We start from the raw sequence: 60651 nt of genomic DNA, 5'->3' as shown, positions 1-60651 counted from the left end.
ATCGTAGCTTCAGCACCATGCAGAGTGGGTACCACACGCTCCGTGTGGTACCCACTCGCCATACGGGCGGCACACGTGTGCCGCACGTATGGCCTCCGTGAGTTCCCAGGCACACGGACACGGATAACTCCGGTACCGATTTATTCCGGTACCGGAATTATCTGGACGTGTGGGACAGCCCTTAGAAATTTCCAGTGTGACCAGGACCCACAGTCCAGTGAAGGCATAAAGTCAGAAATATTTCGAAAAATGTTGGATTTTTTTTTCCGCGTCGCACGTCATTCCCGAATCACTTGCCGCAAACTGCAAACAAAGTGAACAGATGTTTTTGGTCACGAGACTTGGCTGAGGATAGGATTAACCCCCTAGGATTAACCCCCAGCCATGGGTAATAATAGGTGAAAGGGTGTAAAAAGAACTGCAATCTCAAACTCTGCAGGGGTTGTGTAGAATATTTTACCATAGAGAAACATTGATCTGCATTGGAGCTGTAAGCACAAATCTGCCACTCCTCAACACAATCTTTAAAGTGGATTAATCATCTGATTTCACCATACTAACTGCATGTATTATTAAATAGATGAGACCTGGCGAAGCTGGATTACTTACGATGATAAGGTATACTTCTTTTTGGGGAAAAAAATGAACTTCCTAATCTTAAGGCTGTACTAAAACGTGGGGCCTGTCATGTCCATAAATTAGACATGCCTGGCTCTGTGCGTGCGAGCACAGGGGGGTGCCCGTTGTTGACATGCACTAGTCTGGTCCTTAAATCAAGATTACATTGGAAGTAGGTTCCCCTGGCACTGGAATATTTATTTAGGGTTCCGCTAGAGCAAGGATAAGCAGCCTTCAACATCCACAGGCTATTAGGGCATGTTGGGAGTTGTAGTTCCATATCAGCTGGAAGTGCTGATCCCTGCCCTAGAGCAATCCTTTTATGTCTTATTCTCCGTATTCGGACATTTGAGCGCTGTGGCATCACTACCCTGACCAGGGAGAAGAAGCAAGAACCCCTATTACCAGTCCCAGGTCCCGAGCAAGGTTGCAGTGTCAAGGCGGTTCATCGCTGGAACAAACCTCATTTCAAGTTTTCCGTGTGACTGGGTCTAATTCTTAAGACACTGCCATATGTCACATGAGATATATTAACAAACCAAGTATCTAGCCAAAACTTCCGGCTTTACACTTCATGAGATTTGCAGGATGTTCACATGTTCTCAATGCTGGACGACCATAAAAAAACGTGATTCCTACAGTAGAAATCTGATCCAGACATGGAACCACCATATGCACTATAACGTCACCACGAGACCAGCGCTGTGTAGTACGTCTCTATTTATTGCACGGTACAGTTTGTGTAAAAAGTGTGGCGATGACAAGGGGACTGCTTAGCGCGCTGCACCCAGCATCAGTCCCACTCTTCGTCTCCTTCTTCCCCATCGGGATTGTCATCCCGCGGAGGTTCCTGGAACTGAATATTGGCCAGCATGTCTCTCATCGCTGCCATCAGCCGATTCACACCTCGATTCAAGTCCCGGACGGCTCCGGCTTCATCACCCTCAGCGGCGGCTGCCTCGCCCTGCAGAAAAAAAGCCAGAAAAGGAGATTTTAATAGGATAAAAAAAAAAGCATCAGGTCAGCCATCTTCACTGATAATGCAACTGCTCCAGTACACAGACTCCAAGGAACAATAACTCACAGCACAAGGCATAAAATCCAGCAAAATTAAGTAGTAATGAAATTAAAATCAAAGTTTCTGCTTAAGTGCTTCAAGACATATGTAGATCCCAACCATAGCACCGCACCTATTAACATCTCCAAATGTGGAAATGGTAGTGAAATAAAGCCCATTATTTACAAGTATCTGAAGTGTGGAGGTATTTATGCCCTCAGCAAGAAAAATTAATGATATAATAGTATGTTATCCTCAGAAGTGAGAGCATTCAGGGACGATGTCTTCTTAAAGCAATCCCATGTACAACCTTCAGTCCCTCAACCCCAGGTGTATAACCTCCGACCCTTCGCCTCCAGATGTATAACCTCCGACCCTTCGCCCCCCAGGTGTATAACCTCCATCCCCCTCACACCCCAGTATATAATTTATGTCCCCTCGCCCCCAGTGTATAACTTCTGGTCCTTCGCCCCTCCAGTGTATAACTTCTGGTCCTTCGCCCCCCCAGTGTATAACTTCTGGTCCTTCGCCCCTCGCTAGCGTATAGGCTCCAGCGTCTTGCCCCCCAAGTGTGTAACCTCCGACCCCTCGCACCCCAGTGTAACACTTCTGGCCCCTCACCACCCATAGCGTATAACCCCCGACCCTTCACTCCTTGGTGTGTAACATCCGGCCCCCCGCCATGCCGTCTGACATTACTAACATGTGACAGACTGGCCAGTGGTGCGGAGCTCATTGATACCAGCACGGTCCTGTAATAGCAGCCACCAGGGTAACAAGTCTGTCCGTGACATTTCTTCCCTCCTAAATCTAATCCCAACACCTGTGAGTGATATTATTGAGGAGAGGAAGGAACCGCAGCAACTCAGCCATGAAGTGGAGATCCCATAACATTACAGAGCGGGGGGCCGAGTGCTGATGAGCAGAGAACAAAAAAGTCACCAACACTATGCTGACCCCATAACTACAGAGTCCAGACCTACTTTGGTATAACATCAGCACAAAAACTGCACCCCCACGAGGAGTTCCATAGCCGAGCAGCTGCATGCAGCCGTACATCACCAAGCACAATGCAGAGTATTGGATGGAGTGGTGTAAAGCCGCCACCACTGGACTCTGGTGGAGACATGTTCTGTGCAGTGATGGATCACACTTCTCTATCTGCATCTGATGGAGGACTCTGGGTTTGGTGAATGCCAGGAGAACGTTACCCCCTGACTGCATTGTGCCCGCTGTACAGTTTGGTGGAGGAGGATAATGCCCATGGGCTTGTTATCAGGCCGGCCTTGTCCAGTCAACTCCTTTTAGTCTATAATTTGCCGTAATGACCTGACGTCACTGACAATTACATATGTTATCTGCTCTCAGCCCGATCTAATCAGATCATTGCTCCGTCCTCTTGTAATGTGCAGCCCCCTCACTAGTCCTACTTCTACATGCGTCCATAATTCCTACCCCCTCCGCCCCCCCCCCGTACATCCGTCTCTGCTCCTGCAAACACCATCACATGAGAATATCTGTCATCCCTCTCCTGAAGTTAACTGTACAGGGATAAACAGCTGCAGCAGGGTAACAACGCTGACAAGATGACACTCTCACCCCAGGAAAAGTGATGATAAAATGAGGCATTGTGTGCGTTTTTGGCTGATTACAACAATAACATGGGTGTGTGACAGGAACACTGGCAGAACAGTTGTGAGAGATAAGAAAGAATTACAGGACAGAAAGCAGAGATTGTGTCCCGACGGTGCTGGAAAATCGCAAAATGTTCTGCTGCACTGGACACATGCAAGATATGATCGCGGTATCCCAGCACGTAACCGCTGAGGCCATAGATCGGCTGCAGAGGTCCTGTGCCGCTATAGCACATCATCACTGACAGTCAATATGGAGAATCGAGACCGTCAGAGCTTCAGTGCTGGAATGCAGAGGGGATCACAACAGCAAAAAACACCGAAAATGTGACATGGAGGAGTTATACGTTATCACCCACCTGCAAATTAAAATTTGGCAAAAGTGATCTAAAGAACAGAGATAAGGTCCCTTCATTCGATGGCCGGTGTGTCCTGAGAGGGGGAAGAAAAGCTTATTAGTGAGAAACAACCAAACAGGGGCATCATGGAGACCTCATAATACAAAGTGGCACCTACCTCTCCGGCCTTGTGTACGACACCACGGAGTCCAGAGGGGGTAATGGATCAAAGCTGAGCACCGGCTGCGAGGACACATCCTGAGGACATGAGAATCACGCCAATAAATGAGAAAATGATAGAACTATGGCACTTTATGTAGGATAAGCCTTAACGAGACTCCGTACTAAACTCAATTATTCACAGAAAAGGCCCATGATCTGTCCCCCTTTATTGTAACACAAGCACATTTAGAGCAGCAATTTCACACCATCAGCCATCCCCAATCAAAGTGGGACAGTGAATTAGTAGGGTCTATAAATGTCTGCAATGTGACTGGGTCCTGTAGAAAATAAAAAAATGCCTCATAAAGTTACAAACTATAAGAACAGTCGTTGTCCGATCAGAAGGTGGTGGTGGTGGTGACACAGGACTGTGGGACATCCTAAAGTAGTCCCAATGGGTGGGAAAAAAACAACGGAAGACCATGTGGACCACCTAGCAGATAGCAACATGCAGTACCCTACGCCCTAAACTGGCATCAGTAGAAGCCATAGAGCTAGCAGCGTTTGTACAGCTTGAGAAAAGGTGTGGACGAAAGCCTAAAACATGGAAGCCCAGAAGACCCAGACTGCCGTTGTGGAATAAGCTGTGACTCGAAAAGGCAGAGATTTGACCTTGGTCTTGTAAGCATCCACAATAGCAGACAAGATCTATTTGGAAATGGTCGTATTGGAGGCTGACAGACTCTTACATGGCTCACCAGGGATCATGAAAAGAGAATCAGAACGTCAAAAGGCTCTAACCAGATTCAGATGGTGGAGGAATACTCATGAGGATGAGATGGAGATGAGAAAAAGGATGATGTCCTCATTGATGAAGGCAGAGACAACCTTTAGTAGAAAGACTGGCCCAGGGCACAAGATCATCTTGTTCTGAGGAGAACAAGGAAGGGAGCCCGCAGGAAAAGGGCAGCAAGCTTAGGCACCCCCATATGTGGGTTTTGGCCACCGGACAGGCCAACTTCCATGAATGGAAATGGGTAGATGCTGTGGAGAGGATCAAGGGGACCTTTAGGAATGCAGACACAACAAGGTTAAAAATTTGGGGCTCCAACGTGCACTTTTAAGGAGCGGAGTAATTAGCCAACAAAGGTCTTAATCGGTTTGTGAAAAAGCTAGCGTGTGCTGAAAGATTATGGAGAGGACAGAAACCCGTTCTTTCAAGGAGGCGAGGCTTGCATCCAGACTAGCGTGAAGAAAGGAAGAATACTAGGAATGGTGAGAATCATGGGATGGAAATAGCAGATTGCAGCTTCTGAGTCAACAGAATGGCCACAATGTTAATAGCAGTCAGAATGACATTTGAGAACTCGGTACCTCGGCCTCAATAGCTACACCACTGACCATAGCAGAAGTGCAGTGAGATACAATACGGGACCTGGCCATGGAGCATCTGCAACTAGTTTGATAAGGTCAGAGTACCATGCTCGGCAAGGCCAGTTCACCGCTATGAGGATCACCGGAGCATCCTATACCTTGATCTGTTTGAGAACACAGTGAAGCAGAGGAAAATAAGGGAAGATATAGAGCAGAGGGAACTCTGCACATGGACCAACCAGAGTTTCATCTGCAAGACCCTCAGGACCTGGCATCGAATGTTGAGAACTAGTGTTTGAGAGAGGAGATGATGATGTTCACATCCAGGGTGCTCCAGTGAAGGCATAATTGGCTGAAGACATCTACTCCCCCAGATTCGGAGTTTCTCAGCTCAGAAAGTCTGTGGTCCAGCTTCACACACCAAGAATGTAAATCGCGGAGAGAGCTGCAACATGGAGCTTCATTAGAGAATAATCCTAGCAGTTTCCCTCATGAGGAAGGGCTTCTGATGGCTCAGGTGGGCCACTGCAGTTAACTTGTTGCTCTGTAGTCGAAGCAGGCGGTTCTTGAGGAGGAGGGACCAGTGAAAGACAGAAGTTGGCTCTCAGTTCCAGTAGTTCTCAATTCCTCAGTTGTCTTGGTTGAACACTGCTCCACAGCCACTAGACTCATGCTGGTTGTCACCACTTGCCATTGGACGAGAGACAATCTGCCTTAACCCCTTCATGACCCAGCCTATTTTGACCTTAATGACCAGGCCGTTTTTTGCAATTCTGACCAGTGTCCCTTTATGAGGTAATAACTCAGGAATGCTTCAACGGATCCTAGCGATTCTGAGATTGTTTTTTCGTGACATATTGGGCTTCATGTTAGTGGTAAATTTAGGTCGATAATTTCTGAGTTTATTTGTGAAAAAAAAACAGAAATTTGGCGAACATTTTGAAAATTTCGCAATTTTCACATTTTGAATTTTTATTCTGTTAAACCAGAGAGTTATGTGACACAAAATAGTTAATAAATACCATTTCCCACATGTCTACTTTACATGAGCACAATTTTGGAAACAAAATTTTTTTTTTGCTAGGAAGTTATAAGGGTTAAAATTTGACCAGTGATTTCTCATTTTTACAACATTTACAAAACCTTTTTCTTAGGGACCACCTCACATTTGAAGTCAGTTTCAGGGTTCTATATGGCTGAAAATACCCAAAAGTGACACCATTCTAAAAACTGCACCCCTCAAGGTGCTCAAAACCACATTCAAGAAGTTTATGAACCCTTCAGGTGTTTCACAACAGCAGAAGCAACATGGAATAAAGAATGAACATTTAACTTTTTAGTCACAAAAATGATCTTTTAGCAACAATTTTTTTATTTTCCCTAAGCCTAATCCCAACTCTAGCCATAACCCTAATCACAACCCTAACCCCAACACACCCCTAACCACAACCCTAACCCTAATCCCAACCCTAACCCTAACCACAACTTTAACCCCAACACACCCCTAACCACAAGCCTATTCTTAACCCTATTTCCAACCCTAGCCTTAATTCCAACCCTAACTCTAATTCCAACCCTAAGGCTATGTGCCCACGTTGCGGATTCGTGTGAGATTTTTCCGCACCATTTTTGAAAAATCCGCAGGTAAAAGGCACTGCGTTTTACCTGCGGATTTACCGCGGATTACCAGTGTTTTTTATGCAGATTTCACCTGCGGATTCCTATTGAGGAACAGGTGTAAAACGCTGTGAAATCCGCACAAAGAATTGACATGCTGCGGAAAATACAACGCAGCATTTCCGCGCGGGATTTTCCGCACCATGGGCACAGCGGATTTGGTTTTCCATAGGTTTACATGGCACTGTAAACCTGATGGAACACTGCTACGAATCCGCAGCGGCCAATCCGCTGCGGATCCGCAGCCAAATCCGCACCGTGTGCACATAGCCTAATTCTAACGCTAATCCTATTTCTAACCCTACCCCTAACCCTACCCCTAGTGGAAAAAAAATATATTTTCTTTATTTTATTATTGTCCCTACCTATGGGGGTGATAAAGGGGGGGGGGTCATTTACCAGTCGGCAGACTCGGCGGGCGCACTACGCATTTTGGAAGATGGCGGCGCCCAGGGAGAAGACGGACGGACTCGGGGAGGATCGGTAAGTATGAGGGGGTGGTGGGGAAGTGTTTCGGAGCACGGGGGGGGGGGGGGGGAGAAATCGGAGAACGGGGGGAGCGGACAGGAGGACGGGGGAGCGGACAGGCGGAAGGAGGCGAGTACGGGACAGAACGGATGACTGGGGAGGAGATCGGTGGCGGTGGGGGCAGATCTGGATTTCCAGCCATGGTCGATCATATTGCAGCATCGGCCATGGCTGGATTGCAATATTTCACCATTTTCATAGGTGAAATATTGCAAATTGCTCTGATTGGCTGTTGCACTTTCAACAGCCAATCAGAGCGATAGTAGCCACGTGGGGGCAAAGCCACCCCCCCTGGGCTAAAGTACAACTCCCCCTGTCTCTGCAGATCGGGTGAAATTGGCGTTAACCCTTACACCCGATCTGCAGGGACGCGATCCCTCCATGACGCATACGCTGCGTCACAGGTCGGATTGGCACCGACTTTCATGACGCAGCGTATGCGTCATAGGTCGGGAAGGGGTTAAAGAAGATCGGGGCACCCACCAAAGGTGGTCTCTGTGGAGTGTAGCAGGAAGACAGAAACAGTAAGGAGTCTAATGATTTGTTTTAGAGAGATAAAATAGAATGTTGAAGCAGCAGTGTGTGAAACTGGGCAAAGTGCACGCCTCTAAAATCAAGACCATCCTGCTCAGAACCCTCATGGAATAAAACAGATGAAGCATGAGGTTTCCATCTGCACCCACCCAGGTGTTGAAGGTCATTCTAGACATTCCAGGTGATAGGATGGCATCAAATATTACTTTGTCTGTTGATGATTAACTGAAGAACACCAAGGAAGCCAAGGTGCTTTGAAGACTGCACCGATTCTCCTCCATGGATGGAGCCTTCACCAACAGATTATCCACATAGGGAAAGAAGGATGGCCTGGGTGGAATAAAGAGGAGAGACACCCCACAGGGGATAGACCCTAACCAGAGGAAGATTATGCTCATCCTTCTGATGCTTTCGGTGGCCTCTCACTATTGTGGGGACATTGACACTCTGCTTTGGCAGTATCCTCAGGGTTTTGGCGACAGGCGTAGAATGGCGTTCACAAGGAGGTACACTACAGTGGAGTGCAGCGTGTCCTCTCTGGGATGCTGACATTAGGTGGAAGACATCCACACCACCTAGGAAAATACCTGATACAGGATGCGTCTTCCTAATCTGCGGACACTAGGCTAAAACTGAGCTGCCAGACTGGAAATAGACCCCAGGTGGAGGCAATATTTTTTTTTTTTGTTCACCTAGTGTCAAGCCTCCTAGTATCAGGGCGTATATTCAGGTTCTTGTGCCCCACAATACAATTAGCAAGAAAAATAAATATATTATGCTACAAACTAAGAATGTTTTGAAATCTGGAAGTGTTAAATAGTTTTTTTTAATGTGTAAACAGGAGAGAAATCTAAATTCCAAGAATATTTGGTGACCGCCCTCTGCCTTCATCAGTTCTTCTAGTTACACTTGCACAGCAAGAGGTTGTTCCAAATACCTTGGAGAACTGACCACAGATCTTCTGTGGATGTGGCTGGTGCAAATCCTTTTGACTCCTCATGTGATCCCAGACAAACTGAGAGATCAGACATCTGTTAGGGCCATATTTCATAGTTTTATTTATTTTACGCGCTTATATACTGCCATATTTTCCGCAGCGCACTTTACAGACATAATCACCATTGTCTCTATTGGGGCTCACATCCTAAATTCACCATCACTATGTCTTTGAAGAATCACTTCCAGGATTCCTTGGTCTTTTTTATGCTTATGCTGAAGTTCTTAATGACATTGGTATGTTTGGCGTTGTTGTCCTGCTGCAGAATAAACTTGGAAGCAGACGTCTCCCTGATGGTTGTGCATGATTGATAAGTGCACCCCCCAAACTTGCAAGGACCCTCCACCATGTTTCACTGCTGTCTGTATACCTTCATTATTGTGCTGCTCTCCAAGCCTTTGGATTACACCTGAATATTTCACATTTTGCTGTCACCTGCTGCCAATGTTCTGCATCCCAGTTCTTATGTTTTTTTGCAGAGTTGAGCTGCTTGGCCTTCTTTCCATGTCGAAGGTCTGATTTTCTTTCATGAAGACCATTTCAGACCAAACTTCTCGCTACAGTAGATGGATATACCTAGATTCCAATAGTTGCAGCCATTTCTTGCTGATGGCAATGCTGGACATCTTCTGATTTTGAAGGGAAGTAATCATGGTATGTCTTACCTGCTGCACTAATTTTCCTTAGCCGACCACTACATGTACATGCCTTAATGTTGACCGTTTCTTGGTGCTTCTTCAAAAGAGCTTGAACAGCCCATCCTGAAACTCCAGTCTGCTTTAAAATCTTTGCCTGAGAGACACCTTGCTGATGCAGTGTAACTACCTTGTGTCCTGTTGCTGTGCTCAGTCTTACCATAGTTTATGACCTGTGACTTGAAAATAATTGCTGTTGTTTTGAAGGCAAAGGGCAATCAAACCAAATATTTTTTTTAATGAAAGTATATGAAAAAAACAAACAAAAACAAAACTTATGGAAACAGCATCGTAACTGCAAAATTGCCAATTGTGCCCACTTTTTCCTCTAAAAAAAAAAAAAAAAAAAAAAAAAAAATCAATAAAAATTTGTAAAAGTATGTAACGACAACTTTTCCAGCAAAGCCCCTTTTAACTAGACACCAAGGGCATCTTTCTTTATGGCATTAAGAGTGCTGGCTTGGAAAAAAAAAATAAAAAAAAAATAAAAAAAAAAAATCAGTGAATTCTAGTTTCTTAGCATTCTCTAAGCTCCCGAAAACAGGCTTTGTTTGCAATGACATCTCACTGTACCAAAAAACTCTTGATATTTTGTGATATTATGAACATTATTATCTTAGAGAATGAAATTTGTGAAAAAGGAGAAGAGGTGAGGGCAGTAAAAATGACAAAATCCGCCCTTGTCTTCCATTTGATCACACAATGAGCGGTGGGACACTCACCAGAGGCAGTGCAAAGTTTGCTCCCTTGATCTCAGACAGGATGACATGACGATGGATGTTCCTGGGGGCGCTCTGATAACGAGTCTTTCTCCTGGCGATGGAATAAGAAAAAGAAAAAAGTGCAACAATCACAAGTCATTCTAAATCCCGCAGGCGCAGGACGACTCTGCTATTTATATCTGGAGAGAACGCTTTCATCTCATCAATGGCCTCTTGTTCCCAGATGTTTAGTGTTATGATCCCAATGGCAGGGGACCTCAAAGATTACAGCAAGGTCTGCAAAACATAAATACCAGCTCATAGGGAAGTGGTAACTAGGCTGACCATATACCTGATCCTAGCGCAAACACTAACAGCAGCCGGGGAACGTGTCTACGTTGGTCCTAGACGTCTCGCGCCAGCCGGAGAACTAACTACCCCTATCAGGGAAAATAAGACCTCTCTTGCCTCCAGAGAAAAGACCCCAAAGTAATACAAGCCCCCAACAAATAATAACGGTGAGGTAAGAAGAAAAGACAAACGTAAGAATGAACTAGATTTAGCAAAGAGAGGCCCACTGACTAATAGCAGAATATAGTAAGAAGACTTATATGGTCAGCAAAAACCCTGCAAAATATCCACGCTGAATATCCAAGAACCCCCAAACCGACTGACGGTGTGGGGGGAGAATATCAGCCCCCCTAGAGCTTCCAGCAATAACAGGAATCACATATTGTACAAGCTGGACAAAAAATATGAACAATGCAAATGATCAAGAGTACGAAAGCAGAACTTAGCTTATCTTGCAAAGAACCAGGACCTGAAGACAGGAGCAAACAGAAGTGAACTGATTACAACGATGCCAGGCACTGGACTGAGAATCCAGGAAGTTTAAATAGCAACACCCCAGGCCTAACGAAGCAGGTGAGCACCAACCTGGTAAAAGACAATCCAAGTGCCAAATCACTAGTGACCACAAGAGGGAGCCAAAAAGTATAGTTCACAACAGTTTAGCCTCCTCGCAGCCTGACTCCTCAACAGCAAAAAAGGAGATTTTTGTGTACTCACCGTAAAATCTCTTTCTCTTAGCCTCTAATTGGGGGACAGAGGACCATGGGTGTTATGCTGCTGTCCACTAGGAGGCGACACTATGCATAATCTGAAAAAGATTAACTGTGGCTCCTCCTGTGCAGTATACACCCCTGGACGGCATCAGCCTTCTCCAGCTTTGTGCAAAAGCAGTAGGAGGAACGTAACATGAATAACATAATTATGCCTGTAAGAAGGCAACTATGTAACATGAATAACATAATTATGCCTGCAAGAAGGCAACTATGTATGAGCTCAAGAAAACAATATGAGAACTCAACAGTTACAACGGCCCGGAAAAGGCAACAGGGTGGGAGCTGTGTCCCCCAATTAGAGGCTAAGAGAAAGAGATTTTACGGTGAGTACACAAAAATCTCCTTTACTCTGTCGCCTCATTGGGGGACACAGGACCATGGGACGTCCTAAAGCAGTCCCTGGGTGGGAAGCAATGGACGAATATTGTGTAGACAGGCCCCTACACTTGGGGCACCGCCGCCTGCAGAACACATCTACCTAGGCTCGAGTCCGCTGAGGACTGAGTATGAATCCTGTAGTGTTTAGTAAACGTGTGTAAGCTAGTCCAAGTGGCCGCCTTACACACTTGTTGTGCCGAAGCCTGGTGCCGAATGGCCCAGGAGGCCCCTACCGCCCGTGTAGAGTGTGCCGTAATACCGGCTGGAAGAGGAGAATTCTTAAGGCGGTAGGCCTCTTGTATGGTGGATTTGATCCACCTGGCAAGGGTAGCTTTGGAAGCTGGCAGACCCTTGTGGCCGCCTTCCGGAAGGAGGAAAAGAGAATCAGACCTCCGGAAGGACGCAGTCCTAGACACGTATATACGCAATGCCCTGACAAGGTCAAGCGTATGCAGAGCCTTCTCCGCTCTATGAACCGGAACCGGACAAAGGGATGGTAGTGAAATTTCCTCATTGAGGTGGAAGTCGGACACAACCTTCGGAAGGAAGGATGGGACCGTACGAAGAACTACCTTGTCCTGGTGAAAAGCCAGGAAGGGCCGTCTGCAGGAGAGTGCTGTCAGTTCAGACACCCTGCATAGCGAGGTGATTGCCACCAGGAAAACCACCTTCTGGGAAAGAAGGCGGAGCGGGACCTCCTTAAGGGGTTCGAAGGGTGGTTCCTGCAATGCTGTCAGGACCAGGTTGAGGTCCCACGTTTCTAGTGGTAGTCTGTAGGGGGGAACCAATCGGGAAACCCCCTGAAGGAAAGTCCTTACTTGCGGCTTGGTAGCAATGCGCCTTTGAAAAAGCACTGAGAGGGCTGACACCTGGCTCTTAAGCGAGCCCAATGACAGCCTGGCCTCCAGACCCGATTGGAGAAAACCAAGTACTTTGGGTAGGGAATAAGGGAGTGGGATCTGGCCACGAGATTCGCACCAGGTAAAGAAAGCTTTCCAGGTACGGTAATAAATCTTGGCAGAGGCTGGTTTCCGTGCTCTGATCATGGTTCCAATGACGTCCGTCGAGAGCCCTGCCTGGGTTAGAACCCAGGTCTCAAGGGCCACGCCGTCAAATTGAGAGCCCCTGAGTTCTGGTGGTAGAACGGGCCTTGTGATAGAAGATCGTGGCGGTCGGGGAGACGCCAGGGGGCGTCTGCTGTGAGTTGTACGATATCGGCGTACCATGTGCGTCTGGGCCAGTCCGGTGCAATTAGGATGGTTGGAACTCCCTCTTGTTTGATCTTCCTCACCACTCTGGATATCAGGGGGAGAGGTGGAAAAATATACAGAAGCTGGAACTGGGTCCAGTCCTGAACCAGAGCATCTGCTCCGAGCGACCGCGGATCGTGTGTTCTGGCCATGAAGTTGGAGACCTTGGCATTGAAGTGGGATGCCATTAGGTCCACATCCGAGGTCCCCCAGCGGAGACAGATCTGTTGAAAAATTTCGGGATGGAGAGACTACTCTCCCGAGTCTATTCCTTGTCGGCTGAGGAAGTCTGCTTCCCAGTTGTCCACACCTGGAATGTGGACCGCCGAAAGAACCGACCCTGTGTCCTCCGCCCAGCGGAGGATGTGTGACACTTCTTGCATCGCCTGGGTACTGCGGGTCCCCCCTTGGTGATTCACATATGCCACAGCCGTGGCATTGTCCGACTGTATTCTGATGTGAGAGGCTGCCAGTAAGTGATGGAAGGCCCTCAATGCCTGAAGGATGGCACGAATTTCCGGGATGTTGATGGGCATGGTCGCTTCCACTGGGGACCACTTGCCCTGTGGTATAGGTGCACCGCACCCCAACCCGTCAGGCTCGCGTCAGTGGTCAGAACCTTCCATTGACCTGTGAGAAAGGATTTCCCCTTTGCTAGCGAGGTTGGCTTGAGCCACCAGTGCACGGACCTCCTGGCTGACGACGTTAGCTGGAACTCCCTGTCGAGAGAAAAGGGATTCCTGTCCCAGGATTGAGAATGGCTAGTTGGAGAGGTCTGAGGTGAAACTGGGCAAATGGGACAGCTTCTATTGCTGCTGCCATCTTGCCGAGGACTCTCATGGCAAACCAGAGAGATCGAGGGGGTTTGCGGAGGAGGGTGCGAACTGCTAGTCGGAGAGCCAGTGCCTTGTCCTTGGGAAGGAGCACTAGACCCCTGGAGGTGTTGAATAACATTCCCAGGAAGGTCAGGGACTGACTCGGGGTTGGTGATGACTTTGTAGGTTGATTAACCAGCCCATGCGACTGAGAGTATCGGTTGTGATTGAGACGCTGAGCTCGCAGTCCTTGAAGGTGGGAGCCTTGATGAGTAGATCGTCCAGGTATGGAACGACTACTATGCCTCTGGAGTGCAGGACGTCCATGGTGGCTGCCATGACCTTGGTGAACACTCTGGGAACCGTGGCGAGTCCGAAAGGGAGAGCCACAAATTGGTAGTGGTCCTGGCCTATTGCGAACCTGAGAAACCTCTGATAGGCAGGTGCAATGGGTATATGCAGGTATGCGTCTTGTATGTCTATGGAGGCGAGATATTCTCCCTTCTCCATGGACGCAATGATGGACCGAAGGGACTCCATGCGGAAATGACGGACCCGTACATATTTGTTGAGCTGTTTTAGGTCTAGTATGGGCCGTACGCTGCCTCCTTTCTTGGGAACTACGAACAGATTGGAGTAGAACCCTCGGAAGCGGTCGGTCGTGGGTACCGGTACTATGGCTCCTGCTTGAAAAAGAGAGGAGACCGCTTGGTGGTAGGCACGAGCTTGGCTGGCGGTTTTGGGGGGACAGGGAGGAAGAATCGGTCCGGTGGGTTGGAGGTGAAGTCTATTTTGTATCCGGAAGACACTAGTTCCATGACCCACCTGTCTTCTGTAATAGGCAGCCAGACTTGATGAAAGAGCAAAAGTCGGCCGCCTACTGGTGTGGTGTCTTCCGGAGTCCGTGAGTCATGATGAGGAGAAAGTCTGAGATTTTCCTCCTCTGGGCTTAGGCTGGCCTGCTTTTGGCTGCCAGGTCTTGTCCGACCTTTGCGTCGATCGTGAGTTGTCCCTGCGTGGGGAACGGTTACGATTTTGTGCTGGACGCGAGACGGACCAGCCGGAGGAATTCCGAAAGGATCGGAATCGAGTTTGGTTACGCTTCTTGTAAGTGCGTTTAGGTTTCAGTTGGGGAAGAGAAGTACTCTTACCCCCGGTGGCGCTGGATATCATAGTGTCCAACTGTTCACCGAAAAGTCTCCCACTGAGGTAGGGGAGGTGCGTGAGGGACTTCTTTGAGGCTGCGTCCGCTTTCCATTCCCGCAGCCAGAGGATATGCCGAATCGTGATGGCGTTTGATGCTATCCCCGCTACTCCCCTTGCTGAATCCAGAGCTGCATGGAGCATGTAGTCTGCTACAACTGCTATTTGAACCGCTTGGTCCGACAGCTCAGGAGCGGATGCTTGGAGAGCTTGTAAATTCTTTGCCCAGGCCAGAATGGCCTTGGCAGCCCAAACTGAGGTGAACGCGAGAGCCAGGGATGCCCCTGCTGCCTCGAAAATTGAACGAGCCATGCGTTCTACCTGCCGGTCTGCTGCGTCCCTGAGGGTTGAGCTATCTGGCAGTGAAAGGAGGGTCTGTGCTGCTAGCCTAGAGACTGGGGGGTCCACTTCAGGTGGATCTGTCCATTCCTTGGTGTCCTTCTGTGGGAAGGGGTACCTCGCCTTCAGATATTTGCGATTAGCAAATTTTTTCTCAGGCTGTGAGAGCTGCTTTTTAAGGATAGCCTTAAACTCTGGGTGGTTAGAGAAAACCTTAGGCGGCTTCAGAGGTCCTTCAAAGGAAATCTTATGTTCTGGGGCCTCTGGTGGCGGATCAGAAATGTCCAGCACCCGATGGATGGATGAAATTATGTCCTCAACTAGCGCTGTATTGCTAGGAGGGATTGGGATCAGGGACCCCTCCGTTTCTCTGAGTCAGAGTCGCAGAGGCCTTCCGAATCCTGTGTATCACTGAGGCGTCCCCTGCTGAGGGAGCCGGGGAGAAGGCCTTCTCTGGTCGGGGATTGCGGAGATCTGCATTGTCTGTCCCTGGAATGGGACGGTCTGGATGACCTGGAGCTACGGTGTCTCTCCCTAGAGGGGGATGACCGTGTGCTATGGGATGACGCAGATGGACTTGATCTATGGATCCGCTTGCGTCCTGACCTTGACGTGGATGTGCCAGGGTCATCTTGTTCCTGAGTCAAGCTCTCCCTTTGCTGGGTAACGGTCATAGCCGGGGCATGACCCTGCAGAGCCTGAAGCAATGTGGAGGTTAGGTTATCTATAGACTGGGTCATAGATTGCGATATCTGAGTAGCCCATTCCGGCTTGGCATTAGACACCGAGGCATTGGCAGGGGCTTCTTGGGGCTCTGACACATTAGTTTGTATACAGTTCTGACAATGCGGGTAGGTGCTACTACTGGGGAGAGCGGTCCTGCAGGCTGTGCAGAATGCATAATAGCAGTTCTGCCTGGTTCTCTTGGACCTTGAGCCCGGCATAGTGCACAGAGTGCAGAAGTGCTGCCAGCAGAGGACCTTACAGGGGTAGAGAAACCTATAGGGGAGCCTTATAGGTAATATGGATTCACAGCTGAGTAAAAAACCCAGCTGTGATCTTAACCCACCCAGTGTGCCCCTAGGTCCAGCGCCTAAGATCCACAGTCCTGTGCTTTTCGGAGACTGGCTGCCTGGTCCTGCAGACCGGGAGATGCAGGGTTAATCTGCAGCCGAAAATGGCTGCTGAGACAGAGAGGAAAGGAGGAGAAGGGGGCGGAGAGCTGGAAAAAGGCGGCAAGGCTGTGTAAAAACGCGCCCTTTCTGTCTCGATCCACCCCCTTTATGACACTGTAGAGTGTCATATTTGTCATCCGGGGGGCGGGCCGGGGGACGGAGAGGAGGCGGCAGCTTCAGCTAGGCCGAAGCCGGGGCCTAAATTAGATGCCTGAGGCCCAGAAGGGCTCCAGGCCGGCGCGAAAATCCGGGAGGGGGTCGGATCTGAATCGGACCCCTCCGGATTTAAAGGCAGGATGGCGGTGGGGCTATAAGCGGAAGGGGGAGCCCGGTAGGGGTCTCCCTGAGGCAGTATAGAGCTGGTGCTGCCGCAGAGACAGGGGCGCAGGGAGCCCTGTGTCTGTATTTGCCATGCCTGCCTGCACTCCCCTCGGCCCCAACAGGAGCCTGCAGCTGGGCTGGGGTCCCTGGATGCAGGCGCAGTGTGCTGGCCCATTGCTGGGAGCTGTAGAATGCTGCCTGTACAGGCCCTACCTGAGGTGTCTCAACCTAATACCCCCAGAGGGGGATAGGGAGGGTGCTGTTGTCACCTTCAGGGGCCTTTATCCTCGCCTCGACCTCAACCCAGAAACCAAAAGGAATTGGGGAAGGAGCAACATGGGGAATAGCCATCTCTACTTCAACTGGGCACCCAATAATAGGGGGCCGAGGAAGGAGCCATGCCGGGAGTCTCACAGGAGACCCTCTTTTCTTCATCTGTAATCCCGTTGGAAAAAGCGGAGTAAAAATCTTTAGGTGTGCCTCCTATGCGACACTAAGCAAACAATGGAGAAGGCTGATGCCGTCCAGGGGTGTATACTGCACAGGAGGAGCCACAGTTAATCTTTTTCAGATTATGCATAGTGTCGCCTCCTAGTGGACAGCAGCATAACACCCATGGTCCTGTGTCCCCCAATGATGCGACAGAGTACTGGGATATTCTGCGCCATAACTTCCTAAATAACTTGGGCTTTGCTATAGAAGTGCATTCGCAGAGTTAGATATGGGGGGAAATATCATTTAGCTGTTTCATAGCCGACACTTACTGCCAAAAGATAATGCAGAATCCCGGAATATACCTGGCAGAGATCCAGGGCTGCGGGCTCACCAATATGCCGGAGCTACAACCGGCCAAACTAACATCTTACCTAGCCGATCCTCTGATTTTCATACAGTAGCGCCCCCTTCTGCCCGAAGAACTCATTTATATTAACACCAGATCAACTTTGCTTCCAGAATAGATCATAAAACCTTCAGAAGATCTTGAATGTTGGCTTTTCTGAGAGTTTAAAGAATATGGACCCTTTCTTAAAGAGGTTCTCCAGAACTATATACACTTTTAATTGTGGGTCTACGAACCAACATGCTATCTGCTATTGTCCCCGATGCCGATCTCTGCCAGCATTATAGTGGCTTCCGCTGACGTCACGTCGACAGAGTAGCAGCTTCTTTACCGCTCTGTTGACATCATAACTACTGGCAGACGGCTCCCTGCTGCCTAACTGCGGAGAGCCAGCTGTCAATCAGTATGACGTCAGCAGTCACACCCATCAACAAAGCAAAAATATTCCTTAGTGGTAAAATCCCAGCCGGTCCAGCAACACTGATGATCTGGTCCTCTGTGTCGGTCTTTTACCTTCCTGGAGTGATGATGCGTCGTACATCCATGTGACCATTGTCTTCAGAAGTGATACACGTGATTGACGTCATTGCTTCAGGAAAATAAACAAAAAAGGTACAAAAAGAATTTTAAAAAAAGTTCCCATGTTCTCACCTGAGCTCACACTCCTTCACGACTGGGTCATTACTGTCAACTTTGTGCAAAATTTCTCGGACGTTCTGCTCCAACCAGCACATGACCGCAGGATCCTTCCAGAGGCCTTGACATCTTCCAATGTACAGAGAGGTTAACTGAGATAACGCAGGAGGCTGGCTGCAAAGTCGAATGTATAAAAAGAATTATAAAAAAAACAGCACCCCTCCGCTCCATGGGTTGTGTCTGGTATTGCAGCTTTACTCCATTTGGGTCAGCAGAAAATCTATTTTCCGTTTTCCCTTCGCTTGTGTCGCCATTTTCCAAGACCCCTAACGTTTTCAATTTTTGGTCAACGGGGCTTAGTTTTTGCGCCCTGAGCTGACGTTTGTTAATGATACCGTTTTGTGTTGGATACATGGTTTTGACTCATTGTATTTTTTCGCAGATTTTGCGGGGTCAAATTTGGTTTTTCGATTGTTCAATAGCGCAATCAGAAAACAATCGGAATAATTGATTTTATTTTGATAGACTGGACTGTTAGTCATACAATGGGGAATAAAAGTGGCCGATAGATTGACACGGGCGTGTAGATTGACGCGCTCCACTGCCGGAGAGCAGTAAATGCCGCTGTCAAAGATTGACAGCGTCATTTAATAGGTTATCAGCCATTAGAGGCAGATGATGGCTGATTATCACAGCCATCATCTGCCGGGAAAGATGGTGACACTGTAATATCCACAAAGTCTTGGTTTAGAGCGGTGACAGCGTTTGCAAACGTATAAGCACTGATACAGGGGGGCATCTGATAGGAGCACTGACAACGGGGAATGTACTTTACCCACCTTATTTGGGCCACAGCTCCGAAAAACAGATGTGAAGAGACATTAGTATCGGGCTGAATACCGCAGGCATCAAGAAGTGGAATGAGAACTGCAGCAAAAAAAGGGAAAAAAAAAAAAAACACAGCGACCTTCAGTAAATATAGCAAGGGAAAACAATAATTCTGGAGACAATCAGCAAGACAATATTACACAATGAAAGAACTAGAGACAAACAGTAAACAACTTGCTGATTGTTTCTAGATCATAAATAGGATGTTTTTTTATCCATACTGCAAAAAAAAAAAAAGGATTAAATCTGGATCTTTTGCAAAGCTATACAAAGTCAAAAACAAATATGAAAAAAGGACAAACCAAAAACCGTAGCCGCGTGTATAAAAAGAGGAATATTCCTCATGGACGGGACACTTACTCCCCGGGAACATGATGAGTGACTGCTGCAGGAGGAGCGATGCTCGGTTGTACTTGTTCAGCTGCTCCTGCTCCGACACCTCTTCCTGCTGACCGTACAGAAAGAGAGCCAAAGGGACAGAAAGAGCAAAGTTGGGAAGCTGGGATAAATTCCGATGAGCCTGAAAAAAATAAAAGGATTGTCATACCAAAAACGATAAAGAAATGTAAAGAGCAGCTGATTTACAGACGCCGCACGTACTCACCTCCCACTCCTCAAACATCCGGACAAGATACAGGAACTCCCGTGCACGCAGAGCCAGGTAATCGATCAGCAGCAGCATGCACAGCGGGTCATTCTCAGGATCAAAACTGCAAAATATCACGGCAGCCATTTAGTCACATTGTTCAGTCTAGTAATAAGTTACTTTGTCAGCATCCTGTGGAAAGCGTGCCTGGCCTCTGGTATTACCGCTTTCATCTTCCAGAACGTGCACTACCGGTCTAATATGTCCAGGAACTATCTTCATCCTCCTACACTCTACCTGGCCATTCAAGCTTTTATATCGGACAATTCCTCAGTGGCATTTTACCAGCACAGTAAGTGCTGGAACTTTCCTTTCCCCTCATTTCCCAGCAAGCATTGCTCCAGCCTTTGGCCAATTGTTTACCAGCCCTGAACTTAATGCCTGTGTGAGTTTAAGAGATAGAACAGTAAAAGCAGAGGCAAAGACTGTCCCCACTTAGTGTAGAGGCTAGCCCAGCCTCCACGTCTACAAAACAAATCTCTGCCCCCACTTCCTGGACAGATAAAGGCCCACCCTCTCACTTCCTGCAGAGAAAGGCACGCCCTCCCACTTCCTGCACAGAGGAAGGCCCACCCTGCCACTTCCTGTACAGATACAAAGGCCCGCCCTCCCACTTCCTGGACAGATACAAAGGCCCGCCCTCCCACTTTCTGTACAGATACAAAGGCCCGCCCTCCCACTTCCTGGACAGATACAAAGGCCCACCCTCCCACTTCCTGGACAGATACAAAGGCCCACCCTCCCACTTCCTGTACAGATACAAAGGCCCGCCCTCCCACTTTCTGTACAGATACAAAGGCCCGCCCTCCCACTTTCTGTACAGATACAAAGGCCCGCCCTCCCACTTTCTGTACAGATACAAAGGCCCGCCCTCCCACTTTCTGTACAGATACAAAGGCCCGCCCTCCCACTTTCTGTACAGATACAAAGGCCCGTCCTCCCACTTCATGCACAGATACAAAGGCCCACCCTCCCACTTCCTGGACAGATACAAAGGCTCGTCCTCCCACTTCATGCACAGATACAAAGGCCCACCCTCCCACTTCCTGGACAGATACAAAGGCCCACCCTCCCACTTCCTGGACAGATACAAAGGCCCACCCTCCCACTTCCTGTAATCACATCATAGAGATGGAATACACATAACGGCAAGTTACACAGAAGGGTGACACCTAGTGGCCGGTATTATAAAGTGATTTTTTGGGGAAGGACAACACTATTTATTATTAAAGTGATTTAAAGTTGTCTATCACATTATGTATCATATGAGATCAAGTCGCCCAAGCCTCCTGCACCCCGTGACAGCGGATGACGCTACCTTTGCTTACTTACCTGAGGATTAGTTTGCAGAACTCCAGTGCCGTCCGGAGGCAGCCTCGCTTCTCCAAGAACATCATGTGCTTGAAAAGAGCCAAGAAAAACCCTCTATGGACAAAGGGTACAAAAACAAATATCACAAGTTTTACCTCATTGTTACAACAAGTTCCTTGTTGCAAAAAAGTGTGGCAGAAATGGCTGAGGGCAGCGCTCTTATTTCTGGAAGTCCCATGGAAAATGAATGGAGTGTCGGTGAGCACGTCTGACCATTGCTACACTCTTAAAGGGCACTCCAGAGCCATGGGCTTGTGATCAGAGGGGGTCCCAGAGGTGGGAGCAGCAGTGATTACCCAATTATCTTGCTATTTTGGCCCAACCCCTTTAAAAAGAACAATCTGTCCACCTGAAAGAATACTGTAGCAACGGTGTCAGACCTGTTTTCTGATTGGACGTAATCCAGCCTGCAAGTCCCACTGCTCAGACTAAAAACCGGATGGAAGGCACACTCCAAACTGTAGAGCGCTCGCTCTGCGAAAAAAGAAAAAACAATATTAAAGACCCTAAGGATCCACCGTCATATTATTACCAACCTATACAATGAAAATCTGCAAGACTGGACTATTACCAATTAAATCCCGCGCCATTTCCTGGTCCTCCTGTAGCCGGCACACATCGCTGAGCTGTAGCAAGGAGTCTATGTGATAGGGATTCATCTGGAGGAGCAGCTACAGAAGAGAATGGACACACCGATAAAGTGCCATTAAGACCAAATTTATGCCCTAAAAGGAATCTGGACGGGAAGGGTTAACCGCATAGCTTACCACAATGTTATTGGGATCCATTGACTCCACCGCATCCAGAAACTTGAACTGAACCTGCTGATAATCTCTCTGGTGCCCGAAGGCGAAATACTGGACCCCTCGCTTGGTCTCTAGAAGGCTCATAGTAATCCCTAAGAAAGACGTCATATAAACTAAGAGTGAGCAGCGTGACCCGAGACAGGCGGCACTGGCACGGTCACTTACCTGGAGCAGAACTCACCTGTTTTACTGAATCTCGGCCATGTGTTCTTAGCCGACGTCAACCACGTGCTCCGGTGATGCAGCCGTTGTCTCTGACGCGGTCTGTGATGTGAAAGGCGATATACTAGGGTTCATTTAAAGTAATGGTCGCGAGTGTCCCTCTGAGTAATACAGACTGGATGTGTGGTCTGTCTGTCTTCCCTATCTCTTGTGTTAGCACAGCTTCATTTCTGGAGTGATTTCTTCTACAGCTCACGAGGAATCTAATGTTGAGGAGTATGTGAGCACGTACAGTTTTCTCTTGGTTTAACATACGGTCTGTGTAATCCCTCCCTATAAACTGCTTTGTATGTGCTTTTCTTTCCAGCTTATAGCCTTTGTAATCTGCCCTCTCGGAAGACTTGGATGCTTTCCTCCCTGTCTCCAATGCTAAGGGCTCATTTACATGTCAGGATTTTTATACGTACAAGAAAAACTGTCCAAGTTTAATCAGTAATTTCCGTCCAATTTTTCTCATACATTAAAAAAAAAAAAAAAAAAGTTTCTACACCTTCTCCTATGTAACAATCCGTGAAAAATCAGACCGTACTCCATGGTACACAGATGACGTCTGAGTACTGTCTGGTTCTTTTCAGGGACCCATAGACTTGCCCTGTCTTGTCACAACCCACCTCTGATCGCCCAGAACTGCTCGAGATCCAAAAAATTTCTTGAGCTCGGTCTCGGGGTTCAGGTTCCTACAAAGAGAAACACATCATGTTACGATATTGGGACAGATATGGACCCTAATGTGACCTGACACACAGCGGAGGAAGCCATAGAAGTGGATGAGGCTCGTCATTTCAACAGGACTTGCTGTCCATAGACTGATCAAGGTGTGGTCCAGGGGTTGGACTGTGACCAATCCCACATCGGTGGAACATTAAGGTGATATCCCGGAGAGCCCCAGACAGACAGTTGGGTTATAATCCCCATAGGTAGACCATTTCCCTTGATGAAGACCCCTATAACAGGAGAGCTGTCTGTCGGTACCTGTGCTCCACGTATAGCAGAGGACGGCTGTCTGCGTTACTCCCGTTCTGAATCTGGTGTGTAATTCCATTACCGTTTTCTATCTTCTCTAAAATACTGTTAATGTCCCCGATCTCATCGCCGCCCTCCGCAGCGCCATCCGGCTGTACGTGGTCGGGGAAAAAAAAAAAAAATATGAAAGTAAGTCATTTTCTGCACAATAACAATATACAAATAAATCACAGCACATAGTATAATGTAGAGATGGACCCGGCCAATAGGTCGAAGTGATCAGGAAGGGACCTCACCATTTATTACTAGGGCATATGGATATACGAAGGGAGCCAGAACATATACCCGCCTTGTGACAGCAGCCCCCGCATTGGTGATGTAGTATATGGAGAAAAGCACTGGGCCATCTCCACAGTACCAGCACCAGATTTAAGATATTCCATTGATGAACGCATAGGGTACGAGATTTTGGAGTTTTGTGTGTGATTTTTTTGCCCCGTTGTCCATAAGAGCATTTGTGAGGTCAGACCCTGATGTTGTGGAGAGGCCGGGCTCACAGGCTCAGTTGTCGTTCATCCCTAGGGTGTTGGATAAGGTTGAGGTCCGGGCTTTGTGCGGCCGGTCATGTTCTTCCACCACACTCCCCCATCCATGTTTTTATGGGGAACAGAAAATGGTTTTCCCCAAAGCTAAAAGCTACAATTGTCCGCAATGTCTTGTGCTAAAGCATTAACATTTCCCTTTATTACAACTAAGGGCCCAATGCCGACCCCTGATAACAGCCCATAGTTATCCCTCCACCATCAGTACAGGGGGCACAATGCAGTCAGTGGGTAACGTCTCCTGGAATCGCCAAACCCTGACTCCTCCAACAGAGATGTGTGATCCATCACTGCGCAGAACATGTCTCCTCCAGAATCCAGTGGTGGCAGCTTTACACCACTCCATCCGACACTCGGCATTGTGCTTGGTGATGTACGGCTACATGCAGCTGCTCGGCCACAATGCTCCTGGTGGGGGCGCAGTGTTTGTGCTGATGTTATACCAGTTATAGGGTCAGCTATAGGGCTGGATGATAACCTGAAGTGAGTGTGAGTAATGTAATTCCATGCCCGCCATGTGAGCCGTTCCTTCCCCCAGTGATCAATACTACATATAATACAGTCTCAATTATCCGGAGAGGCCGTCGTACCTGACCATCAGCGGCTGCAGACTTCTTTGCTTTCCTTTTCTTTTTCTTCTTCTTTGTTTTATTACTGGAACCATTCTGAAAAGAGAATTAAGCAGAAATGTAAAAAGTTGTGAAGGACATGACTGGGAACACAGAGCATTACTGGGGGTCCGCACCTGAGCTGCCGCTGTCTCACTGGGGTCATTGTCAGGCTTTTCTTCTCCATTAGGATCATCTTCATCTGTAAGTCTGGACTGAGCCGGGTCACTCCGGGGGTCTTCATCTGCGTCTGTGATCTGTTGAAAATAAGTTATACACCGACACTATATAGATAATACAAAATCGGATGATTGCAGGTCCCTTTAAGTAACTTAATAACTATTAGTTATGGCTCTAGGGGGAAAGAAAAATGAAAGCACAATAATGAAAAATGGCCATGGTGGGAAGAGGTTAATAAGGGCAATGACAGCCTGACTCTACACAGCATTACTCCTGACAGCCGCAGTTCCTCGGCCCCGCCACCAGATGGCAGTACACACCAGCTGGAATGGATTACTCAGGCCCCGTTCTTCCAACAGTTTGCGGTGGTTCCCCTTGTTTTTCCGGTTCCGTGGCTCGGGCTGTAGAGGTTCCTCTTCCTCCTCTATCTCATCAGGGCCACCAGGTTCCTCTTGCCCCCTCTGATCCCCTCGCAACCTCCTCAAGGCCCGACGGGACATGGCTCCGCCTCACATCCGAGGGGCGGCGAGCACGTAAAATTCAAGAACGAGCACGGAAGAGTTTGATACTGCGCATGTGCCAGATTTTTTTTTACATGTCATACACACTCTGTCCACTAGGTGGGGATAGTGATTCATGTGTAAATTCCTTATCATGCTGCCACCTAGTGGTTGAATTGCAAATTTACGAGCAACTTTTTCTGGGCATCGAAATAACTTTTTTAAGTGTAGAAAAACGACTTTGATTATTATTTATTGCCTGGAATATGGTCTATAAAATTAACATAGCAGTGCTTAAACATAGAGAAGGCTACAGGTAGGTACATAATGCATCACAATAAGGGGGTCTTCTGATTTATTTATTAAACTGATTTAAATCAGAAACCGATCCAAAGCCTGATGAGAAGATTCAAGGAGGATTCTCTGTGCAGTCTAAATTGTACATCTAGATCACTGTGTCAGAGCATCTCCCGAATGGCAGGTCTTGTGGGGTGACCCCAGTGTGCAATGGTCCAAGGAAGGGGAACTGGTGACCCGGCCATAGTGTCATCGGCCCAGGGCTCATTGATGTGTGCCGCTACTGAAGGTTCGCCAGGTCCGATGTCCAAGGAAGAGATGGAAGCAGGAAGCACAATGGGAAGAAGACAGTCCGGCGGATGCAGAGTGATGGGAATAAGGTGCACTAAATTCATTAAAGGGAACCTGATATGTGCTGCAGATAAGGAGCAAAAAGGACCGGTGACTAGTCAAAAAAAATGGCTCCCTGGCAAGTTCTCTCTGCCTGCTCCCCTGGAGTGACTGGTCTCTATTTGTGTGCTTGAATAAGGAAAGACCAGTAAATCATTCGCACCGGGCAGAGGGAAGCTGCAGAGGACCAGTCTGTCCGACTAGTCTCCCTGGTGGCTTTGGTGTTTCAGAGATGCCCGATACATACGGCCTATGGATCTGCCAGCATGTATTTGCTATCAGGTTCCCTTTAAGAGGCGCACGGCCTGTTTGCAGTTAAGCATATCATCTTTTGACCCAAAATTGCCATCCCAGTCAAGGACTAGAGTAACATTTTTGGCGGACACTCTTGATGGATTTGATGGGCGGGTGTTTTCTGATGTAAACACTTTGATGAGTCAGCCCCCTTTGTGTCCCAGTGTCATATGTTGACAAAGTACAGACCATTCATAGCAGCGGTGTTCCCTAATGTTAGAGGCCTCCTTCAGCAGGATAGCCTGCGCCACACAGCAAAACTGATCAACAATGGAGGAACGTGACATAGAGTTCAACGTGATGCGTCTCCACACTCCCAGATCTTAGTCTGATCACCCGTGGGATGAGCTGGAAGGATAAGTGCCATCCATGGAGACTGCACCGAGCCGTGCACTGGACGGAAAGTGGTTTCTATCTGTTGGCCGATCTCGGTGGAGTTCATGAGCTTTTCGTTCACGGACACGATTATGACAAACACAAATGAAAACAAAGTAAGGGAACACAAATTATGCTTTTAAAATGGTGCAAAAAAGGAATTGGACCCATAATGTGTGTTCAAACCAGAAGATCCTGGATGGGGGAGAGAAGTGGGACAGAGATATCACATAGCCGTAATATGGTTTACCCGCACTCCCTTGATGGCGTTGGCACTAAATCTGCGGCTTTTACATTGGTCCCTAATAGCAGCACATGAATAAAGCCGAACAAGGCCCTTTTATAGGCTCAGTCCAAGTGCACGGATACAGGCACACGTCCCCCCCTATGGTTAGTGCTGTCTTACAGTCCTATATTACGGGTGTATTGTACACTAGCTGCTATATGGGAGAATACCTCCATAACATGACCTCTGATTGAGCAAGCCACAAGCTTTCAGTCTCCACATAAGTCCTCATTCAGACATCCATGTTCCCCCCCATGTAATCTCTGCAATACATCCATTAAAAACTGATACTATTGTCCCCTCATGCGCACCAAGACCACCGTAGACCCCCACATCAACGCATCAGTCTCTACAGACTAAAGAAGAACTCGACACTGACAATGTAGAAAAAGAAATCCCAATCTTTACTGCAGTGCGACATTTTATGACGAGTGCGATCAGGGAGATGCAATTACCTTAGATACATGTACATTATATATATATTTACACAATCATTCAGTCTTTACATTTTTTTTTTTAATTTTCTTACAAAAATAGGATTTGAACCACCTGAGGACAGCTCGAGAACTGGCGAAACGTCGCCCTGCAACAGTTAATCAGCTCGGCCAGTCCTAAAGAGGTTAAATCTCAGCCGGCGCACCTGTACTTCTCCATATTAAGGTCCTGTGTAGCGATACAGCCTCCTGTATATAACCATAGGGAGTCCGGGAAGCGGATTAGGCCGGTGGCTGCGTAAGCTCCACATTAAAAGGCAATTCAGGACGATAGGATGGCACATGCAATAGGGACAAGGCAGAGGATACGGGGAGGTTTACACCGGGATGTGAGTGCAACTGAACTCCCCTGTGAACTGGAACGTCCATGCCTTAAAGGCAAGTCAAAATTTTGTTCTTTTTGCTTGGTCCAGATAATCTACACCCCAAAATCCTACTGCTGGGAGACCTCGTGATATGGAGGCATGAAGAAAGTGACAACTCCATCTCCTGTACATAGGAAAATACTGCCTCTGCTGGTCACACGGGGTATAGCAGCAGGATGATCATGACTATACCCCTGCAGAAGAACCGGACCCCAGGTACTTAGGGGGGCGATCCACTTATACCCTTTAATATCTGGGGGCTGTAACCTCTCACAACAATCCCCTTCTATCTTGGCCTAGATGCAAAAGTGATTTTAGGAGATTTGCACTGTAGTGATGCCTGCACACATTAAGGCCTGTTTCACACATCAGTGGCTCCGGTACGTGTGGTGACAGTTTCCGCACGTACCAGAGACACTGACTCACGTAGACACATTAAAATAAATGTGTCTCTGCACATGTTAGCGTGTTTTCACGGACCGTGTGTCCGTTTGCAAAACATGGAGACATGTCAGTGTTCGTGGGAGCGCACGGATCACACGGACCCATTAAAGTCAATGGGTGCGTGTCAACACGTACCGCACACGGATGCAGTCTGTGTGCCGCCCATGTGCCGACTGAGGACCACACGGACAGTGCAGGAGACAGCGCTAGAGTTAAGCGCTGTCCCCAGCGCGTGGTGCTGAAGCCGGCATTCGTTCCTTCTCCCCAGCAGCGTGCACTGGAGAGAAGGAATGAAGAATCAAGGTTTTTTTTTTGTGTTTAAAATAAAGTTGGTGGTCACCTCCCGCCTCCCACCCCCTGTGCGCCCGCCCGCTGGCTTTAAAATACTCACCCAGCTCCCGCGATGCTTCCTCTCAGCGCCGGCAGCTTGTCCTGTGTGAGCAGTCACGTGGTGCCGCTCATTACAGTGATGAATAAGCGGCTCCACCTCCCATAGGGGTGGAGCCGCATATTCATCCCTGTAATGAGCGGCACCACGTGACCGCTCACACAGGACAGGCTGCCGGCGCTGAGAGGAGAGTGGAGACATCGCGGGAGCTGGGTGAGTATTTCTCTGCAAGCGGCCGGGCGGCGCACTGGGGATGGGAGGCGGGAGGTGACCAGCAAACTTTATTTTTAGCAAAAAAGAACAAAAACTTGATCTTTCATCTCTTCTCTCCTGCAGGGGAGAAGAGATGAATGCCGCCTTCAGCACCACACGCAGGGGGGACAGCAATAGCGGTCAGCTCATGGCAGTGGGCACCCAGTCAGGCTGCGACATTCACCCTATATGTGAAACTAGACTCAACGTGTAATGACACGTAACGGCCTAGCAGTGTGCAGCAACCCTGTGGCCTCGCAGCGGTCAGGGCATGTTGGGAGGTGTTTCAAAGCAGCACCATTCTGCAGGATTTTTTCCCATGGTAATGTAGAAATTTTGCTTAAGGAAACTGCTTTTCTGGCAATTACCTAAAATGACATTTTACATTAGAAAAAAAAAAACTGTCAAACTGTCACAATGCTTAGTGACCAGGCTGGAAAACTTCCTTGCACCCCTATCATATGTAAACCACTGGATCTATAATTGGAAGACACAGATGTCATTACTGGAGGTTATACACTTTCAAATATATTAGGAAATTGCTAATTCCTAATATTACGTTCTAGTACATAAATATGTAATTTTTATGAGCTGTAAATGCCGCTGTTCTCCTGAATCCGGCGATGTTTTTCTTTTGTTCCTGAGCCCCTCCGTTCCCGAGATATGGCCCTTTCTTCCCCATACATAAATCTGATCTCTTAGTCAAGTGGGAGTCTTCTTGGGGACCACACCCACTTGCCAACAAGACTACAGTTATAGATAGGGAAGAGGAGGCCATATCTCAGGAACGGAGAGGAGCAGGAACGAAAGAAAAACAGCGCCGGATTCAGGAGAACAGCGGCAATTACAACAAGTGAAAAAAAAGACACTCATAGAATCAACATTTAGTACGGATTTCACTTTGAGCGTATCCAATTTTCAGTTCAGTGATCACGGGAAAATTCATGTAAAATAAGTCTATAGGTGGCGATAGAGGGACTGTTTTCTGGAGACCCATGGTGTATTAAAATGAGGTTTCAGGAGCAGTGTGGGCACTGATATGACTCAATGATCCATCTGATGTCCCTGGTGACCCAGCACCTTCCCCAAGACAGGTGTTCCCTCCAGGACCAGCGATGACACCAGCGCAGCTCCTCTCCTCAAGGCATCTGCTCACATCGATCGGTTCATTCAGTAGAAGATTCATATTATACATAGGAGAGGTTATAAGCACCTGGGGTAGGAGGGGTTAATACTTGCTCCCCTCCTCCCACAGGACTCTACATTAGCAGGAGGGATCGGTGAGGGGGGCAGAAGGTGCGACGGCTGCGGCATTTCATCACAGTTTCTTGACTGTCCGATATTGGGGGAGAGAGGTCCCCGGTCGGGACCTGGTGTTTAAGATGTCCACACTTTTTCGGCTGGAGCAGACCACGTCGCGGATGAAGCAGGCGCAGTCCGAACACACGTCCTTCAGAACAGAACCCTGAGCGTAGATGTGGGGGAACTGACCCTCGACGTTCTTCCAGGACAGGCCGCTGCAGGACCTGGGCAAAAGTGGAGAGGAGCATTACTGTCATGGGGCAGCATTTAAAGGGCAATTCCAGTTATGTATGCACAGATTTGTCCATAAGGGGGCACCATTACAGTAGTTAGAGGGGTATTCCCATCTGATAAAATGATGGTATATTGCTTGACCCCTGAAATGAGCTATCCACGGCAGAACTGGATTACTGTTCAGCTCTGCAAGAGTTTCGCTCTGGACACCAGGTATCCATGGAACGGCAGCGCTGGGTATCCAAGAGCGCCGCTCTGCAGGGAAAAATGCAGCACTGCAGTCCCATAGATATATGACAAGAATTGCATGGCTATTTTCTTCCACGGAGTATGCCATTACTATACTGCAGCTCCGCTCCATTCACTTCAATGGGACTGAGTTGCAATACCAGACACATCCTGTGGTCACAGGTGGCGCTGTTTCCGTTAGAAAGCATATATTTATTTTTTTCTCCAATTCTGGATTTTATTTTTTTTCTAGCAACTAAAAGTGTGCTGATGTCTGTTGTCAGCTCTTCTCTCCCGCCACTCTTCTTCATGCTAATTGCATTTTGCTCAGCAGGGGGCGATAATGAACACAAGGTAAAAACCTTATCCCAAAAATAAAAAAAAAACACAAATTGCAGCCAGGTTTCTAGTAAAATGCAGCCACGTGCAACTTACTTTGTTGTCTATGATAATAACACTGCGTGCAACTTTTTTGGGGATTGTCAGAACAGAAGCGCATTTTTTGGGGGATGCTGCAATGCAGCCGCACTGATACTTATTAGTGGCCGTGCATTAGAGCCACCATCATCTTCGCAGCCCAAAAGTAGATGGATACTCACTGGAAGGCGTCCCGCTTCTTGTGAGCATTTCCACTTGTGCTGATTACTCCTTGGGGGGTCTCGAACCCCACACTGTAGACCGGGATGTGCCCCAACTTCTTGGCGGGAAGCTTCATCTAGAATATATCCATGAGTATGCATCAAATATACATGAAAGTGACAAACTATCTGTCCGGACTGGGTCATGTAGTACCACAAATGCCACCTGCAATCTTACCTTAACACTACAGGAGCCACAAGCAGACCTAGAAATAAGAAAAATTAGTTTTAATATTTCAATATCTCCATACGTCAAAGCATTATAATCCATGAAAAAAAAATCCCCCTAATCGTGACTAGCAATTCTTCAAGCAACCACCAGATGGCGAAAGAATGCTAAGAATTCACTTAGGGACGGTGCTGCAAAAGTTTTCAAACAATCCCTAATTTAGAAAAAGAGCGAATTACACAAAAAGATGGCAAAACGTGCACCGTCACATGGTTTTAATAAGGACAAATCTGGAAGCAGGTGACAAAGTGCAAGTACAACAGTTCATCCATCCGTCCACAGTGTAGGAATCGCTCACCTTTTACAGAATAGACAATTCGCAGGCCAAGAGAACAGAGGGAATTTCGTCCGGCAACAGCAGCAAACCTAAGGAACGAAGCACGAAGGCCGTGAGGATCTGCTTGGCACAAGCCAATATGGCCGACAATGTATTTTTTGTTAAGGGTGCGGGTTTTCGGATGATGGTGGTGGTTGTCCTCCTCCATACCTTTCCTTTCTTTAGGTTGGTGTACAGCTCTTTGCTCTGCAGAAACTTCTCCATCTCGGCCTTCACCAGCACCCGCCGCACATTCATCACCTCCTCCACGGTCAACGCCAACGTGTCCACTGGGTGACTGAACTCCTGCAAAACGGACATTACCGTCAGTGACGCCATCCGAGACTGGAAGACACAAAGAAAATGGAGACGTACCAGCCAACGATGGCGGGAGCTGCTGTCTGCGGTGGACTCCGGCTCTGCCTTCTCCTGCACGGAGCTGAGGCTGGGCGATGGCGATCCGGGGCTGCCATAGTCCGAGTAACCCACTGTAAAGGGAAATGTGACATTACCGCACATGCACAGAGGAAACCCCCGCACAGAGGGGAAACAGCAGCAGCCACTTACTCAGATGCCGATGCAGGGGCCGGTGCGGGGTGGTCATGCTGCCAGATCGCGCCCGAGACTCCGGTCCTGGCTGCTCTACAGTAGTTTCCCTCTGTGGCCGGTGCCCCATCTCAGTCTGTAACTGTGCCAGGTCCTGCTCCGAAAAGGAGCGGTCACGTTTCAGGGGCAAAGGAGCACTGATCACCCGCCGCAGCTCAGAATTGGGGGAGTCATCATCCTGGGGGAAGACGGCGATACCTCCGTGTTACAGCACAATTGTTGGGGGGGTCACTTTTATTATATACCCCACTCTCCTAAATGCCCTGATATTACAATGCATCAGGCAGTGTGGCCGGTGCTCAAGGGTGAAGACACTGGGGGCCGATAACATACATGTCACTGTGTACATACATTACATTACTGATCCTGAGTTACATCCTGTATTATACTCCAGAGCTGCACTCACTATTCTGCTGGTGCAGTCACTGTGTACATACATTACTGATCCTGTACAGCAGAATAGTGAGTGCAGCTCTGGGGTATAATACAGGATGTAACTCAGGATCAGTAATGTAATGTATGTACACAGTGACTGCACCAGCAGAATAGTGACTGCAGCTCTGGGGTATAATACAGGATGTAACTCAGGATCAGTAATGTAATGTATGTACACAGTGACTGCACCAGCAGAATAGTGAGTGCAGCTCTGGAGTATAATACAGGATGCAACTCAGGATCAGTATAATGTAACCTATGTACACAGTGACTGCACCAGCAGAATAGTGAGTGCAGCTCTGGGGTATAATACAGGATGCACCTCAGGATCAGTAATGTAATGTATGTGCACAGTGACTGCACCAGCAGAATAGTGAGTGCAGCTCTGGGGTATAATACAGGATGTAACTCAGGATCAGTAATGTAATGTATGCACACAGTGACTGCACCAGCAGAATAGTGAGTGCAGCTCTGGAGTATAATACAGGATGTAACTCAGGATCAGTAATGTAATGTATGCACACAGTGACTGCACCAGCAGAATAGTGAGTGCAGCTCTGGAGTATAATACAGGATGTAACTCAGGATCAGTAATGTAATGTATGTACACAGTGACTGCACCAGCAGAATAGTGAGTGCAGCTCTGGGGTATAATACAGGATGTAGCTCAGGATCAGTAATGTAATGTATGTATACAGTGACTGCACCAGCAGAATAGTGAGTGCAGCTCTGGAGTATAATACAGGATGTAACTCAGGATCAGTAATGTAATGTATGTACACAGTGACTGCACCAGCAGAATAGTGAGTGCAGCTCTGGAGTATAATACAGGTGTAGTACTGCAGCCCGTTGCACAGTCACCCATTTTCCAGTCTCCATATTGGCACGTGTTTGAGCCTTAATCTTTCCACGTGAAAATTCGGGTCCTTGTACCTCAGACAGATTCATCTCCTCCATCTCTGCCAGCGTGGGAGCCTTGAGCAGTATTCGGGGACGAGCCCGAGGGGCAGCAGCGTCCGGGACTGAGAGGTTGATACAAGACGTTGACTTCTTGTCAGCAGAATAAGCGTCCACGATGCATGGGAGCGAGCCAAAGCCTGACAGAGAACCGAAGATAAAACAGAAAAATGGGACAACGGGCGGGTGAGAAATGGCGTCACTGACTATACCGGAAGCAAGATCGGAAAGTAATGTCCGGAGACCTTTCTCCATTTGCGGCTGTTCTACCCTGGAAATAAGAGGATCCGGCATTTACAGCGGGCCGCCATTCTCTTATCTGACACGTGAGTTGGGAAGCACCCATACAAATCAGATGGTTGTCAGACCCCACCAAAAATTATGTTAAATGTCTATGAGGGTCTTTACTTGCCTTATGGCCCCGTTACTTGCACTTTAGTTGGGATATTTGAGCCTCATGGATGTTTTTAAGCTCATTATGGGGTTATTATTTCAGCAGTATGTGGCGGTAATATTGGAGCAGAAAAAGCTTAATCTGAGCCTGATCGGCCATCTTTTACCCATCTTTAACCCTTCCCCACCGCACCTTTCTGTCCTCGCCTTTCCGTCGGCACAGGACGCAGTTTTGGCTCTTGTTTAATCTCCTCCAGAATCTTCTCATGGAGACTAATCGGTCTGAGCGGCAACGGGGGAAGATTCCTTTTCGACACCTGCAGAGAATAGAAGCGATCAGTTTACAGACGACGCTGCTCCGATCAATGACTGACATACGACGGTCTGCCTCACCGGCCTCAGAGGAGGACGAGATCTGATGAAGTCCAGGATTAGTTCATGTGCGTCCTTCTTGACCTTCGGAGCAAAGTCTCCGCCGACCTGTGAAGAATTAGATTAGGATTGCAAAATCTGCAAGTTGGAAAATCTCTGCAGTATGTGGATGAGATCTGATCCGCGTGGATGTAATCAGCTGAGGCCTCTCCAACATGCACACGATCAGTGTCATACCCAACTCAGAACTCCACCAGACGTCCATTTTTTACCTGCTTATATTGTTTTTTGGGGGGGTTTTTTTGCACACAAGAGAAACGGATAACACCGTCATGGTAAAAACGAGTACAAGAGTCAAGCAGAGCGCTCCACCCTTTCCGGCAGTCTCAGACATGCAGCGGAGGTCTTCCATTCAAGTCGAGGCTCTGCAGACGACCCCATTTTCTGGACTTCTGGGGTTACTAGCAGTCGGATATACACTACTCAGTAAGTTATCCCCTCTCTTATGAGTAGCAGATAACTCTCTGGGAATAACTCTCAGTGATGAGCAAACGTGCTGGGATAAAGTGTATCCGAGTGTGCTAACCGAGTGACTTTGGCGTGCTCGAGAAAGAGGTTCGTGTCCCCGCGGCTATTCGACAGCTGCAACACAGGCAATCCCTGATGTCTAACAGCCGCGAGACATGGACATATTACTCGAGCACGACGAAGTCACTCAGTTAGTACACTCGAATACACTTTATCCCAGCACGTTCGCTCATCACTACACTTATACAAGCGCCATAGTGGGCAATTCTGAAGATTTGGTAAGGGAACATATATGGCGGTTCTGAAATCGCAGCAAAAAAACTGTGCCAAAACCTCAGCACATTGCACGAAGCCCCGGGGTTACTTTGTACTCACCATGACCTTGCGCAGTTTGTAGTTTCGTGCCCTGATGTCCTGCATAAGCATCTCAAATGGAGTGAGCTGGTACTCGGTGGGCAAAGAGTTAAACATCTTCTCCCGCACCTTCTTCAGCTGTACCCCATGTCGGAGGTCTCTCATCAGCTGCACCCACAAACGTGCCTGTAGGGCGCAAGACACCAGGTGTGATGTGCACAGCACCGAGCACACAACAGGACGCGCACAGCCGTGAGACGAGCACACAAAGCACAGCACATACTGCACAGCACCCAGCACGGAACACAGAGCCACACACACAGTGACCGTAGTATGGTGGGACACACAACCACTGCAGGACATGGTGATGCAGACTTGAAGGACTAGCAGCACTCACTGCATGCTCAGGGATTTACACAGGTGCCTCTCTCAGGATGTCTCCAGGATTAACCCATCCAGCTGCTCTCATGTGCAAGGAGCTTCCTACTCCAACCAGAAGGTTGGGGGTCATCACATTATATCAAGTCCGAGGCTACACCCCACCACGGCATTATGCTCCAGCACCAGAACCCCCCCACTCTTCTGATGGGACCCTACTCCATTTTTCCAAAGCCGCAAGATTTTGCCCAAACTTTATCCTACTGACCAGAACTGATGACGTCATAAGGACCAGGTCGGGATTTCCAGACATAAATATGACACACGCTCATGCTGTGCATCCATATAGTTGTCTCGCTCCATCAAAAAATCTATTATTTGGGGGTGCACAGATTTGCACAGGTTCAGAAAAATCGGATTATTATTTTTTTTATTAAATTGGATCACGTTCACACATATAGGACCACTAATGCATAATAAAGGGGTTCTGCTGCACCTCTTATTTCACCACTGGACAGAGTTGCCATACTGGATTTTTCTAATGCAGGGGTTACACCGTCCTCAAAAAAAGAAAAAAAAAAAAAAGGATAAATCTTTACTTCTCACAGACATTGGAAAAAAATGTCAGGGAATTTAAGGTTGACACTGAGCAGAAAAGTTGCAGAGTCAGCTTTCCGACACAGAAATGAGAGGCGCTGCAGAGACCCTTTTAGAAATTAATACTTGGAGGCTTTTTTTTTTTTTACTTTTTCCGCCCCTGTATTTCTTTGCCTAGATGATGCACAATAGGCCGAAACTGCACAACTCTGACATCGCAGGAGAATGGTGTCACAACCAGTTGGATTTTTTGCAGCCAACTTATGGGTCATGATGCAGCCGCATTCACCTGCATTGTACTCCATACCAAGATGTTTGCCCACATGACCCGTGTCTTGGCCAAAGCCGCCAGACCTAACGTGAACCCGCGTCCTTCCCACTCACCCAGTCTGTGTTCTGCAGGTTTACCAGTCCGTCCGGTTCCGTCTCCTCCACCTTCATCTTCTTCAGCATCTAAGAAATTAAAACCAACGTGTTATCTGGGATGTCATCAAGGACAGGTCATGGTGGGCTTCACTCTCACCTCTTTGGCTTCCCGTATTTTATGGAGAAAAGCTTGAAGCTCCATGGTCTCTGCAAACAGCGCCCTACACACGGCCTGGTAGTGGACTGACGCATCCTGGGGCTCCGGGAGATGGGATGCACAGAAGCGCAAAACTGCTGAAAAACTCCGCACCACCTTTGGAGGCGCTTCCTCATCTTCATCCTCTGTTCCTTCATAACCTTCGTCTGTCATGACCCCCTCCGAGTCGCTGGCGGCCATGAGGTCTATGAGCTGCTCCAACTGGGGGCTGAGCTCTCGCTCCTCGCTCTCATCGAGACCCCAGTCCAGTGCCCGGTAGATGGTAAAGCCCAGACATTGCACCATCTGCAGAGAGGAAAGGAGGAGACATAACAAAGTGAACCATCTGCAGGCCACCGTCTTCTCTTCTGGACAAGATGGATGATCGTAGCAGTCATTACCTGCCGCCCTACATTACAGGTCCACCATAGCCTATTTCCTATAAATTTCCCCGATTGAGGTCCAGAAATAACATCAGGGTCATTTTCATTGCTAGAAGATTTCCCATACCATGTCCTTACCCGTACTCCACAAAATCCCCCTGAATTACCCTGCCAGAACAGTACAGCCATGTTCACACACAGGTTTTGGATGTTTTTTTTAACTGCTCTAAAAAAAAAATCCCATTAATTTCTATGAAAAATCCACTTTCCTGTTCATATGAGAAGTTTTTTGTTGGTTTTTTTTTTTTCTTCAAAAAATTGGTGGAAAAATAATCACGTCTTTGAAATCCACTCTAAACTAGGTAGTATCCAATCAAAAAGCTGCAAATAAAAAAAAAACTCCTCCAAAACCTTCCCTAAATAGGAGCATTTCTTTAAAGCGGTTTCCACTTGAAAATTTTGGCCATAAAAAAAAAAAGTGTAAACATAGCCCATTACTTCCAGCATGTCAAGAGGTAAGGAGGCAGCAAAAAAAGGGATTACAGATAAAAGTGACACTCAAATCTGAGGCTAAATTCACACGATGCATATTTGACGCAGATTTATCACATGTATAATCCTCAGGTTTTTTACAGCACCTTTTCCCAGCCAGTCATCTCTTATCTACCTTGAGAACAATAGAATTGGGCATGTTGAAAACCAACATGCCCATTCCTTCTTATCAGAACGCCTATACTCACCGGTGCCGGCGCCATTCCAGCGATATCGGCACTGCCTTTCCCGGGGCTTGCGTAACATTATTATGTTATGTTCTTGGTGTAGATCAGAGATGACTGGTTGGGAAAAAGACACGTATCATTGTCTGAACCTGTGGATGTCTAGCAGAGCTGGAAGACGACACTTGTGGCTAATGGTGGCCCAACTGGTTATCATATACAGTTTTACTTTGAGCTTATGGGGAAAAAAGGTGGCCGATAACCACATGGTCATTGCAAAAATCTCGGTCACTCGGTGTTGGTGCCGTTTCAACACGATTTTACCGCATGCATAGCCCTAACCTAGGCTTAGTCAATTAAAAGTCCTAAGTAAAAAAAAAAAAAAAGGCAACATGGACATGCTGGGACTTGTGGTGTCGCGCTAGCTTGTGCGCTTTTCTTTCTTTCAAGATATAACATACAGAAAAATTTCACGTGTAATACAGTGTGAGTAGGAAATAGGGCAGAGCTGTCTGTGAATTAGTGGATTCACCGCAGTGCAATTATCCCATTATAAATGTAAGACTAATTATAATCTTATCCAAATAATCTCGTCATGAAAATTCTCCGATCTACGGGAAATTACCATGTTTCCCGTAACAGAGTGACGCTCATAGCTTCTGAAATCGGGAGTGGAAGTAAGGCTGTGTTCACACTGAATTTTTTGCGGAGGTCAAAAATGGCGAATTTTCAAGCGGAAACAATTTTGGGTAATGCTCCTTTTTTTGGATCATGAATTGCTGAGTGACCGCCCCTATCGGAAAGGTCATATTGGCTGTCACCCAGCTTTCCCGGGAGCAGATGTCATAATTGAGTTTTCAACAATTTGAGAGAAGAGGACGATTCAGAAACTTTTTAGAAAGATGCACAATTCCCACTCTTGGCAGGCAGGTTATCTGATCTGGTCACAGATCTTACCTGGGTCTCTGTGAGTGATGAAAGGGCGGCACTCCCAGTGATCCCTGGAGACAGAAAAGAGGAAAACGTATCATTAGAGCGGAGAATATTACTCCTGACCTGCTATAACATGAGCTACTCAGTCCCTGGGGATCTGTACTGGATATAGGACCTACAGAGGACAAATACATTTCCTGGCAAAAAAAAAATACCCGATACTTAAACTTCTTAATCACATTTGGGCTGCGATAAGAGGCAATGAAATGGTTAATCCTTGCACTGGTAATGGTGGGGCGTGTGCCCAGGCAATAACTATAGATAAGGTGATGGCACGCTCCAACGCCTTCCATGAATTCACTGTTTGCATTACATACAGCGTCCAACACAACACAAGCCAAACACTGAACATGAGGCCAATATCCTGCTCTGACAGCCACTATAATGGTGAGAGGGATCCACAGATACTTATTTATGTATCACTATTATGACAGTATCACTCTGATGCAGCACCTTTAACAATACCCAAATCCTTATTGGCTGGTTTGTGCCCCTTTAAGCACTAAGCCCTTGGAGCAACATCTGGATCCCTTAAATCTGTGTCACTGATGATCAGGATTACTTTGTGCATAGACAATCAGCTAATCATCATCCTTAAAGGGGACGTATCATTTACTATAAATATGTATTTTATTTACCTGGTGTAAATGCCCCTGTTCTCCTGAATCCAGCAATGTTTTTCTTCTGTTTCTGCGCCTCTCCATTCCTGAGATAGGACCCTGTTTTTCTGCATGTTAATCTAGTCCTCTCACCAAGTGGGCGTGGTCCTCAACTTTTATACGTGGGCATCTTCTTGAGGACCACGCCCACTTAGCTAAGGGACTGATTTTACATACAGGGAAGAAGGGGCGATATCTCAGGAATGGAAAGGAGCAGAAAGAAAAGAAAAACAATGCCAGATTCTGGAGAACAGCGGCTTTTTCACCAGGCAAAAAAACTGACTATTTAATACTCCCTTACCTACCAGCATTCTTGGCTCCTTTTCTGATGAGCCAGTCTGTCGATGACATTGCACCAGGCTGGCTAATCAAAATAGGATTCGATGTATGAGGCAGTTCTCAGGGCTCCTATCCGGTGGTCATCGATAATTATTAATGTGGTCCCTGGACTGGATCCTGAAAACTGATTTGCACCCTCTCTCCCACCGTGTGACCACCTAGTAAGCAGGAGGACCACTGATCGCAGCGGGAGGTAAAAAGAGATAATCTATGACAAATGCACAGACACTATTCAGCACCAAGGTGGCTCCTCAATGGGTCAGACATTGACTTACAGGTAGGCAGTAGAGATACAGTGCTCTTATGTCTGGCAGAGAGCTAATTTGCTTACTTTTCCCAGGAAGTATTGCTTGTAAAATCTCCATAAGAAGAGCCGAGAGCAAGGTAACCAAGAAAAGCTTATGGTGAAATGAGGATCGTGACTTTATACAAATACGACACTCGCCTCTTGTTTGCTCCAAATTCGCTTTAAATACTCCATATAAAGTCAAACATCCTACACAAACACGACAACGCTGCCAGATCCTCCGCCGGCACGGCATCCATCATAAGTGTGTGCTCAGTGTCAAGAGAGCCCTGCAAAAGCCTCCGTCACACAGGACAGTCTGACCATCCATTATAAGAAAAATCTGCTAGACAATGCATGAGCCGCCGCTGCAGCCATATTTGTGGTGAGGAAGAGAAGCCATTGCGCGGTGTTAGACCAGTTGATGTTGTCATATATAATTAGGTACTTGTGGAAAGAGGAAGAAACACAAACACACGGCAAATAAACATAAACACGGGGTGTAAACCTGATATGAAACTCCAAATGTTTATCATAGGGTCATCCAGAATGGACAGCTCTTTATTGGGAGTCCGGAGAAAGGGACGCTGCCGTACAACCTCCATGAGAGCGCCTCGAGGGGAGCTGAATATGGGGGTTTGTTTCATGGACAGCAGCCTGCATGAAATGATGATTTTATGATGATACATCGCTGGCAGCTGTACGGCATTTACCTCTTCAGTGGCTGCGTGGCGCCTCGCGGAGGAGTAGTGGTAATATTGTGATAGAGTGCCGTCATGTTGTGACACCTGAGTAATGTCAGTGATATGATAGGCGTCGCGCTAGAATCAGCCACATGCAATATGATTAGTGACGGATGTGGAGTCACCTAAACAAACACATCTCTATTAGTAAAGCCGACCATAGGTGGTGTGCCCCCCATAAAAATATATACATTCGGACCCTTGTCACCAACACAATTTTAGGACTTATATGATTATTCCCATTTTGTACGGTGGATACGCTATCACTTTATGATCTGACATCAAGGTTCCCTTTTATACACCAACAGTGCCGCTGTTTCATGATCCGTGGGGGTCTCAGAGCTGGATTCCCAACGGAATATAAAGTGATGGATATCCTAGTAATATACTATTACTTTATAAAATGGGAATATCTCCATAAAAAGGGTTTTACGACCAAGTGTTGATAAAGTTATAAAAATAACCCATGAAGACCCCTCAGCTCCATCTCTGAAGTTCCAGTGGTTCCCGTGATGATGGTAGCCCAGCAGTGGTCTTACGTGTTGTCATACCGGTGTTGTCTGCATGTACAAGTGTTGGGCTGCAGCCTGCAGCAGACATGTGAGTGGTGTATGGCATGTGATCACTGCAGGTCAGGTGGGCCGGAACCACGGGACTGTGGGCAATTATTTCTTTATTTGAGGAATGTTGCAGCATTCCATTAAAAGTGGAACGGGACCCTTACCCATAAACAGCTGCATGTGCTGTCTCTATGGCATGCATGTGTTCCCCCTCCCAACTTAAAGGGGTACTCCAAAAATAACTATTTATCCCTTATCCTTAGGGAATAAGTTACTGATAGATAGGGGGCCGAGTGATAGGGACCCACACAATCCGGGGATTTGGTCTCTGGAACCCAGTAACCAGGCTCTGTGGCTCTGTCTTAAATGGAGCGTAACAGGAACAGAATAGCCGGTCTCAGGAGCGCAGAAGGAGAACACAGACACCAGTTAAGGTAAAACCACAACGCGTTTCAACGGTGTGCGCTGTCTTCTTCAGGTGGATATTTTAATTTGAATGGAGCGTAGGCTCGCATGCTCTACATCAGCTCTATTCATTGTCTATGGGAAAGTAGAGTACAGCACCCCCATAGACAGTCCAGCAGACAATGAATAGGTGGCGCATGTGAACCTCAGCTCAATTCAGGATGGGGCTGCACAGTTCCAGAGCCCCAATCAAGGGATCAAGAGTTTTCCCACCCGTCAAACCCCTAACAATTAGTAAGTCCTCTACTATCGTAGTAGGGGTAGGGGCTAACTTGATATTTTGGGAATAACCTGAAAGATAAAGACTCTTGATTGGACCCAGTTGCCCCAAAGAAAGTTCGAGTAGATGGCATCTGTGCCAGGAGAATCTACTCTTGACAATGCCCCTGTGTATCCGCCATTATCTGGAGCAGCGATGGGGGCAAGTCCTACCCCATATTCCCCAAATCAGTACCATGAGATGATTCCAATATGCCATACGCCTGATACCACTGTCTATTACTCTTCTCATTAATACGCACCCTGATTACCATACTATCTGCAATCATTATTATTATTATTTCCAGAAAGAAAACAGACTAATTCATAAACCCGCGGTCAGACAGGTTTGGGCGGCTCATTAGTTGGGAAAAAGCAAAACTCATTAAGGGCAATTACACCAATCAAGAGAGTAAAACAGCAGCACATACAGAGAAGATGCCATACATGATGGGACTATAGCGCATTACCGCTCCCTCCATTAATATCCATCCATCACTTATGTCTTTACCGTACCTGCTCTGTTATATAGCGCTTGAAATTATAAACTATGGGGCGGCATTATCAGTATGGAGTGTTGCACAAAGCGTAACATCATCAATAACCCTCTAAATTAGTTCTCATTTCCCATGGTCATTTTATTTTCCAGGGGGTTAACCACAAGGGCCCAGCAGCGCCAATGCAAAATATGTAACAGGGCTGCCACTTAGCATTTATAATGCTTGTGTCGTTTTATGTGGCACAAGGGACTTGGGGCACCCAGGACTGATTGTGGTTCTGCCCCCGAGGACCCACATCCAATCAAGAGTGAGATGCTCTAAGCGTCTGAATACAGGGGGATTTTTGCTCCCCGATGGGTGCCTATAATCCAGTTGCTTTTTTTTCTCTGTTGCCGATCCCATTTGCTATTTTTTCCTCCACCTTTTGTGTTTCTGTCAGCGACGCTCTGTGTTTGCGAAGCTGGAAATATGAGTCCTGTCTACACTTCTAAGAAGTAATAGAGCAGAATGTCAGCGACTTCAGACAATGCAGCCGCTCACGGTTCATTAACCAGAACAGGTCGGGACAATGAGCACAGAGGAGCCGCGGCCAACGCTGTGGTTATCACATTCATTTTTGGGGGCCCAACACCATCATAGAGTAGATATGTATGTGGGGAGGGGTAGGTATCCTGATGTCAGCCAGATGTTGCTGTGCCAGTTATAGAACTCAACACAGACACTGTGATCAGATGATCGGCGGTGGTGCTGGATGTCACTCCCCCATCGATCAGACATTGATGACATCCCAAGGATAGACCATCAATGTTAAAGTCACGGACAACCCCGCTAATGGTGTTTTCTCATGTTAGAACCTGAGAATGACCCTTTAACAAGGCGTCATACATAACTAAATGTCTGGTAAGGTTTCCTTTAGTAATGACATCAGGCCTGGTGCTTCTTATAGATCCATCTACATATATATAACTGTATTCGGGGCCTGGGAGAAGCCGAGACAGAAGTTACGCACAGAACTCTGCACACTCAGCGCTTCAATGCTTGAGTCAGTAGAAATCTAGAAATCCTGCTGAGTGTAAATTATCCGGTTATTATCTCCTTATTGCAGGTCACCTGGGAAGGAAATGAGGCAGAGAATTGTGCCGGCATCATGTTTCGTTAGCTGTGTTTTCTATAGTGACATTTCTTTCTGAAATTCAGGGCCAAAAGGAGCTGTTTCACCATAGATCTTCAGGAGCGCACCGCTCCCCTACCTCCCTTCTTCCTGCTTTGCGGAGGCGGTGCCCCCTGAAGATTGACAGTTCGGCCAGCAGCGTAGTTGAGCCGATGCTGCAAGCAGAGGCGGCTAAGGGTATGTGTCCACGTTCAGATTTGCTTCAGGCTTTGGTCAGGATTTTATGCAGGTAAAATCCTGACCAAAACTGCACCTGAGGTCACTGGCAGGTCACCTGCGGTGTTCCTGCGTGTTTTGCTCAATGTAGCAACCTGCTGCGTTCTGAAAAAACGCAACGCATGTGCGTTTTCGCGGGAAAAACGCATGCATTTTTTAATGCACAGTGGAGACGGGATTTCATTAAATCCCCTCCACTATGCTGTAACATCTGGACGCTGCGTTTTTGACGCTGCGGCTCAATGCTGCGTCAAAAACGCAGCGTTTCCTGAACAAGGACACATACCCTTAGGGTCCGGATCATTGGAGGAGGAATCCGGCCACCTTCAGAGCAGCGCTCTATAGAAAAGAGCTTATAAGAAAGTAAACTGATGATAAAAAAGTGACCAAACGCTGGTGAAAAACGGTCAGGAGACAAATAACTGATATCTGAACGAGCCCTTAGGCTCAGGATTCTTATCCAGTTATCATTTTCCAAGCAGTTGTATTGTTGCCTTTCCAAGGGCTTGTTCAGACAGCCATGTTTTCTGTGCACATGAGCCTTATTCCAACTGGACTGATCGTCTTCTTGGAAAAATGTTTGTTGCGTGCACTACTTTGGGCCATTTTACGGACAATAGACGCGTCCGAGGCAGATGAGCATGTGGAGCCAATCCTTTCCAAAATTTGCAGAGGTGACTTGCCTAATTTTTTATTTAGCCACATTAACCTGACCTTATTGGAGGGTTGGGGCCAAATTGGATAGAGGGTCGTTTTTTGTAAGCAGCCACTCTCGGTGGCGTGCCTGACCTTAGAGGTGATGACTGACAGTCCTAACTTGGTACCCACTGTGATGCCCCTTTTTTTTCATTATAATGCCCCTCCTGTTAGTTTGGAATGACTGATTGGTCCAATGGGCGTCTGTGTTCTGCGGACCATGCTAGGAGCCTCCTCGGTGCCCTCTCTGTCTCTAATTGATGTAGATAATGTCCCCATACATCATCCACACAAGCCTCTGAAATCTCACGCCAGAACCCTTGATCAGAAGACCCGTTGGAGGACAATATAAAGAGATCCTCTGCACCAGTGCCATTGATCAGAAGACCCATTGGGGGAAGTATAAAGGGATCCTCTGCACCAGTGCCATTGTTCAGAAGACCCATTGGAGGAAGTATAAAGAGATCCTCTGCACCAGTGCCGTTGATCAGAAGACCCATTGGGGGAAGTATAAAGGGATCCTCTGCACCAGTGCCGTTGATCAGAAGACCCATTGGGGGAAGTATAAAGGGATCCTCTGCACCAGTGCCGTTGATCAGAAGACCCATTGGGGGAAGTATAAAGGGATCCTCTGCACTTGTGCCGTTGATCAGAAGACCCGTTGGAGGGCAATATAAAGGGATCCTCTGCACTTGTGCCGTTGATCAGAAGACCCATTGGGGAAGTATAAAGGGATCCTCTGCACCAGTGCCGTTGATCAGAAGACCCATTGGGGGAAGTATAAAGGGATCCTCTGCACCTGTGCCGTTGATCAGAAGACCTGTTGGAGGGCAATATAAAGGGATCCTTTGCACTTGTGCCATTGATCAAAAGACCCATTGGGGGGAGTATAAAGGGATCCAATGCACCTGCGCCGTTGATCAGAAGACCCGTTGGTGGGTGGTATATAGGGATCCTATGCGTCTGCGCCATCAATCAGTAGACCCATTGGACGACAGTCTAAAGGGATCCTCTGCACCTGTGCGGTTGATCAGAAGACCCATTGGGGGACAGTATAAAAGGATCCTCTGCGCCTGTGCAGTTGATCAGAAGACCTGTAGGGGGGTATAAAGGGATCCTCTGCGCATCTGCGGTTGATCAGAAGACCTGTTGGGGGGTATAAAGGGATCCTCTGCTCATCTGCGGTTGATCAGAAGACCTGTTGGGGGGTATAAAGGGATCCTCTGCTCATCTGCGGTTGATCAGAAGACCTGTTGGGGGGTATAAAGGGATCCTCTGCGCATCTGCGGTTGATCAGAAGACCTGTTGGGGGGTATAAAGGGATCCTCTGCGCATCTGCGGTTGATCAGAAGACCTGTTGGGGGGTATAAAGGGATCCTCTGCGCATGTGCCAGCTTGAAAGCGTAGGATTTCAGGAGCTATGCAGATGATACTGGGGACGTCATATCAATTACAGTCGGGGGGAGGCACAAGGTGGGCACTAATCATGGTCCACTCATTACGGTGTTAGGGGGCAACTTAGGTGTGTTAACGTGATGGCACCAGTTTTGCAAAAGGGATAAACAAAACGAGTAGGATGAGAATAGGAAACCATTTCTGCTTCCAGAAACAACGCCACTCTTGTCTAAGGGATACGTTTGGTATTGCATCACACTTGGATGTCGCTTAGATGTAATACCACAAATAGCCTGTTGCCATTTGTGGCGCTGTTTCTGGGAAATGCACTGCTATGTCATATTACAGTCAGAGCCATATCCTACCTGCTTTAGCGGAGAGTGCACACATTTCTACAACGCCTCTAATTTCTCCTGAAAGCTCCCGCCGTGCCCTAATGCATTCGTCTGACATGGAAAATGCTATTTCCTGGATGGATTTAGCGGGGGGCTCGCTGCGTGCCGAGGACGAGACGGCCTTTTACCTCGCACGGATGTCAGTTATGTAACAAGAGGAAGAAGAATGTAAAGGACGAGGCTTCTGTATTCTGCCGGAATCGTGCACCAGGGGACGGGTATTTCAGTAATGTGTCAGTGCTGCCATCACAGGCGATGTCCATTGGTGCCATTTTTGGGCCCCCATTTTCAGCATTAGGGTGGTCTCCCAAGAAGTGCACAATGGATGTGTGAATGCAGCCTTAGTGAAGTGGGTGCAGCACTACTGTGGAGCTTTGTCCTCTTCACCATTTTATCCAAGCACAATAGCGCCCCCCATCTCATCTGGCTATTCAGGGAAATGCAGCGGAGCTTTGTTTATGTAAATGGGTTGGTTACCAAAATGGTCTCATTCAGTAAGAGCTAGAAGAGATATTGAAAAGGAGGAGAGACTGAAACACAAATTATATTTAAAAGCTGCAAAACTTCATTTTGCAATTAGTAAAGTGTTTTTTTTCCCTGGTCTTGATATATGGGTATCGTCGTATAGATCTTGTAATTACGAGCAAATTTGCAATTTACTGCTTTTTTAAATTTTCAGCCGTTCTCGAGATATTAACACTTTTCTCTTGGTGACAGCTCGATGCCTCGGAGGCCGACCACCGCTGCTAAACAGTAGAACATGCATAGAGCTTATATAAACAGTAGAACATGCATAGAGCCTAAAAACTCTTTGCTGTTGAGCTTGTAAGTGCTTTTTTTGAAGCTGGCCATGATCCCTATTACGTCCTACTCCTTCTTGCTTAAAATATAGAAAGCAGCGGTGGTCGGTTTCCTAGGCAACGAGCTGTAAACAAAAATAAGTGTTCATATCTCGAGAACGGCTTGAAATTTTAACAAGCAGTAAATTGAAAAAGTGCTTGTTTTTTTACAAGGATTATTTGGCAATATCCAGCTATGAAGTTGGGAAGAACCCTTTAAGTGAAATCTCATACTGTGTTATATGAAGGGAGAGAGCACAAGTCAGCTATCTGATGGCCTCTGCCCTCTGTACGAGGATGGAGCGCTCCTTTAAGCCTTATAAAACCCCCGAGCAGAATGCAGTTTGTCTAGTTTGCAATTACAAGGTAGTCGACTGACGGCAACGGCACAGATCTGCATTTCATCGGACAGATATTCCCTGGGAATGACTGTCCTGAGATTATGAGCTGTCAGGAAGACATTAGCAGAAATGATCGGCGCGGGGCTCATTCGCTGCACTGGCAGTGCGGTGACGTCTGGCGGTCGCCCTCTGCATAGTGTGACATGCATCTGTCTCCGGCGCTGCAGAGGGAGGTGGGGGATGTGGAGCTGAAGGCTGCTGCATGGCGCAGGCTGCAGACTGTAAACAATGGGCAGGTGCCGAGCCGTCATCAGGGCACCGATGCCCCCCAAACAGTAAAGTGAAAAGTGCACCCAGGTGCCGAGATCTGCAAACCGTGCCAGGCTTGGTGTAACCGTACACTGCCAGGAATAGATCCTACACTGCGGTCATATAATACCACACCACCGTCGGTCATTAATACCAAGATATTACTAGGACACAAGGGGTTAATGCAGTTACGTTATATGCAGGAATTAAAGGGGAAAGTTATCTGTCCGTCACCTCTCCGGAGGACCCAGAACGTCCATTGACTTCAATAGGAATTGTGTAACGCTTCATCTGCCCTGTGGTGGCGCTGCAGGGGAATTAAACAGTTCGCAAGCGATCACTTGGGGGTCCCAGCCTCGGACCAGCCTATCATTGCCGTTTTGTCTCTTTCATGTCCAGGCTCACCTACAGATGTAGCAGAGCTGACCGTGCTATATTGCTATATCTCTGGACGCTCAGATACTGCAGTCCTATGTAAAATCGCAGCTTTCAGTTTGCTATATCATCATGAGCTCTGCTACATCAGTACAACGCTGGCGTCTGATCTTTCCATTCTTCCCAGTAATTTCTCAGAAATCAATACGACCTTGCACTATTACTACTCTCAGCATTCTGCGCGGCGCTCCGACGTCCTGGACCATCTGATGATTGTTGCGATTGTTAAAGGGGATGGTCCGAGAGTAGAAAAACATGGCTGCTTTATTTCAGACACAGCGCCCCACCTGTCAACAGGTTGTGTGTGGTATTGCAGCTAATTCCATATACTGTAAATTAATAAGGATGAGCTGCAATACCGCCCACAACCTGTAGACAGAGGTGGCGCTATATTTAGAAGAAATCATGTTTTTCTACTCCTGTGCATACTCAGACATCAGCGGAACCACAACGAGAGCTTTTATTGGAGCCCTGGGCATCTACAGCGGCAAAAACATTATGTCCAAGCACCACATTTAAAAGGGTGTAACCAACAAATACTTTTTGGGCATTTTAACTATGTACCATGCATCTTTGGTTTACGTGCAGGCTTTGTTGGACCAGGTGGACAACAGTAGTGGGTATGCTTTGTTGGGTCTAGTAGATAATTGTGGTGGGCATACTCTGTTGTGCCTGATCGATAATTGTGGTGGGCATGCTCTGTTGTGTCTGATGGGTAATTGTGGTGGGCATGCTCTGTTGTGCCTGATCGATAATTGTGGTGGGCATGCTCTGTTGTGCCTGATGGGTAATTGTGGTGGGCATGCTCTGTTGTGCCTGATCGATAATTCTGGTGGGCATGCTCTGTTGTGTCTGATGGGTAATTGTGGTGGGCATGCTCTGTTGTGTCTGATGGGTAATTGTGGTGGGCATGCTCTGTTGTGCCTGATGGGTAATTGTGGTGGGCATGCTCTGTTGTGCCTGATCGATAATTCTGGTGGGCATGCTCTGTTGTGTCTGATGGGTAATTGTGGTGGGCATGCTCTGTTGTGTCTGATGGGTAATTGTGGTGGGCATGCTCTGTTGTGCCTGATGGGTAATTGTGGTGGGCATGCTCTGTTGTAAGAAGAAATATAAACCAGCTCACCCGTGATGCATAAACCAATCCTCGGGAGCACGGACCCGCTGTGTTCAGGCGTATAGAGTCCAAAAAAGAAAAGAATGTCCAGCTTCACCGAATCCGTAAAAAAGAGTTTTCTTTATTCACATACTATTAAGCATAGAGGATACAGACTTCAGCACGAACCATATGGGTAAGAATCTCAACGCGTTTCTGGAGACTAAGCTCCCTTAATGATGTCATGATTAAGGCAGCTTAGTCTCCAGAAACGCGTTGAGATTCTTACCCATATGGTTCGTGCTGAAGTCTGTATCCTCTATGCTTAATAGTATGTGAATAAAGAAAACTCTTTTTTACGGATTCGGTGAAGCTGGACATTCATGCTCTGTTGTGCCTGATGGGTAATTGTGGTGGGCATGCTCTGTTGTGTCTGATCGATAATTGTGGTGGGCATGCTCTGTTGTGCCTGATGGGTAATTGTGGTGGGCATGGCCTGTTGTGTCTGATGGGTAATTGTGGTGGGCATGGTCTGTTGTGCCTGATGGATAATTGCGGTGGGCATGCTCTGCTGGACCTGATGGACAATTGTGGTGGGCATGGTCTGTTGTGCCTGATGGATAATTGCGGTGGGCATGCTCTGCTGGACCTGATGGACAATTGTGGTGGGCATGGTCTGTTGTGCCTGATGGATAATTGCAGTGGGCATGCTCTGCTGGACCTGATGGACAATTGTGGTGGGCATGGTCTGTTGTGCCTGATGGATAATTGTGAGGGCATGCTCTGCTGGACCTGATGGATAATGGCATGCTCGGCTGGATCAGGTGGACAACAGTTTGTTGGGTCTGGTAGATAATTGTGGGTATGCTCTGTTAGAATAGGTGGACTACAGTAGTGGGCATTCTCTGTTGGGCCTGGTGGATGATTGCAGTGAGAACGCTCCATTAAACCTGGTAGAGTACAGTAGTGGGCATGCATTGTTAAACCAGGTGGATAATTGTGAGTATGCTCGGTTGGACCTTGGTCTTTAATTGTAGTGGGTATGCTCTGTTAGGGTAGACTTAGTGGACAACCATAGTGGGCATGCTCTGTTGGACCAGGTGGTGACAGTATAAAGGGCACACAACACCAACAGTTTCCCAGCCTCCTATAGAAGCGTGCATACACCTGTCAATAGTGTGCCACATGTCTGGTGACTGATCTGTAGGGACAATCTATAAAATATATACATGACTATGATATGTGACCTGCTATATGATATATAGTGATACCTGCAGTGTATATACATGACTATGGTATATATGATATAACATGATAAATGATATACATAGTGATACCTGCAGTGTATATATGATATATATGTATATGATATATGATATGTGACATGACTATGATATATAGTGATACCTGCAGGGTATGGCTGCAGTCACACAGACGCTCTCGTCCTCTCCACCTGCCAATAGTATATAAATATATATAGTGTATACAGATGCCCCCCGCAGTGTGTATATATATATATATATATATATATATATATATATATATATATATTCAGTGTATGTACACAGATACCCCCCGCAGTGTGTGTATATATATATATATATATATATATATATTCAGTGTATGTACACAGATACCCCCCGCAATATATATATATATATATATATATATATATATATATATATATATATATATATATATATATAGTGTATGCAGGCAGATGCCCCGCGCAGTGTATATATATATATATATAGTGTATGCAGGCAGATGCCCCCCGCAGTGTATATATATATATAGTGTATGCAGGCAGATGCCCCCCGCAGTGTATATATATATATATATATAGTGTATGCAGGCAGATGCCCCCCGCAGTGTATATATATATATATATATAGTGTATGCAGGCAGATGCCCCCCACAGTGTATATATATATATATAGTGTATGCAGGCAGATGCCCCCCGCAGTGTATATATATATATAGTGTATGCAGGCAGATGCCCCCCGCAGTGTATATATATATATATTTATATAGTGTATGCAGGCAGATGCCCCCCGCACTGTATATATATAGTGTATGCAGGCAGATGCCCCCCGCAGTGTATATATATAGTGTATGCAGGCAGATGCCCCCCGCAGTGTATATATATATAGTGTATGCAGGCAGATGCCCCCCGCAGTGTATATATATATAGTGTATGCAGGCAGATGCCCCCCGCAGTGTATATATATATAGTGTATGCAGGCAGATGCCCCCCGCAGTGTATATATATAGTGTATGCAGGCAGATGCCCCCCGCAGTGTATATACATGACTATGATCTATATGATATGATATATAGTGATGCCTGCAGTGTATATATGATATGTGACCTGACTATGATATCCAGTATATACACCGTGTATGGCTGCAGTCACTCGGCTCCTCTCCTCCTCCTGCCATCGGACTGTCCGCTCCTGGGCACCTCTCCGCGGTGCCGGCTGCACTCACCTGGGCCGCCCGGACTCTCCGGCACCGCTGTGACCGTCCCATCCCGGTGCAGCAGCAGAGACGCCGGGTCCCGGATCCTGCTCCTGGGCCCCGGGGGCCCCTCCACCAGCCCCCGGGCACACTGGTAGCACACGGCCCACGCCTGCTCCTCATTGATCGGCTGCTCATAGGATTTCAGCACCTCCTCCAGGGACAGCTCCCCGCGGCCCCCCGCCGGCCCCCCGCCGCTGCTGCTAGCCTGGGCCATCCGGCAGCTCCATCACCGGGCGCACACCGGGCGGCTCCCCATCACACGGCGGCGCTCCGGTGCGGGCATGTGCAGGCGCCGCCTCCTCCGAGCCCTCCTACCGGGCACTGTCATCGGCGGGAGGGAGGCGGAGCGGGGACTGGCAGTATATATACTGTATGTATGTATATATATATATATATATAGGGGTGAGACCCCCAGAGCCCCTGAATCCGCTCCTCTGCTTCCGTCCTCACTTCTCATCAGTTAACGGATCCGTTTTTGTTACGAATGTGAAGTTCCCAAATGTACAGTGAACAGAACGCACTGGGGGCTCAGCTGCTGAGGCCTGGGGCTACAGGGGGGCGTCCATATGCTCTAACGCAGGGGTGCACTAACTTTTCGTACTCCAGTGCTCTAATTGGACATGCGAAGAAATGGTGTGACCGTCCCTTTAAGAGCCATAATAACCCAATATCATAGTGATCTGAAGGTTCTGCCAATGGGATTGCGCTGAGCTGCAATTCCAGGCGCTGCCTACAGCCAGGAGGGGAGCTATATATATACACTCACCGGCCACTTTATTAGGTACACCTGTCCAACTTCTTGTTAACACTTAATTTCTAATCAGCCAATCACATGGCGGCAACTCAGTGCATTTAGGCATGTAGACATGGTCAAGACAATCTCCTGCAGTTCAAACCGAGCATCAGTATGGGGAAGAAAGGTGATTTGAGTGCCTTTGAACGTGGCATGGTTGTTGGTGCCAGAAGGGCTGGTCTGAGTATTTCAGAAACTGCTGATCTACTGGGATTTTCACGCACAACCATCTCTAGGGTTTACAGAGAATGGTCCGAAAAAGAAAAAAAATCCAGTGAGCGGCAGTTCTGTGGGCGGAAATGCCTTGTTGATGCCAGAGGTCAGAGGAGAATGGGCAGACTGGTTCGAGCTGATAGAAAGGCAACAGTGACTCAAATCGCCACCCGTTACAACCAAGGTAGGCCTAAGAGCATCTCTGAACGCACAGTGCGTCGAACTTTGAGGCAGATGGGCTACAGCAGCAGAAGACCACACCGGGTACCACTCCTTTCAGCTAAGAACAGGAAACTGAGGCTACAATTTGTACAAGCTCATCGAAATTGGACAGTAGAAGATTGGAAAAACGTTGCTTGGTCTGATGAGTCTCGATTTCTGCTGCGACATTCGGATGGTAGGGTCAGAATTTGGCGTAAACAACATGAAAGCATGGATCCATCCTGCCTTGTATGGAGCATCTTTGGGATGTGCAGCCGACAAATCTGCGGCAACTGTGTGATGCCATCATGTCAATATGGACCAAAATCTCTGAGGAATGCTTCCAGCACCTTGTTGAATCTATGCCACGAAGAATTGAGGCAGTTCTGAAGGCAAAAGGGGGTCCAACCCGTTACTAGCATGGTGTACCTAATAAAGTGGCCGGTGAGTGTATATATATATATATATATATATATATATATATATATATATATATATATATATATATATATATATATATATATAAAAAATGGAAACAGCACAAGCTCACCAATGGGTGCCAAGCCTCCTGGGCAGGACGGTCCACTCATCCACCCAAATACCATACCAAGTGAAAAAAGGAAGGCAGCACTCCAATTCTTGAAAAGGTGAAAAAGCTGTGACGTTTATTTCAGACCCACATCTCTATACGACGTTTCGGCTCACTCAGTGTGAGCCGAAACGTCGTATAGAGATGTGGGTCTGAAATAAACGTCACAGCTTTTTCACCTTTTCCAGAATTGGAGTGCTGCCTTCCTTTTTTCACTTGGTATATATATATATATATTATATATATATATTAGTGCAGATTTCTTCTTCTGTGATACAAAGTTCCGTATAGCAGCGAGGGAACAGCGCACAGAGGGGCCCATCCCAGGGCAAAGAGCGGAGCGTGCAAGACAATGGGCGTGATCTGTGTGCACTGTATACCTGTGACTATGATGCCGCTGGTCGCCCTGTATACTGTACACACAAGCCAGGCCCATAGATACAGCCGAGAGCCAGTCTGCTCCCCACGGGCAAACAATGGGTCACAGGGCGTGCCAGCCGGGCGCAACCAGTGATTACACAATGCCACACGCACCACAATAACAAATGAAAACATTATTTCCTGGAGCAGCGCCACACCTGAGCTCAGGTTGTGAGTGGTATTGCAGCTCAGTTGTCGGACAAGTGTGCTGCAACCATATTCCTAAGGACTACAACATACATGGTCGGGGCCCCTCTGCTAACCAGAATGGGGGGCATTGTATAGAGGGGTACACGTTTTGGTGGGCTTGGCACTCCCTGTGTTGTTCAGCTGCTCTTTATACATTTTCTTTGCAGCATTGACAGTGGGGGCGACACAGATGTGACATTTAATGGAAAATTCCTTTAAAATTCTGTCAGATTTCTGAGTCTCTTTCGGTTCCCACATCTCGCCGTAGACTCACCGTGTGTCCCCTACGGGTGCTGTGAGGACTCATCACGGCTGCTCCATCAGGTATCAGCCCATACTACGGCCATGGAGCGGGCCGTGGATGCGGGCCTGTGATGTGACTCCTTACTGGGTCCCTACATGGGGCAAGGACCCAAAGTTGGGCCACAATTCTGCCATAAATCTATTTAAAATGTCAACTTTTTTTTGCAATTGTGTAAAAATTTGGTGACTTTTGGCATTTTTACACCTGTCCCTGCCACCAAATTTTTATAAAGGGGATGGAGCAGAGCTGGCAGGCGCGCAACAGATCACCGGCAACCTATCCACCATAATTTACAGCAGTCTTTGACCGGAGTACATTAGTTGGACCAGTGCATGGCAGCTCCAGTCTCTGACCGGGGTACATTCCTTGCAACACTGCATGCCAGCTCCAGTCTCTGACCGGGGTACATTCCTTGCAGCACTGCATGGTAGCTAAAGTCTCTGACCGGGGTACATTCCTTGCAGCACTGCATGGCAGCTCCAGTCTCTGACCAGGGTACATTCCTTGCAGCACTGCATGGTAGCTAAAGTCTCTGACCGGGGTACATTCCTTGCAGCACTGCATGGTAGCGCCACTCTCAGACCGGGGTACATTCCTTGCAGCACTGCATGGTAGCTCCAGTCTCTGACCGGGGTACATTCCTTGCAGCACTGCATGGTAGATCCAGTCTCTGACCAGGGTACATTCCTTGCAGCACTGCATGGTAGCTCCAGTCTCTGACTGGGGTACATTCCTTGCAGTGTTGCATGGCAGCTCCAGTCTCTGACCGAGGTAGATTCCTTGCAGCACTGCATTGTAGCTCCAGTCTCTCTCCGGGGTACATTCCTTGCAGCACTGCATGGTAGCTCCAGTTTCTGACCGGGGTACATTCCTTGCTGCACTGCATGGTAGCTCCAGTCTCTGACCGGGGTACATTCCTTGCAGCACTGCATGGCAGCTCCAGTCTCTGACCAGGGTACATTCCTTGCAGCACTGCATGGTAGCTCCAGTCTCTGACCGGGGTACATTCCTCGCAGTGTTGCATGGCAGCTCCAGTCTCTGACCGGGGTACATTCCTTGCAGCACAGCATGGTAGCTCCAGTCTCTGACCGGGGTACATTCCTTGCAGCACTGCATGGTAGCGCCAGTCTCAGACCGGGGTACATTCCTTGCAGCACTGCATGGCAGCTCCAGTCTCTGACCGGGGTACATTCCTTGCAGCACTGCACGGTAGCGCCGGTCTCAGACCGGGGTACATTCCTTGCAGCACTGCATGGTAGCTCCAGTCTCTGACCGGGGTACATTAGTTGGACCAGTGCATGCTAGCTCCAGTCTCTGACCGGGGTACATTCCTTGCAACGGTGCACAGCAGCTCCAGTCTCTGACCGGGGTACATTCCTTGCAGCACTGCATGGTAGCTCCAGTCTCTGACCCGGATACATTCCTTGCAGCACTGCATGGCTGCTCCAGTCTCTGACCGGGGTACATTCCTTGCAGCATTGCATGGTAGCTCCAGTCTCTAACCGGGGTACATTCCTTGCAGCACTGCATGGCAGCTCCAGTCTCTGACCGGGGTACATTCCTTGCAGCACTGCATGGCAGCTCCAGTCTCTGACAGGGGTACTTTCCTTGCAGCACTGCATGGTAGCTCCACTCTCTGACCCGGGTACATTCCTTGCAGCACTGCATGGTAGCTCCAGTCTCTGACCGGGGTACATTCCTTGCAGCACTGCATGGCAGCTCCAGTCTCTTACCGAGTACATTCCTTGCAGCACTGCATGGCAGCTCCAGTCTCTGACGGGGTACATTCTTTGCAGCACTGCATGGTAGCTCCAGTCTCTGACCGGGGTACATTCCTTGCAGCACTGCATGGCAGCTCCAGTCTCTGACCGAGGTACATTCCTTGCAGCACTGCATGGTAGCTCCAGTCTCTGACCAGGGTACATTCCTTGCAGCGCAGCATGGTAGCTCCAGTCTCTGACCGAGGTACATTCCTTGCAGCGCAGCATGGCAGCTCCAGTCTCTGACCAGGGTACATTCCTTGCAGTGTTGCATGGCAGCTCCAGTTTCTGACCGGGGTACATTCTTTGCAGCACTGCATGGCAGCTCCAGTCTCTGACCGGGGTACATTAGTTGGATCAATGCACATCAGCTGAAAAATGCACCAAATTAGGCTACTTTCACACTAGCGTTAACTGCATTCCGTCACAATGCGTCGTTTTGCCGAAAAAACGCATCCTGCAAAAGTGTTTGCAGGATGCGTTTTTTCACCATTGATTAACATTAAGCGACGCATTGTGACGGATTGCCACACGTCGCACCCGTCGTGCGACGGATGCGTCGTGCAGTGGCGGACCGTCGGGAGCAAAAAACGTTGCTTGCAACGTTTTTTGCTCCGTCATAAACGTCTTTTCCGACCGCGCATGCGCGGCCGGAACTCCGCCCCCACCTCCCCGCACCTCACAATGGGGCAGCGGATGCGCTGGAAAAATGCATCCGCTGCCCCCGTTGTGTGGCGGAGACAACACTAGTGTCGGGAACGTCGGCCCGACGCACAGCGACGGGCCGAGCCCGACGCTAGTGTGAAAGTAGCCTTAGATAATAAGAGTTAAGCTTCATAATGCATACTTTGCACCCTTCATCAAGACTGACTTACAGAACGTCTGTACTGATGTACGGGGGCCTAAGGCTTTGTACACACGTGGTGTTTATGCAGCGGATTCTTCCTCTGGGTTTTGCACTGTCTGTAGGACTAGCCACACAGTTTTCCAATCATGCTTATAATGTATAAACTTAACTATGCAGAATTTTATCCCACATTCTATTTTTTTAGTTTTCCCCCAAACTCATGCAGCAGGAAGGTTAGGATGAACATAGCAAAGGGCATTAAGAAGCACAGACACATATTCTGCTATGGCCTAGACCAGATTTCCTGCCCATCTCATTGTATTGAATGTCTTCCTGTAGTTACTGGTGACGCCGCAGCCTTCAGCGCCATTATTCTCCGGCTCTGATCGCACGCTCGCTGCACCAGGAAGTTTGTGAAAGCTTTTACGGTGATTGCTGCACACGGATTGTAACCAGGCAGACAAGAAGTAACCGACTCGGAGGGAGCCGCCGAGACCAATGATTATATGTCAGTAATTATATCCTGCCATGGGGGGCACGGAGGAGAAGCTGCCATCTCATGTCATCTCTCCAATACATCCACCTCTATAGAGTGCGAGGGGTGCAGGGCGGTTAATGCTTGATTTTTAATGAATTCATACTTCTTAAAAAAGGCGTTCTGCAGCAGCTTAGGCGTGCATTATGATAGCATGCGCTGGTTTGATGCTATTTTCTGTTTAAAATAAATAAATAAATATCAGTACAATCGTCAGTGTCATCATGCGCACCAAATCGTGCAGAAATTGGGATTTCTCATGAATTGACTGCAGGATCCATGGCGGTAGGAGCAGACATAGCATTGGTGCAATGTGGGACCCAAGAGGTAAGGGGGCCACTATCACCTCCAAGCTACTGTCACAATCACATTATTGGTTTGCAAAGGGCACATATACCGTTTTTGCCCTTGGCACAGGGGCCCGGTTCTGTCTGTATCCGCCATTGCATTGCGGGAAGTATCTGCTACATCTCACCTTCCCTCGGAGGAGAATGAGGAGTTTCGGTGACTTTGCCCCTCTCTGTCACATCTAAGGGGCCCCATACACAACTGATCGATAGTTGGAGCGATCTGCCATCCCTTCCGACTCCTCCATACAAAGGAGCATTTTCTCTGTGTTCTCCATGAGAAAGCCACTGCCATACTCCTCCTCTGGCGGCGACTTATCTCACCAATAACAAAAGGATCTGCAGTCCAAAGTTGGACCTGCCGGAGTTTTATCTCCCCCGACATCATCTGTCAGGGAGACCTCGGAGCCCCCATATATATTAGACTGTCAGCCGTGCCCACCGATATCAATGGGTTCTACTGTAAATGGGGATCTTTATCCGTAGATGTCGACTGGTATCAAAAGGGAGCGCCAAATCGATTTTTGTGCTTTTCTTTGCACCCCGCTATCGACCACACATTTATAATTCTTACTTTCCATTATTTCAACCAAGTCTCAGTAAAAAAAAAAAGAAGAAGTTGCTGTATATATCGTCTGTGTTCCCAGGCCGGCACAATAGACCCCTGTGTCTTCCATCCCACAAGGGGGATTCCTGAATGAGACTGAAGCGCGTTGACTGTGAGAGCTGAATCTAATTTCACGTAAGAGGAGCCTTTATTTTGGGTCCCACGGGACCACGGACAAAGGGAGATCAGTAAAGTGGCAAACCGGTTTTCCAATGGCCGCACTATTGTCAGGCTGTCCTGGAGGGCCCCTTCATCTTCTGTTACAGGGAACTTGTCAAATATCATCAAAAATACAACCTTAAAGAATGGCACCATCGATTTGTGCAGCGTGATTTACTTCACTTTCTATACGAATCTACAAGGGAAGGACACATCGCATCTGTTCATCCTGTGCTTTCTGGTTCATGGCAAACAATAGCAGTAAATTCACATGCACAAGTAGCAAAGTATTTTCAGCTGAAAAGGTGGGAAAAGTGCCATCGCACCATTCTTTTTGCATTTTTTTACCTGTGCATTTTTCAAATATAGAAGTGTTGGATCAGATTTGATCATGGCGGGTGTTGTGTGGTGTAATAAATGGGCAAAGTGTGGCGTTACATAATCAGTGCAAAGGTTTATTCTGGGCCATAAAAAAACAGAATGTGAAAGATCCCGACTGGTAATTGCAGAAGGGGCCAGGTTCATACACATTCAGAGTACACTCTTCATTATCCTGGGGTCTCTTTAGGCTTTTTTAACATTCATTTTGATAGGTAATGGTCAAAGACCCCTCTACAGTTCCACTAATGGATTCATCTGGTTTTAAGATTAAAGTAGAACTCCAGATCACCTTGCAGTGACTTATCGGATACAGCAGTTAACCTTTTACACTTTTTATAGCTCTAGCACTAACATTTTGGTGGACTTGGGTTAGACAAGCAGAGCTTCAGTGTAAAGTATGGGGGAAAATAAAACACCAGCTCTTAGGATACATGAGGAAGATTTCAGATGACCTCAGATTCCAATATACAATGCAACCAGGCTGTCCTACATCCTGAACCCTCAAACCAACACTTTTATGGATTCTCCTGAACCAACCATAGGTTTCTATGCTATCAGCTATATATAGTATCGACCCATCTGTAGTCTATTAGTATGGATGTTTATAGGGTCTCCATAAAAAATTTCAGGAACCCATACAGGTAACTTGTTGAGCACTGTGGCCCTTCATTCCCTGGATTAGTGGTGGTCCCAGGGGTCAGTTTCTGCCAAACCGACCAGCCACCGGCAATGGAAATCCTCTGCAACATTTAGGAAGCGACTTCTCATTTGATGCACCTCGGATGCGTGCTACATCAGCCCCGCAGATCGGGGGAGGGCATATCATTGGACATGGGGCCCAAGAGGTATATGCCCCCAACATAAAAGTTATCTGCTGTCCAAAATAATAGGTAATATCTTATGGGTCAGTGGGAGTCCAAATGCTGGGACCCTTACCTGTCCTGGGAATATGCCCTGTAGGAATGGAGCAGTGATATTCTATATGTTTGTCTATAGGACTGCCAGACCGGTTATATTATATTGCTTTATAAGATGAAAAAAATAAGAAAAATAGATTTAGTATATACTGATATAGGATAAGATATAGTTAAT

General features: G+C 47.6%; 2 protein-coding genes across 2 annotated transcripts; both read right to left on the bottom strand.

Moving 5' to 3' along the window:
- Positions 1-1320: 1320 nt before the first annotated feature.
- Positions 1321-25221, bottom strand: TCF25 (TCF25 ribosome quality control complex subunit). Its single transcript, XM_077288466.1, has 18 exons — positions 25004-25221; positions 24641-24760; positions 24486-24560; positions 23303-23445; positions 22942-23007; positions 22290-22372; positions 22070-22200; positions 21874-21973; positions 21683-21776; positions 21264-21356; positions 19890-19995; positions 19646-19805; positions 19237-19324; positions 18413-18571; positions 10337-10427; positions 3826-3905; positions 3669-3741; positions 1321-1582 (listed from the first exon to the last, which is right to left on the bottom strand). Exons 1-18 carry the CDS (start codon positions 25181-25183, stop codon positions 1412-1414), a joined length of 2013 nt encoding a protein of 670 aa, XP_077144581.1. The 5' UTR covers positions 25184-25221; the 3' UTR covers positions 1321-1411.
- A 3465-nt stretch (positions 25222-28686) lies between these two features.
- Positions 28687-52508, bottom strand: SPIRE2 (spire type actin nucleation factor 2). The gene is made up of 15 exons (XM_077288465.1): positions 52182-52508; positions 38954-38997; positions 36859-37203; positions 36720-36788; positions 35382-35546; positions 34500-34586; positions 34300-34423; positions 33690-33853; positions 32283-32499; positions 32091-32203; positions 31887-32021; positions 31698-31765; positions 31349-31376; positions 31132-31247; positions 28687-30294 (listed from the first exon to the last, which is right to left on the bottom strand). Exons 1-15 carry the CDS (start codon positions 52426-52428, stop codon positions 30087-30089), a joined length of 2130 nt encoding a protein of 709 aa, XP_077144580.1. The 5' UTR covers positions 52429-52508; the 3' UTR covers positions 28687-30086.
- Positions 52509-60651: the final 8143 nt, after the last annotated feature.

The sequence above is a fragment of the Ranitomeya variabilis genome, chromosome 2 (genome assembly GCF_051348905.1).
Source record: "Ranitomeya variabilis isolate aRanVar5 chromosome 2, aRanVar5.hap1, whole genome shotgun sequence".
In the NCBI taxonomy this organism is placed as follows: domain Eukaryota; kingdom Metazoa; phylum Chordata; class Amphibia; order Anura; family Dendrobatidae; genus Ranitomeya; species Ranitomeya variabilis.
This window is presented reverse-complemented; position numbering and strand designations above follow the sequence as displayed.

Excerpts from the sequence above, each read along its gene's own strand:
- TCF25 (XM_077288466.1), bottom strand. The coding sequence starts at position 25,183 with ATGTCCCGTCGGGCCTTGAGGAGGTTGCGAGGGGATCAGAGGGGGCAA. Across the intron at positions 19,325-19,645 it reads ACTCATCATGTTCCCGGGGA|TTCTCATTCCACTTCTTGAT; the intron begins GTAAGTGTCCCG and ends TTTTTGCTGCAG. Across the intron at positions 3,906-10,336 it reads CAAACTTTGCACTGCCTCTG|GATGTGTCCTCGCAGCCGGT; the intron begins GTGAGTGTCCCA and ends TCATGTCCTCAG.
- SPIRE2 (XM_077288465.1), bottom strand. The coding sequence starts at position 52,428 with ATGGCCCAGGCTAGCAGCAGCGGCGGGGGGCCGGCGGGGGGCCGCGGG. Across the intron at positions 38,998-52,181 it reads GGAGAGTCCGGGCGGCCCAG|GGATCACTGGGAGTGCCGCC; the intron begins GTGAGTGCAGCC and ends TTCTGTCTCCAG. Across the intron at positions 31,377-31,697 it reads AATTGTCTATTCTGTAAAAG|GTCTGCTTGTGGCTCCTGTA; the intron begins GTGAGCGATTCC and ends TCTTATTTCTAG.